This window comes from Pseudoliparis swirei, chromosome 6 (assembly GCF_029220125.1).
Source record: "Pseudoliparis swirei isolate HS2019 ecotype Mariana Trench chromosome 6, NWPU_hadal_v1, whole genome shotgun sequence".
NCBI classification, from domain to species: domain Eukaryota; kingdom Metazoa; phylum Chordata; class Actinopteri; order Perciformes; family Liparidae; genus Pseudoliparis; species Pseudoliparis swirei.
This window is the reverse complement of record NC_079393.1, coordinates 29,218,179-29,290,267: the sequence shown is the minus strand read 5'-3', so window position 1 is coordinate 29,290,267 and position 72,089 is coordinate 29,218,179. Positions and strand designations below refer to the sequence as shown.

The 72,089-nt window shown below is 47.5% G+C and overlaps 2 protein-coding genes across 2 annotated transcripts; both read left to right on the top strand.

Annotated features, from left to right (window-relative positions):
- The first annotated feature begins 2,966 nt into the window (after window positions 1-2,966).
- LOC130195685 (uncharacterized) lies at window positions 2,967-6,808 on the top strand. The gene is made up of 2 exons (XM_056417353.1): window positions 2,967-3,029; window positions 5,138-6,808. The coding sequence occupies exons 1-2, from the start codon at window positions 2,967-2,969 to the stop codon at window positions 6,806-6,808; spliced, it is 1,734 nt and encodes a 577-aa protein (XP_056273328.1).
- A 34,697-nt stretch (window positions 6,809-41,505) lies between these two features.
- LOC130195684 (MTOR-associated protein MEAK7-like) lies at window positions 41,506-55,544 on the top strand. Its single transcript, XM_056417352.1, has 7 exons — window positions 41,506-41,509; window positions 47,565-47,770; window positions 48,474-48,660; window positions 50,011-50,129; window positions 53,801-53,980; window positions 54,318-54,479; window positions 54,581-55,544. The coding sequence occupies exons 1-6, from the start codon at window positions 41,506-41,508 to the stop codon at window positions 54,444-54,446; spliced, it is 825 nt and encodes a 274-aa protein (XP_056273327.1). The 3' UTR covers window positions 54,447-54,479; window positions 54,581-55,544.
- Window positions 55,545-72,089: the final 16,545 nt, after the last annotated feature.

The following is a 72,089-nucleotide window of genomic DNA, read 5'->3' as shown; positions in this document are numbered from 1 at the left end:
GGTCCTAGAGACAGGTAGACGGGGTCCTAAAGACAGGTAGACGGGGTCCTAGAGACAGGTAGACGGGGTCCTAGAGACAGGTAGACGGGGTCCTAGAGACAGGTAGACGGGGTCCTAAAGACAGGTAGACGGGGTCCGAGAGACAGGTAGACGGGGTCTAGAGACAGGTAGACGGGGTCCTAGAGACAGGTAGACGGGGTCCTAGAGACAGGTAGACGGGGTCTAGAGACAGGTAGATGGGGTCCTAGAGACAGGTAGACGGGGTCTAGAGACAGGTAGACGGGGTCTATAGACAGGTAGATGGGGTCCTAGAGACAGGTAGACGGGGTCCAAGAGACAGGTAGACGGGGTCCTAGAGACAGGTAGACGGGGTCCTAGAGACAGGTAGACGGGGTCCTAGAGACAGGTAGATGGGGTCCTAGAGACAGGTAGACGGGGTCCAAGAGACAGGTAGACGGGGTCCTAGAGACAGGTAGACGGGGTCTATTGACAGGTAGACGGGGTCCTAGAGACAGGTAGACGGGGTCCTAGAGACAGGTAGATGGGGTCCTAGAGACAGGTAGACGGGGTCCAAGAGACAGGTAGACGGGGTCCTAGAGACAGGTAGACGGGGTCTAGAGACAGGTAGATGGGGTCCTAGAGACAGGTAGACGGGGTCTAGAGACAGGTAGACGGGGTCCAGAGACAGGTAGACGGGGTCCTAGAGACAGGTAGACGGGGTCTAGAGACAGGTAGACGGGGTCTAGAGACAGGTAGACGGGGTCCTAGAGACAGGTAGACGGGGTCTAGAGACAGGTAGATGGGGTCCAGAGACAGGTAGAGGGGTCTAGAGACAGGTAGACGGGGTCCTAGAGACAGGTAGATGGGGTCCTAGAGACAGGTAGACGGGGTCTAGAGACAGGTAGATGGGGTCCTAGAGACAGGTAGACGGGGTCCTAGAGACAGGTAGATGGGGTCCTAGAGACAGGTAGACGGGGTCTAGAGACAGGTAGATGGGGTCCTAGAGACAGGTAGACGGGGTCTAGAGACAGGTAGACGGGGTCCAGAGACAGGTAGACGGGGTCTAGAGACAGGTAGACGGGGTCCTAGAGACAGGTAGACGAGGTCTAGAGACAGGTAGACGGGGTCCTAGAGACAGGTAGACGGGGTCCTAGAGACAGGTAGACGGGGTCTAGAGACAGGTAGACGGGGTCTAGCCAAACACCTCAAACTTGGATTCATCTGTCCAGAACACCTTTTTCCAATCTTCCTCTGTCCAATGCCTGTGTTCTTTTGCCCATACCAATCTTTTCTTTTATTGGCCAGTGTCAGATATGACTTTGTCTCTACCACTCTGCCTAGAAGGCCAGCATCCCGCGATAGCCTCTTCACTGTCGACGATGACACTGGCGTGTTGGGTACCATTTAAAGAAGCTGCCAGTTGAGGACCTGTGAGGCGTCTATTTCTCAAACTAGAGACTCTAATGTACTTGTCTTCTTGCTGAGTTGTGCACCGGGGCCTCCCACTTCTCTTTCTGCTCTGGTTAGAGCCCGTTTGTGCTGTTCTCTGAAGGGAGTAGTTCACATCGCTGTAGGACATTTTCAGTTTCTTTGCAATTTCTCCCATGGAACAGCCTTCATTTCTAAGAACAAGAATAGACTGGCGAGTTTCACATGAAAGTTCTTTTTTTCTGGCCATTTTGAGAGTCTTATTGAACCCACAAATGTGATGCTCCAGATAATCAACTAGCTCAAAGGAAGGCCAGTTTTATAGCTTCTCTCATCAGCAAAACTGTTTTCAGCTGTGCTAACATAATTGCACAAGGGGTTTCAAGGGTTTTCTAATCATCCATTAGTCTTCTAAGGCGATTAGCAAACACAATGTACCATTAGAACACTGGAGTGATAGTTGATGGAAATGGGCCTCTAGACACCTCTGGAGATATTTCATTAAAAACCAGACGTTTCCACCTAGAATAGTCATTTACCACATTAACAATGTAGAGAGTGTATTTCTGATTGATTTAATGTTATCTTCATTGAAAAAAACAATGCTTTTCTTTGAAAAATAAGGACATTTCTAAGTGATCCCAAACTTTTGAGCGGTAGTATATATATATAATAGATATAATTATGTAATATATATATTATATAATACATATATATTATTTATACCATATATATATAATAGATACATATTATATAATATATCTATATAATAATATATATATAATATACATTTATATATATATATATATATCATCTTTAGCATCACGGTCATAGTTGGCATTCTTGCAGGCTAACTTTCGAACGCGTGTCATGGTGCCTCCAGTGTTCGTAAATATAACTTTTATTGAGAACACAATGGTGATAGCAACTTGTTTGGTGGCACGTGACATGCTACACTTCAGTCGGCAGGGTGCGCGGGCTGAACGCGGAACCGTCCGGGGACAGAACCTTCCGCAGGTGCTCACCTGATGGGACGTAGTCCGCGTCTTCAGTGGACGAGTACCCGTCAGAGTCGTAGTCGGAGGCTCATGTGCTGGAGGGACCGGCAGCTACATGGGGCTCACGCTGCTCCGGGCTCGTTCGCTGCTTGCAACGTTACCAAGATTACCTGGCGTATCGGTACTGTGAAGAACAATAAGTTGAACTGTTGTCTCTCCAAGTCCCAGAGCAGAAACTGGTCAGCGAATGTGGAACAGAACCGTCTCAACATCCGGTGGACGGACGGCAAGCCCGAGTTCAAGCCTGTACGACGTCGGTGGCGACAGGCCGGCGACGTTAAAGATGCATTAGCGCCCCTAGCGAACCGGAGGGTCAGAAATTCAGTTGTTGACGCCTGCAATCACAGCAAGTGTAATCATTAAAGTATATTTAATGCTCACAACAGGCGCATCTCTAAGTTTGGATACATCGGGAAACGCGCCAGTGCGAGCGTTGTCACGACGAGGGGCTGGTGAGTGTGCTCGCCTGTGTGCCGGACTATGTCCGCGTATCACGCTGAAACGATGCGCGTTATGGGCGGCGGCGCTGGAAGCAGCAGAGAGGTAAACTTAACGAAATGTATGAACGCCGGCCTTGCTCTCAGACAGCAGCTTGCTGGCCGTACGCCTGCTGCCAGTCGGCTCATGTTTGGGTGAATGACGTTTACGTGCGACCTGGAGTGTTAACCACTTGTGTATAAATCTTTTTCTTTTTGGTTAACATTCGGGCTAATGAAAAAACATCGGGGCTTTAAGATGAGTTATCAGGCTCTCTAAATGATGTCATCAAATTAGCAGTCTGCTCGTCACGATAATACAGGAGGTCCAGAGAGAGAGTTTCTGGACCTGACAACAATAAACATGTTTGGGTATAAAACAAAGAAAAAACCGTCTTTTTCATTAGTTCCGTGGGCAACTTCTTCTCTGCATTATTGTATAGTTATTAAAAAGACAGCTGGGGTGAATTACCTTTAACTCAAAACTGAAAGAAACATTCTGTGGGTCCATCAGTCTCACCTCCACTATTTCACTTGATCACGACAGTTTCTCCGCCGCCATCTTGGATTCGATCAAAGTCAGCTATTGTGCAACCAATGAGCGAGTTAGGAGTGGCGTACACCATAGCTTAGACCATCCAATCTGCAGGAGGCCCCGCCTAAAGCAGACTGCACAAAGGACACAGGCATCTGTAGCTTCAGGAGGAGTCGCCCCCTGGTGGTCAGGAGAGAGATGCACAGCTTTAACACATGAAGCATGAACTTCCTACAATAGAATTAACCCCCTGGTAGTCAGGAGAGGCTACAGCTGCACATGACTTTAGACTTCTATACAGCCAGATGGGTCGCACCTGGTGGTCAGGAGAGGCCACACGTTCAGGGCACTTCCGTGGGAGGCGTCTTTCGGCAGAACCTGGGGTCCTGTCTGGTAATCTCATTGATCATATTTCTTTCCTGACTGCTCTGTTGGGTACTTTAAATCTTGTTGATTGTATTTATTATATTCTGATTTCATCCATCAAACAGCGTCCGCTGAAAGATGAAGAAAATAATGAATCTTCACATGCTGGAGGTTGGCCCTTTTCTCGTCTTATATTTGAAGACAAGGTCGATGTGTCTTTGTCCTGTGGGCAATATTATCCATATTATATATATATGTATTATATATCTTTATATATTATATGTATTAATGCATAAGACCGGCTGCATATTAAGAATACAGTACTTAGGATAGTAATAATCTTATTAAACTAATCAAGGACTTACCGTGAATGTGTGTGTGTGTGTGTGCTGTGTGTGTGTGTGTGTGTGTGTGTGTGTGTGTGTGTGTGTGTGTGTGTGTGTGTGTGTGTGTGTGTGTGTGTGTGTGTGTGTGTGTGGGTCAGTGTCTAATGAATGCTGTTGGACTAAATTGCTTGTAAGTGATCAGTTCCAAACAAAAAAAGCGATGCGGAAAAGAAACAGATAGAGAGCGTTAAGAAGGAAAGCAGCATAAATAAATCCCGACGTCTCCAGAGTGAAATCGACATGCTGGAGGCAAACCAGGTTTAAACTGGTTGTAATTAAATTTGAATTCATCTACTTAAAACAAAACTCTTTTGAAATCAAAGAGAAGACGGTGTGTTAATAGACCGTAAAGATCATAAAAGCACAAAAGAGCCATTATGCCCAAACTACCGTAATGACTGTGACACATGTAATGTGTGTTTAGGAGAGATTACCTCAATGACCAGTGATTAAATTAGTAATTTGAACATATTCTTAACAGCTGAGCCGGGGAGGTGGGGGTGGTCTCTGTGATCACATCATCTGAACCAAGTAGCAGGACATGTTGTTGTGGTGGTGTGAGGGCTCAGAGGATCCAGAACCCCCCACGACCCGCCATGTGAGGCTCTTCATTCTCACAATTAAAACCAAATAATGAAAACAATTGATTTATTTCACACCAACGCGCACCTCAAAGGGGCTGCTGCGTATTCACAGTAATGACCAAAGAATAGAGTTTAGGACCGTACGAATAAAAACAATTCGGAGCAAGAGTCAGGACATGTCTTTGTACATCTCCCGTAAATGTCAGAGCTCAAAACTAAAAGATAATCTTATCCAGAGAGGAAGTTTAAAACATTCTTTCATTTTGAGGTGTGCTTTGTTCAGTCGAAAGCGTGTCGTCTTCAGCTCTGCGCCTCCACGCCTCGCCTCCACCTCCACCACTGGCTCACCGCCTCCTGCACCTGCGCCTCCACGCCTTCCCTGCGCCTCCACCAGCACTCCCTGCGCCTCTGCGGCTCCACACGCCTCCACCGCCTCCACTTCCACACCTCACCGCCTCCTGCGCTTCCCCACCGCCTCCACACGCCTCACCACGCTGCGCCTCCACCGCCTCCACACGCCTCCACGCTTCCACACCTCCTGCCTCGCCTCCACACGCCTCCCACGCCTCACACGCCTCCACCGCCTCCCCGCCTCCCACGCTCCCGTTCCCACCACGCCTCCACGCCTCCACCGCGCCTCCACGGGCCTCCACAGGCCTCCACCACAGCCTCCACCACGCCTCCACAACTTCCACAAGCGCCTCCACACGCTACAAGCTCCACCGCGACCACACCACGCCTCCACACGCCTCCACCGCCTCCACGCCTCCACCACGGCTCTGACTCCTGCGCCTCCACACGCCTCCACCGCCTCCACGCCTCCACACACGGGCTCCACCACAGCCTCCTGCGCCTCCACTGCTCCACGGCTCCCACCACGCCTCACCACCGCAGCTCCACACGACCACCGCTCCTCACCACGCCTCCACCACGGCTCCACCTGGCTCACAGCCTCCACACGCCTCCACCACAGGCTCACAGCAGCTCCCACACGCCTCCACCGCCTCACCATGGGCTCCACGCCTCCACCGCCTCCACACCGCCTCCACCGCCTCCACCACGGGCTCCACACGGCCTCCACCACGCCTCCACCACGCTTCCACAAGCTTCACACACGCCTCACACCACGCCTCACACGGCTCCCACGCCTCCACCGCGCCTCCACACGCCTCCACCGCCTCCACCGCCTCCACCTGCGCCTCCACCACGCCTCACACACGACCTCCACCACGGCCTCCACCGCCTCCACACGCTCCACCACGGCTCCACCACGCCTCCACAGGCTCCACACAGCCTCCCACCGCCTCGACACGCCTCCACACGCCTCCTCACGCCTCCACACTCCTCCACACGGCTCCTGCGCCTCACCACGGCCTCCACACGCCTCCACCACGGCCTCCACCGCTTCCACACGCCCCTCCACGCCTCCCACGCCTCCACACGCGCCTCCACGGCCTCCACACAGCCTCCACACGCCTCCTTCCACCGCCTCTACCACCAGCCTCCCACACGGCCTCCACCACCGCCTCCAACTATGCCTCCACCTGCCTTCACGCCTCCACCACGCCTCCCACCACGCCTCCTGCGCTTCCACCACGCCTCCACCACGCCTCCACACGCCTCCACAGCCTTCCACCACGCCTCCACACGCCTCCACATGCCTCCCACAGCCTCCACACGCCTCCACGCCACCGCCTCCACATGCTTCCCACCGCCTCCACGCCTCCACTCACCGCCTCCATCACGCCTCCATCACGCCTCCATCACGCCTCCATCACGCCTCCACACACCTCCACGCCTCCACCACGCTTCCACACCTCCACCTTCACACGCCTCCACACAGCCTCACCACAGCCTCCCACCACGCCTCCCTTCTACGCTTCTGCGCCTCCACCACGCCTCCCACACGGCCTCCCCGGCTCCACACGCCTCCACACGCCTCCACCACGCCTCCCACTCCCATGTCCGCAGCTAAACCTCGCCCACAGCTAAGCCTCGCCCACAGCTAAACCACGCCCACAGCTAAGCCACGCCCACAGCGCGGTGAGCGGGCGCTGATTGTTCATGACTGAGGCCAGATATGAGGCGGTTCTTTTAAAGCGTGATTCGAGATCTTGCAATTCTCGCGTGATCTCATGAAATCGCGAGACTTCAGCGACTGTGCAAGGTGAACCCCGACGGTTCCTCCTGCTGCGGCGACTCTGATTCATAACGTCACCTTCTGTTGGCCTAAACACTCCTGAAGACCTCATTAAGATCCGTGATTTGCATTGAGGGCAGGCGGCTTATTATGGTATGGATTAGACATTCCTTCTGTGAACTTCGGCGTTCTGTCGCCTTCAGAGCTGAACTGAACCAAGACAGAGGTCTCCTCAGTAGAGTCATCCTCAACACGGGGGTGTTTCAGGAGGATGGAGTTGGATAAGCGGGGATAGCTTTTATGTAAAGGGGTTAAGGACCGGGATGAAAAGGATTTTAACTAGGGCTGTCAGCGTTAGCAGCGTTAATCTATCTGGCGATTAATTTGGCGCGATTAACGCACTAAAATATTTACTTGTAGTTAACGCCTTTGTTTACTTCGGTGTCGTTGAAGTTTTGCACTCTTCTGAGTGTCAAGCGCGACAGTCCGCCTCCTTCCTTCTGCTCCTCGATATTCACAGAGAAGCAGAGCGGCGACGTGTCGGTGACGCGGGCGGAAGGTGCAGGTGACTTTTTTGCTCCGCTCGATGCGCGCGCATGAACTGCGCCGACATGGAGCTCTGCGGTGTAGCGAGACGGAGAGAGAAGAGTGAGCGACACGTGGAGACAGAATGACATGCTGCTGTAGGGGCGACCAACAACAGACATTTGGTTTAATAAAGAACAAAAGGCGTCTTTAAGGAAAGAACCGTACATTACTTCTGCTGTAATCTGAGGCGCTATAGAGAACATTTTCAGGAGGCGGGGCCTCACCCTGATAGAATGAATTGAGAACACTGGGATGTGTCACATGCAAAAAGACTTTAAGGGGTGAATTTACATGTTTTTGTAAATCGAGAAAATAGGCCCAGCCTCCAGAGGGTTAACATGACATATTTGTCCAGTTTCCCAAGACCCACTGGTTCTGCTGTTCAGTGTTAAAGATGACAGGACCAATGTGTCTCTAATACACCTTTGTTTACTAATCTGGATGTTTCACTGAAGAAACAATTTATCATCCACGATATTAAATACCTCGCTGAAACTTTATAGGTAGGAGCCTCTTTGAAAACACAGCTCTGTGTGAAGTTTTGTCTTTAAAAAGAATACAATTAAACAAGTGTCTAAAATACTACGCTGTCTTAAGGGATTACCTAGTTCATTTAGAATTTAGTCTTTAGAAGAAAAAACTTTTAATAGCGATTAATTGCGATTATTGAATTTCAAATGTGCGATTAATTAGTTAAATTTTTAATCGATTGACAGCCTAATTTTAACATATTGTGTTAAGCCAACATTATGTTGAATTGTGGTGAATTTCTATGATGAAGGTCATGGTAACTGGAGGAAGCCGTCCGTCAGCTCGCTGTCGTGGTGGGAAAGTGAAAACCTGGTTTCAAAACAAAGAAATCGACATTCAGTTTGAATCAAAGCGACCGCTCGCTTCCAGCTGGGTCCCGTCCGACCTCTCATGAGCAGAGAGAAACAGAACTGTTCCTCTTTCTGCAGAGATCGATCTCTGGACACCATTTGGCTCTTGTTCCACAGGAAGTGCTTTTCCATCGAAGATGAATGAAGAACTTCTAGAGCGCTGCGTCCTGATCTCACCTCAGGAGGGCCTTCGCCGACACAAATAAATTATAATCAAAATGTCTACCGTTTCCCTTTTGCTGTTTTGTGTATGCGACTGAGAGCCTGAAGACCTCTGATGGATTCCATGTGTGTGTGTGTGGATCCCAAGGCGACCCCAGCCTCTCTAAATGCTAATGATGTGTTCAGGTGAGCGATCGAGAGAGCCCTGCTCCGACTCAGCAGGGGCACGGGGAACATAATCCCACCTCCACTCCTCATTCACTGCAAAGAAAAGAGTCCCGTGACGGAGGGTTGTACTCTAGCGGGATTACCTGAGGGCGCCTCGTGTCATCTATTCCACCAATCAGACGGTGTCATACGGCTCAGCGAGTTTAAAGAGACAAATACATGCATTGGATTTACTGCTTATACAATTATATTATACATGAATAAAAGTCCTCCATAAATCGCCACCTTAAGCGTGGCGGAGGAGTTTGAGAGCGGATGTGGTCCATCGGCCCCGGGTCGGGTCTCCAAGGTCAAGCGGTTCTCAGGTGAGAGTCCAGACTCAGAGGCGGTTCAAAAAGCCTGATGGACAGCAGCCCCGCGGACTAGAGGGGTGGGGCACCCTCCCGGAGCCAGACCCGGAGGAAGGTGCGTCTCCTGATTGGTTCTTCCCTTCACCGGCCCCACACCTCTCCTGATTGGTTCATTCCCTTCACCTGCCCTCAGCCTCTCCTGATTGGTTACCCCACCTTCCCCCTAGCCCCACCTCTCCTGATTGGTTATTTACCTTCACCTAGCCCCCACCTCTCCTGATTGGTTCATTCTCTTCCACCCGGCCCCCACTTACTCTCCTGATTAGTTCATTCCCTTCACCTGCCTTAGCCTCTCTCTGATTGGTTCATTCTATTACCCCTGCCCTCAGCCTCTCCTGATTGGTTATTTACCTTCACTAGCCCACCTCTCCCTGATTGGTTCATTCTCTTCACTGGCCCCCCGCCTCTCCTGATTGGTTCATTCCCTTCACCTGCCTCAGCCTCTCACTGATTGGTTCATTCCCTTCACCTGCCCTCAGCCTCTCCTGATTGATTTATTTACCTTCCACCTAGCCCCACCTCTCCTGATTGGTTCATTCTCTTCACCTGCCTCCCGCGCCTCTTCCCGATGGGTTAATTCCCTTCACCTGCCTCAGCCTCTCCTGATTGGTTCCTTCCCTTCACCTGCCTCAGCCTCTCCTGTCTCCCTGGTCCCTGATGCCCCCCACATCTCTGTGTTTTTGCCCTTGTATATTCTCCCAGTCTTCTCTTGTCCCCAGCCAGATTGTTGTGGTGTGTTGTCCGTGTTCAGTTAAGCACTACAACCAGAGTGTCTTCGTCCTTCTTTTCAGTAAAACCTGTTTTTTGTGTCACTCCAAACCTGGAGTCCAGCCTGTTCTTCTGCCTAAGCTTCACCACGTGATAGGTTGTGGTCCAGCCAATCATACGCTTGAAGTTGGTGTGTCATGGATTCAGTCTCTCTTCCACAATGATAGGACCAACAGCAATGTTACTGACGTCATCCGTAGCGGTTTCAATTCCATCCAGCGTCTTGCATTTGGACTTTAAACGTTTTGGATGCTAAAGTTAACAGCTAAATTAAGCTAACTGATATACTGCAGCTTTGAAACAAGGCTGTACTGTGAAGGTAATGTTAGTTCACTTTTTAAATGCCAGTGTTTGAACTAAACTCCTACACATTTAGCATGAGAGTCGTCCGTCTCTCATGCTGCACAGTTTCCTAATGTCGATGAAACATCCTCTCCTCCTCCTGCTCCATAGGGAACCTCTGTTCCTTCTCAAAAAGAACTTTACTGCTGCTGGGTGTCCTTTGATGCTGAGGACAGCACAGGCAGAAAAAAGCAGATGCCCCCACAAACACACACACATCCCCCTCTCCTTCAGCACTCACCACTTGGTAAATTTGGGAGTTCGGGGAAGAAACAAAATGATTTCCACTGTTTCCTTCTACCCAAACTTATCAAGTTCATTGTCATACTGTCATTTTGTAATATTTATATTTAATGTTGTGTTATACATTCTAGAATTTAATTATGTGTGCGTCATTGAAACGAGACCGAAACTAAACCTCGGTTGACTTGAATAAGTGATTTAGAATTTAGTTTAGATTTTACATTTTTAAATACGCAGAGAAAAAACTATAGCTAAAATATATATATATACTACATATATATAGACATAACATTATATTAAATTATATAATAATATTATATATATTAAGGATTAGAGAATTCGGAGGCCCCAAACTGGCTGAGAGGTCCAGGATTTTAGAAAGATTTACATGCCCATCAATACAATTTTTTAAAACTGCACCAAAAGTTTATTCCTGCTGGTGGTATTTCCACATGGCAGTGGTCAGTGCAGGATCCCCTCGACACTGCCGGTGATCCTGCACTCTACTGAGCATCCTTTGTGTTAGTTATCCATCTACTTTTCTTTATGTCGATGTTTTTTATATTTTGAGGATTGCTTTTTAATAATATATGTGCAATATGTCCAAATATGGGAGGGGTTCTTGTATGTACCTCCAGGTCCTCTGGGTACCAGAGCAGGCTAACAGATGTTACCAGGACCTGGAGGCCATGATGCTTTGGAGGAAAACTCTTCCTCATGTGGAAGATTGATTCCTCCACGCTAAATCATTTCAACCAAACCTTATTTGAAGGCGTTGGATCCATACAGGTCAATAGTTTCACGGTGCACAACATCTATTCATACCTGTCGCTCTAACCACATTGTTCAGACCTCCACGCATGCGCTGCAGGTTGAAAGCGAAAGCAGAGCAGGCATCTGGGTTTCAACACTCCCGACCGATGGTAACTTTCGATGATGTGGCGTCCAGCAGCATGCGGCATCCTCGCCTATTCGACCCCCAACATCACGTCCGCCTTAACATGAAGTGCCACCTGCATCATTTTGTTATAATATGTAGGATTTCCTTTAAAGCAACACGACCCAGTAGAAGTGGGCGTGTGGTCCACTGGAGGTGGTGAACGGGCAGCGAACAAGCAGACTGTGGCAGCTGTTAGGAGGTGTGTGTGGGGGTGGGGTCTCCTAATTGACCTGGATTGATCCCGGAATCACATCGGACACGACCTGGATCTACCTGGACTGACGGCGGATCACCGCGATCCACCTCGATGCGCCCTGGATCCACCATGAGTCCACCCTGGACCAACCTGGATCACCTGGACAAACCTGGATCTTACCTGGACTGACATGGATCCATCATCGCATCCACCTGAATCCACCTGGATCCACCATGTAGTCACACCTCGTTTGACCTGGATCCACCATGATCCACCTGGACCAGCCTGGATCCCACCTGGACCGACCTGGATCTACCTGGACTGACATGGATCCCATCATGATCCACCCCTGAATCCACCTGGATCCACCATGATCCACCTCGATTGACCTGGATCCACCATGATCCCACCATGATCCACCCTCGTTTGACCTGGATCCACCGCGGTCCACCTGGACCAAAACTGGATCCACCTGGACCGACCTGGACCAACCTGGTTTCACCATGGATTGACCTGATTGATCCGGATGCGACCTGGACCGAACTAGATCCCACCTGGACCGTCCTGGGAACTACCTGGATCCACCTAGATCAACCTGGACCGAGCCTGGAACTACCTGGACTGAACTGGATCCACCTGGATCCCGGCCTGGATCGAACCGGATTCACCGTGTGTCGACCTGGATCACCGGATCAGCCGGATCCACCTAGATCAACCTGGAGCGACCTCTCTCATTAAAATAACCTGGAACAGAGGAGACGAAAGCCGAATGATCTTATTTTGACCCACGATCAGTTACAGCTCATAGTTTTATTGTGTTGATAGATTTTTTAAATATTACAAGCAATAACCGATGAGCTCCCTGGTGGCCAGGGGGAGGTTCTGGTCACAGCAGCAGAACAAAGGCAGTACCAGCTGGAGCCAGATACGCATACCAGACTGGTGACTGTAAGTCAATTAACCAATCAGAAATCGGCATTCTCCTCTGATGGATGTGAACTGGAGCTCCTGCCACACCGACGACCTTCGCCTGCAGAGCTTTATGTTGACCGCTAACGTAGATCAGCGGAAGAAGTTACTTCACGACTCCGACTGGTTCGGCCCAAATAACACATGGACACATCCTATTTGACCTTGACCCGACCTTAGAGACGTCACAAGAAGAACTCTAATGTACCAGCATGGAATCAACTTTATAAAGACATATTTTATATCAACAAAGGATCAAATCAGGAAGGGCCGTGTTACATGCAGACAGTGTATCTTCAAAATAAACTTCCAATGTCATTTAACTTGTTTTTGTTTTGGGGTTTACTTTAACAACGTGTCTTGGTTGAGCTTGGGAAAAGATCAGGTTTGGGTTAGAATACGTACGTTTGTTACGTGAAGTACACAAGTTATGCGCGCCGAGATGCTGCGTACATAAAATTAGTCAACACTGACTGGGACAAGGGAAAAGAACAGTGGTTTCCTGAAAGTCTGTGTTTGTTAGGAAGGGTGTCTTCGGTCCGCCTCCTGACACCCGGGAGGTGTCTCGGTCCGCCTCCTGACACCGAGGGTGTCTCGGTCCGTCTCCTGACACCCGAGGGTGTCACGGTCCGCTCTCCTGACACCCGAGGGTGTCACGGTCCGCCTCCTGACACCCGGTGTCTCGGATCCGCCTCCTGACACCCGAAGGTGTCACGGTCCGCCTCCTGACACCGGTGTCTCGGTCCGCCTCCTGACACCGAGGGTGTCACGGTCCGTCTCCTGACACCCGAGGGTGTCACGGTCCCTCCTGACACCGAGGTGTCTCGGTCCGCCTCCCTACACCCGAGGGTGTCTCGGTCCGCCTCCTGACACCCGAGAGGGTGTCTCGGTCCGGCTCTCCTGACACCCGAGGGTGTCACGGGTCCGCCTCCTGACACCGAGGGTGTCTGGTCCCACCTCCTGACACCCGGGTGTCAGCGGTCCGTCTCCTGACACCGAGGGTGTCTCCGGTCCGCCTCCTGACACCCGAGGGTGTCACGGTCCATCTCCTGACACCCGAGGGTGTCACGGTCCCGCCTCCTGACACCCGAGGGTGTCTCGTTCCGCCTCCTGACACCCGAGGGTGTCTCGGTCCATCTCCTGACACCCGAGGGTGTCACGGTCCGCCTCCTGACACCGAGAGGTGTCTCGGTCCGCCTCCTGACACGAGGGTGTCACGGTCCGCCTCCTGATACCCGTGGTGTCACGGTCCGTCTCCTGACACCGAGGGTGTCTCGGTCCGCCTCGGCCTGACACCCGAGGTGTCACGGTCCATCTCCTGACACCAGGGTGTCACGGTCCGTCTCCTGACACCCGAGGGTGTCACGGTCCGTCTCCTGACACCGAGGGTGTCACGGTCCGTCTCCTGACACCCGAGGGTGTCACGGTCCGTCTCCTGACACCGAGGTGTCTCGTTCCGCCTCCTGACACCCGAGGGTGTCTCGGTCCATCTCCTGACACCCGGTGTCACGGTCCGCCTCCTGACACCGAGGGTGTCACGGTCCAAATCTCCTGACACCGAGGGTGTCTCGTTCCGCCTCCTGACACCGAGGGTGTCACGGTCCGTCTCCTGACACCCGAGGGTGTCACGGTCCGCCTCCTGACACCGAGGGTGTCACGGTCCGTCTCCTGACACCCGAGGGTGTCTCGTTCCGCCTCCTGACACCCGAGGGTGTCACGGTCCGCCTCCTGACACCGAGGGTGTCACGGTCCGTCTCCTGACACCCGAGGGTGTCTCGTTCCGCCTCCTGACACCCGAGGGTGTCTCGGTCCATCCTCCTGACACCCGAGGTGTCTGGTCACGGCCTCCTGACACGAGGGTGTCACGGTCCGTCTCCTGACACCGAGGGAAGTCACGGTCCGCCTCCTGACACCCCAGGGGCAGGTGTCACGGTCCATCTCCTGACACCCGAGGGTGTCACAGTCCGTCTCCTGACACCCGAGGGTGTCTCGTTCCGCCTCCTGACACCCGAGGTGTCTCGGTCCCATCTCCTGACACCCGAGGGTGTCACGGTCCGCCTCCTGACACCGAGGTGTCACTGACACTGGAGGGTGTCACGGTCCATGCCCTGACACCGAGGTCTGCCCGCCTCCTGACACCCGAGGTCTCGGTCTCGGTCGCCTCCTGACACTTTAGTGGTGTCACGGTCCGTCTCTCTGACACCCGAGGGTGTCACGGTCCGTCTCCTGACACCCGAGGGTGTCTCGGTCCGCCTCCTGACACCCGAGGAGGTGTCACGGTCCCATCTCCTGACACCCGAGGGGTGTCACGGTCCGTTCCTGACACGAGGGTGTCTCGTTCCGCCTCCTGACACCCGAGGGTGTCTCGGTCCATCTCCTGACACCCTGAGGGTGTCACGGTCCGCCTCCTGACACCACCGAGGGTGTCGCGGTCAACTCTCCTGACACACGAGTGTCTCGTTCCGCCTCCTGACACCGAGGGTGTCACGGTCAAATCTCCTGACACCCGAGGGTGTCACGGTCCGCCTCCTGACACCGAGGGTGTCTCGGTCCGCCTCCTGACACCCGAGGGTGTCACGGTCCGTCTCCTGACACCCGAGGGTGTCTCGGTCCGTCTCCTGACACCCGGGTGTCACGGTCCGCCTCCTGACACCGAGGTGTCTCGGTCCGCCTCCTGACACCGAGGGTGTCACGGTCCGCCTCCTGACACCGAGAGGTGTCTCGGTCCATCTCCTGACACCCGAGGGTGTCTCGTTCCGCCTCCTGACACCCGAGGGTGTCACGGGTCCGCCTCCTGACACCGAGGGTGTCTCCGGTCCGCCTCCTACCGAGAGGGTGTCTCGGTCCGCCTCCTGACACCTCGGGTGTCACGGTCCGCCTCCTGACACCCGAGGGTGTCACGGTCCTATCCTGACACCCGAGGGTGTCTCGGTCCGTCTCTGACACCTCGAGGTGTCACGGTCCGTCTCCTGACACCCGGGAGGGTGTCACGGCCCGTCTCCTGACACCCGAGGGTGTCACGGTCCGCCTCCTGACACCGGGGTGTCGGTCCGCCTCTCCTGACACCGAGGTGTCACGGTCCGCCTCCTGACACCGAGGGTGTCTCGGTCCGTCTCCTGACACAGGGTGTCTCGGTCCGCCTCCTGACACCCGAGGGTGCCTTGTGTGCCAGGCGATCCAGGAGCCACTGACCAAGCCTCAGTATTTGGGGTTGTGTCCTCATGACTCCTGACAGAGTGCATGTTGGACTGTCAGGAGGATATCTACTAAAACGGCTCCATCTGTCTTACACTCCCACATGCTGAACATGACAACCGGGGCGTGGACCAATAGGAAGAGCTCATTCACGTATTGAGACACACTTCTGTCTGACTACTACTCATTCCGAGGGACTCTGGCTCAGCGAGCTCATTGTCGTCCTCTCAACCTCTCCCCTTAGCCCTCTCCCCTATTTCACAAATGTCTCACTGTGTCTGTGCTCCTCCATCACCATCATTATCACCATCATCATCATCCTCATCACCATCATCAGATGCCCTGACTCCGTGGTAATGCCCACCATCATGTGTGGTGCACGTGACCATCATTAGGCTCAGTGGCCAGTATTAACTCCTCCTGCGGGTCGGGCGTGTGTCGGGGAGGGGAGGTGAAAGAGGAGGAAATGGCTTCAGCTCTCTCCCGTTCAGCGCGTCACATGTACCCTGGACCACCAGCAGGGGAACATGTGAGAAATACAGTCAATAAACCCTTCCCTACTTAAGCTGTTTGGAGTGGCGAATGACCTTCAACCATGACTCTGATTATATTTAATTACATAATATTACACCTGCATCATATCCAGCAGCAGCTGGGTGGGAGGAGCCTCGGCCTCAGTTCCACACGCAGACTGTGTCTTTAGAAGATAATCTCCACCACAGTTTCAGGTTCTACCTGGTTGGGTTCCTGAAGGCCACGCGGGTACCCACAGTGTCTGTAATGGCTTCTACTCCACGTTATGAATACTTCTTTTCAAAATGAACCCCTCCATGGTTACAAGACATGTTTTAAAGTCCAGGGGGTTACTTCATGTTTGTGTGTACTGATGAACACGTTATCTTCATCTGGGTTCAAATAAAGAAGTGTGTGACTTTTTATAGTAGGCGTTGTTAATTTCAGGTAGAGCCGGGGTCCTAAAAGACAGGTGAGCGGGGTCCTAAAAGACAGGTAGAAGCGGGGTCCAAGAGACAGGTAGATGGGGTCCTAGAGACAGGTAGAGCAGGGGTCCTAGAGACAGGTAGGCAGGGGTCTAGAGACAGGTAGAGTGGGGTCTAGAGACAGGTAGATGGGGTCCTAGAGAACCCAGGTAGAGCCCAGAGGTCCGAGAGACAGGTGAGACGGGGTCCTAGAGACAGGTGAGCCGGGGTCTGAGGAACTACAGGTAGAGCGGGGTCCTAAAGACAGGTGAGCGGGGTCCTAGAGACAGGTAGAGCGGGGTCCTAGAGACAGGTATGGCAGCCAAGGGTCTAGAGACAGGTAGAGCAGGGGTCCTAAAGACAGGTAGAGCGGGGTCCGAGAGACAGGTAGGCGGGGTCTAGAGACAGGTAAGAGCCTTGAGGGTCCTAGAGAACAGGTGAGCGGGGTCCTAGGGAGACAGGTAGAGCGGGGTCTAGAGACAGGTAGATGGGGTCCCTAGAGACAGAGTAGAGCGGGGTCTAGAGACAGGTAGAGCGGGGTCTATAGACAGGCCAGATGGGGTCCTAGAGACAGGTAGACAGAGGGTCCAAGAGACAGGTAGACGGGGTCCTAGAGACAGGCCAAGACGGGGTCCTAGAGACAGGTGAAGGCGGGGTCCTAGAGACAGGTAGATGGGGTCCCTAGAGACAGGTGAGGCAGGGGTCCGCAGAGACAGGTAGAGCCGGGGTCCTAGAGACAGGTAGAGGCCCAGGGGTCTATTGACAGGTGGGCGGGGTCCTAGAGACAGGTGAGGCCGGGGTCCTAGAGACAGGTAGATGGGGTCCCTAGAGACCTTGAGTGAGGCCAGGGGTCCAAGACAGGTATTGAGCGGGTCCTAGAGACAGGTGAGGCAGGGTCTAGAAGACAGGTAGATGGGGTCCTAGAGAGCAGGTGAGCCGGGGTCTAGAGACAGGTAGACGAGGTCCAGAGACAGGTAGGCGGGGTCCTGAGAGACAGGTAGAGCGGGGTCTAGAGACAGGTGAAGCGGGGTCTAGAGACAGGTAGACGGGGTCCTAGAGACAGGTAGAGCGGAGGTCTAGGAACAGGTAGATGGGGTCCAGAGACAGGTAGAGGGTCTAGAGAACAGGTGAGGCAGGGGTCCCTGAGAGACAGGTAGATGGGGTCCTGAGAGACAGGTAAGACAGGGGTCTAGAGACAGGTAGATGGGGTCCCTAGAGACAGGTAGAGCGGGGTCCTAGAGACAGGTAGATGGGGTCCTGAGACAGGTGAGCAGGGGTCTGAGAGACGAGGTAGATGGGGTCCCTAGAGACAGGTGAGGCAGGGGTCTAGAGACAGGTGAGGCAGGGGTCCAGAGACAGGTAGGCGGGGTCTAGAGACAGGTAGACAGAGGGTCCTAGAGGAACAGGTAGACGAGGTCTAGAGACAGGTGAGCGGGTCCTAGAGACAGGTAGGCAGGGGTCCTAGAGACAGGTAGACGGGGTCTGGGAGACAGGTAGACGCCCCCCTTTTTAAGAGTAGACTGAAGACTTTCCTCTTGACAGAGCTTATAGTTAGGGCTGAATCAGGTTCACCTGGTCCAGCCCCTTGATATGCTATAGGCTTATAGCTGCGGGGGCGTTAGGATGCACTGAGTACCTATCTCCTCTTTTTCTCTCCTTGGATGAATTTTCATCTCTCAATCACACCTTACTAACTCTGCTTTCTCCCGAGTCCTTGACTCCACGTCTCATGGGTCATCGGACCCTATGAGACGGCATAGATCCTATCTGCCTGATGGATCATCGAGGTCTGGGTCGTGGAATTCCTGCTCCTGACTCCGCCCACTGTTGAGACTCCACCCACTCCGCCTCTCTACCTCCATCTGATGGATCGTGGAGGTCTCCATCGTGGAATATGCCTACTATGAACTATTCATCCACTCTGTCATATTCATTGAATGTATTTTAACTAGGGCTGTCAGCGTTAACGCGTTAATCTATGCGATTAATTTGGCCGCGATTAACGCACTAAAATATTTTAGCGCAATTAACGCAACTTTGTTTACTTCTGGTGTGCGAAGTTTTTCACCTCCTGAGTGTTAAACCGCGACAGTACGGTTTAACACTGTTTCGTTTTAAAACAATTATTTCTCTGCGAAAATCGAGCAGAAATCAGTTTAAACTCGTGGATGAATCAGTCGATTTCCTCCTGCTCCTCCTTCCTCCGTCTCCCTCTGACACACAGAGGAACGGAGAAGCGACGTGTCGGGGGCAGGCATGGAAAGAACTCGTCACACAAAACCTTCACCGTGATTGGTCAATCCGTTTGTCTGTCAACATTTTGCGAAAAAACAACCAAACAACCTTTAAATCTGGATCTCCCACCTCACAGGTGAGGCTCTATAGCAGCCTGTCAGTCAGAGAGCAGAGAACACGGCACCAGGACAAATGTGCCTCATATATCGAGAGCTGAGATTGTTCTGGAATGTTTGATGTATAACACGTGGGTGTGTCATATGCAAAAGACTTTAAAAGGTGAATTTACATTTTGTAGAATAGAGAAAATGCCCCCAGCCTCCAGAGGGTTAACAGGACATATGTGAATGTCAGTCAGTTACCAAGGCCACTGGTTCTGCTGCTGTTCAATGTTAAAGATGACAGGACCAATGGGGTCTCAATATATTTCTTTTTTAAGAATAATAATGCATTTCATTTTTATCGCACTCTTCTTTCAAAGAATCTCAGAGTGCCACACATATCGTAAAAAGAAATAGAACTGATTCAAACATAGTTAACCCTTGTGTTGCCTTCGAGTCAATTTGACCCGATTCAATGTTCCACCCTCCTGTTACCTTTATATTTACTAACATATATTACCCTTGAGGTCAATATGACCTCAGCTATTAAAATCTTCAGAAATTATTAGAATTAATATTGTTTTCCAAGTTTAAGTGTGAGGTACTTTATGTTTGTTTGTTGACTCGAAAGAACACCGACATTAAACATTGAATCGGGTCAAATTGACCGAAGGCGACAGGAGGGTTAAATATTTAATCGGGTCAAAATGACCTGAAGGTAACAAGGGTTGAAGCAACCCATAAAAAATAAGAATGTAATAGCTGACAATAAATTAACTCAAGATAAAAAATGCCTTCCTCAATAAAAAGCTTTTTAGGCCAGTCTTAAAAGAGTTCAGTGTCTGAGTTGCCCTCAGGTGGTCAGGAGACCCGTTCCACCAGCGGCCCGGTCGCCCATGGTGCGGAGCTTGGTGTCGGGGACCAAGGAGCGCCTGTGGATCTGAAGGTGCGGGTGGAGGTTAGGGGAGTGATAAGTTCCTGTAGGTGGGGGGTGCATGTCCGTTGATGCATTTATATGTGAGTAATAGGACCTTGTAGTTAATCCGGAATGAAACAGGCAGCCAGTCCAGTGATTGGAGAATGGGTGATATGTGGTCGTATTTCCGGACTTCCTCAGGACCCTGGCAGCGCTGTTTTGGATATATTGTAGTTTGGTGATGTTCTTGTCGGTGATCCCAGTGGAGAGAGAGTTGCAGTAGTCCAGTCTAGAGGAGATAAAGGCGTGGACGAGCTTCTATGCGTCTGACAGGGTTAAAGTGGGGCGGAGTTTGGAGATGTTTTTTTAGATGATAAAAGGAGGTTTTGCACAGGAATTTTATATGGTCAGTAAAGGTCAGGTGGGGGATCTGGATGTTTCACTGAAGAAACAATTTATCATCCACGATATTAAATACCTCGCTGCACTTTACAGGGAGGAGCCTCTTTGAAAACACAGCTCTGTGTGAAGTTTGGTCTTTAAAAAGAATACAATTAAACAAGTGTCTGAAATACACGCTGTCTGAAGGGATTACTCGTTCATTTAGAAGATTTAGTCTTTAGAAGAAGAAAAAAACTTTTAATCGCGATTAATGAATTTCAAAATGTGCGATGAATTAGTTAATTTTTTTAAATCGATTGACAGCTCTAATATATATATATATATATATAGAGAGAGAGAGAGAGAGGAGAGAGAGAGAGAGAGCGCAGACTGATCTCGGGAGGACTTTTTTAAATGCTCCGCTGGCTCTGACGTCTCTCTAGCGGTTAAACATGAGATATAATTCGGTTTAGAGGATCTAACGAGCACAAAGAGTTTATTATTTATTCACAGATAACGTTACATCTGTTTGACTGAGGGTTAAGATTCATAACTTCATATTTTAATTAAACTTTAACGTTGAACTAAAGTGATATCTTTTTCTTAACTTTTGGCCAAATTGTTTGCAATTAGATGTGTAATATATATATATATATATATATATATACAGGGGTCCACATAACTGGTACGCAGGTACGCATGGGCGAAAATAATCAACAATGCGTAATGCCACTTGTGTTACTGCGACCTTTGCGCACTGACCGATCTGATGTTGATCGTCTCTAACCAACAGCATGACATTCTGTCTCTACGCGTTAACAATCTCCTCGCCTCCGCCTCGCGCCGCAGAGCTCCGATGCCGGCGTGCGCACACTCCGGGCCGGGCGAAAAAAGAAGTGCCCCCCAGCCGTGATGCACAGGTGAGCACACTCTCACTAGCACCCCCCCCCCGTAGGTGGACATCACAAAAGCTGACGATACATATGGGGTGAGTACCAAACACCATCTCCGGTACTCACCTGAGTAACTCACTGAAAACGTTATGCACCCTGTATATATAAATATATATACAAATATATGCACAAATATATACGGTCGGACGTCGGATAAAAGGCTTTCTAGGTGACAAAAGACACTAATTGGTACAGGCAGTTAAAAAGTGTCTCTACTTTCCCGTTAACTATCCATCAAATCGTTTACAAGAATCTTCCTGTGAGTTTATAGTTACATATAAACTTATTTCTTGAGAATTATACAAAACAATGGGATCTGTAAGAGAAAGTGTAACAAAGTTTCCGTAACACAAAGTGAACTTGCAAAAGTCGCTTTATGTAGATTTTAAAACATTACAGGGAAAATGCATTTTTAATACAGATGTATTTTTACAGAGTTTTTAGTTTGTTTTTAGTTTCCTCCATCAAAGACACTCAGTATGTTGTCATTGTTTTTAATAAAGATTCATCAAATGATTAGAAAACACTTTGCCTTCCATCTCATTTACAAACAAATGACATGAGAAACAATTAAAAAATGTTAACTTTAAAAAAAAATGAACACCTTATGGTGTATTCACACCGGACGCGTCAACATTTTGCAGCGAGCAGCGCGTCAGACGCGTTTGAAGCAGCACGAACAGAGAGTTTGTCGCGGGGCGAACTCAGCGAACAGCGCGAACAGACGCAGCCTGCTGATCACGAGTTCAAATTTCCCAACTCTGGCAGCAAAGACGCGTGAGTCATAGTTGCGTCAGCCAATCAGCGTTGAGCAGCTCCGCTCGTCATCGTCCTGCCGGTTGAAAATATGGAGGAAAAGATTATTGTCGCTGTCTGTGGGCACCGAACTACGATACAACTCTTTATGCTTACGAAACCGGAGCTATAAAGATAAAGTGTGGAACAAGGTCGGAGAAGCCGTGGGACGACCTGGTAAGTTTTGAATGTATGTATTTGCTTTTATTCTCGCTATTTGTTGTACTTTACTATCAACCAACCGCCGGCATATGTGTTTCATGGCAGAGAGATCTGCCGGGTGGAAAAGTCTCAGAGACACGTATCAAAGAGAGAAGAAGAGAGCAGCGAGAAGCGCAGTGGGAGAGCAGCTCGGTCCACTAAAAAGTGGAAGTACTCTGCGGTCCTGTCGTTCCTCGACCCATTTATTACTCCGCCCCCGACGCGTCTGGTGTGAACACACTTTTTCGACGCTCGAGACTCCTCAAGGCCAGACGCGAGAATTATTTCGACGCGTCCGGTGTGAACGCACCATTAGAAAGAGAACAACTTACATTTTGAAATTGTCACTACTGGAAGAAACACATTCTATCCTGTGTGGACTCTCATGTGTCTCTTTAGACGTCCCTGTACTGTAAATCTTTTCCCACACTCGTCACAACTGAATGGTTTCTCTCCTGTGTGGACTCTCAACGAGCACAAAGAGTTTATTATTTATTCACAGATAACATTAAATCAGTTTGACTGAGGGTTAAGATTCATAACTTCATATTTTAATGAAACTTTAACGTTGAACTTAAGTGGTATCTTTTTTTTAACCTTTGGCCGAATTGTTTGCAATTACATGTGTAATATATATATATATATATATACATACACAAATATATAGTCGGATAAAAGGCTTTCTAGGTTACACAAGACACTAATTGATACAGGCAGTTAAAAAGTGTCTCTACTTTCCCGTTAACTATCATTCAAATCGTTTACAAGAATCTTCCTGTGAGTTTATAGGATCATATAAACTTATTTCTTGAGAATTATACAAAACAATGGGGTCTTTAAGAGAAAGTGAAACAAAGTTTCGGTAACACAAAGTGAACTTGCAAAAGTCTCTTTATGTAGATTTTAAAACATTACAGGGAAAATGCCTTTTTAATACAGATGTATTTTTACAGAGTTTTTAGTTTGTTTTTAGTTTCCTCCATCAAAGACACTCAGTATGTTGTCATTGTTTTTAATAAAGATTCATCAAATGATTATAAAACACTTTGCCTTCCATCTCATTTACAAACAAATGACATGGGAAACAATTAAAAACATGTTACCTTTTTTTTTTTTTAAAGTAACACCTTAGAAAGAGAACAACTTACATATTGAAATTGTCACTACTGGAGGAAATACATTCTATCCTGTGTGGACTCTCATGTGTCTCTTCAGACTTCCCTGTAGTGTAAATCTTTTCCCACACACATCACAACTGATTGGTTTCCATCCTGTGTGGACTATCATGTGTCTCTTCAGATGTCCCCGTTCTTTAAATCTTTTCCCACACTCATCACAACTGAATGGTTTCTCTCCTGTGTGGACTTTCATGTGTGTCTTCAGATGTCCCTGTTGTGTAAATCTTGTCCCACACTCATCACAACTGAATGGTTTCTCTCCTGTGTGGACTCTCATGTGTATCTTCAGACTTCCCTGTACTGTAAATCTTTTCTCACACTCATCACAACTGAATGGTTTCTCTCCTGTGTGGACTCTCATGTGTCTCTTCAGACGGCACTGTTCTGTAAATCTTTTCCCACACTCGTCACAACTGAGTGGTTTCTTTCTCATGAGCACTTTTGATAGTGACTCATTGGATTTGTTGCCAGTGTTACATCCCATATGACTTACAAGAGCTTCCTTATATTTCGGGGCATGTGCAGCAGACTCAGGTGCCCTGGGCTCCTTCCAGACATTGTCCCCATCTACACTTTCAGGTCCAGAATCTGACAAAGCTTCTTGCCACTCACCACAACTGGCTTCAGTCTCGGAAGAGTCTGAAGCCTCTTCATCATCAGCATTTGGATGTGATTGACGATGTGGATTTAGGTTCCTGTCTGGTCCTGGTCCTGGTCCCCCACAGTCCTCTCCATCAGTTTCTGTTTGTATCGGTGGAGCTGAGCTGCTGGCTGGAGGCTCCGCCTCTCTGTCATCCTCCGTCTGACTTTGATGAAGCTGTGAGGTCTGAGGTTCGTCATCTTCACTCGTGAAAGTAACAGCAGTGAATGAGAACTTGGCGATATCGGCTTCCTGCAGCACAATGAGCTGATCTCCTCTAGACGGGTCCAGAGATCCTGCAGGTCTTCTATGTGGAGGAGGCTCCTCTTTCATGTGGAGGCTCCCTCTTTTATGGGGGGCCCGGCTCCTCTTTCATGTGGAGGGCTCGGCTCCTCCCTTTCATGGGAGGCCCGGCTCCTCTTTGTGGAGGGGCTCCGGCTCCTCTTTTATGTGGAGGGCCCGCCCTTTTATGGAGGGCTCCGGCTCCTCTTCTATGTGGAGGGGCTCTGGGTCCTCCTGGTCTTGCTCCTCAGGGGGGACATCTGCTTTAATCCCTACCAGCTGCTGGACATCTGCAGGAGCACATTATGAACAATGGTGACTGATATCTACTTTCATTACTGGAGACGTTCAAGAGTCTGACTAAATGTGTATTTGTTGCTCTTCATGTACAAACACACAAACACAAAACAATAACAATGACATTAGTAAACACCAGGACAGAAGGAACGTTGCCAGTATTGAGATGGAAGAGGAAGGAACCCGATGAGGAATTGAACAGACAATCTGGCACAGCCCTTTGCAGTGTGGTGGCCATCGATGGATGAGCCAGGCTGTCTAGGTATCCAAGTCCTCACCTTCATCACAGTGTGAACATTTAATAACACGATCACACGAAAATGTACTCAAAACAATTCTCCCATATAACTTAATCCTGAGGGGAAATGTACAATACGCTATTCTAAGGGAATGGGTGGATCTGCTCATGGCTGTTAAGTCCCTGCTTAACCTGCGCCAATGTAAACCATCATAAAGAAAACAGTCAATATTGAGGAAAACCAAATATTATTATTTAAGTAAAATTCAAAGCATCCTGCAAGACCCAAATGAACACATACAAAAAATACTTAAACAATTAAAATTATGAATAACATTATTTCTTTTAACCCTCCTGTTGCCTTAGGGTCAATTTGACCCGATTCAATGTTTCACCCTCCTGTTATCTTTATATTTACTAACATATTTTACCCTTGGGGTCAATTTGATGCCAGCAATTAAAACCTCCAGAAAATTATTAGAATTAATATTGTATTCCAAGTTTAAGTGTGAGGCACTTTATGTTTGTTTGTTGACTACCGAAAGAACACCGACATTAAACATTGAATGGGGTCAAATTAACCCTAAGGCAACACAAGGGTTAAGGTGACTTTAACTTTAACTATAATATTATTTCATATAATGTCCAAAATAATCTTGTTTTTGACTCGTCATATCCTCCTGAGAACTGAGGGGAAATAGTGTCTTCCAACTTCTGATTGTTTTGTGATTTCCTATTTAGAAGAAAATAAACATCTTACAATTTAAAAATTATTTTGCTTTTAAATTGTATAGCATGTTCACTGGAGTGAACCTCAGGACAATTATCAATTATTAATGATTAAAGAAATTACCGATTTCTTTAAACATTTAGGACTTTTACTTTGAAAAATGTCCTAATCGATACATTAAAATTGTTTGATTGCTATTGTAGGGGATTTCAGATATGTATGGAACACATCTGCATCATTCATTTCCTGGAACTCTTGGGGAAATCTATATACAGGAATTTTCTAAACATACAAAAGTCTGACTTATTTTTATAATCTCTTCCTTGGTACAGTAAACATGTTTTAATGTTAGCATAATTTAAGCTAAATCTCAGAAACGATCTCTAAAGATACAAAATCAGTTCATTGTTTACTTTGATATGTTAGTGTATGATTTGTCGACATCTTATTTTGAAAAACGGATGTCGTTTCACGTGAATCCTTCTGCTAACGTTATCAAAACCCTTAGCTTAGCTCCGATGGAATGTGTTTAGCGTGAGCATCAGTCTCTAGGGCTCAGACATGAGAGTCGGCTGAGTCGACCCAGAGATTCAAATCGGGGACGGGACGCCGCCTGTTCGGTGAGGATCCTCTGACCTCTGACCTCATGCCTCCTCGTCTTCTAAAATGGCACCAGCGTGAGTGGCAGCCTTTCCACGTAGCTCCGTTGTTGAGTCTTTTTTGCTTTTTTAAGTTTGTTTGTCCTTGTCTACATGTTGCTTTTCATAGGCACTGTGTATATATCTTTATATCCTATGGATACACTACGAATCGACTGCAACAGGGCAGTCACGACTTTGTTTACACGAGGGATCAGCTGTTCGCACTGCGGACAAGAAATCATGCCGGCAAAGTTCACCCCATACCGGAGGAGCTGGTGAGACGCTACCGTGGAAGCAGAGCTGTCGGTGAAGGCGAGGCGCCTGCAGAAGCGGTGGAAGTTTAAACCAGCTATTCCTTCGCTTGTGATGGGGAATGTAAACTCGTTGGCTAACAGGACAGATGAGCTGGCAGCCTTGGTGATGAACGTGAAGTTGTACAGAGCAGGGCTCCAGACTAACTTTTTTAACTAGGAGCACAGTGGCCCCTACCTTAAAATGTTAGGGGCGCAAGCAGAAAATGTAGGGGCGCACACAGGGTTTTCCTGGGTCAAAATTTTTCGCACCATCTGTTCATACAGTCGAGATATTGAGTGAGTGATCAGTAGCTGGCCGCTCTGCCGTGATGCGCGCACATCCGCGCACACGGGTAGCACCTCCTCACTAGCACCCTCCCGTTAACAACTCTTCTCGGCTCGCCAAATTTTCTCTATGCAGGAAAACCTCGCACAGTATAAATCGACTTGCAAAGTTTTCCCATCATTTCTACTGTATTACTGATACATAATTTGACAATATACAATCTTATGCCTTTTTGCCTTCATGAACTGCAAAACATTCACAACAGAGAACTCTTCAGAAGTTACTGTATTGAGTTTAAACATATTTTAAGAAAAAACATACCTTGAGCATGTGCATGTTGCACTTGATGTAGCCAATCAAAACATTTGTTGGTTTCTAGAGATGCACCGATCAGGTTTTTGGTGCCGATCACCGATCACTGAAATCAGTATCTGCCGATCACAGATAATACCGATCACGGTGTCGATTGAAGCATTCTATTGATTGTGTAGCATTATTGCTATGAGGACTATGAGGAACATATATAAAGCAACTCAAACATTAAAGAAATTACAGATTTCTTTTAAACATTTAGGACTTTACTTTGAAATATGTCCTAATTGATACATTAAAATTGTTTGATTGCTATTGTAGGGGATTTCAGATATGTATGGAACACATCTGCATCATTCATTTCCTGGAACTCTTGGGAAATCTATATACAGGACTTTTCTTAACATACACAAGTCTGACTAATTTTTATAAACTCTTCCTTGGGTCAGTAAAATGTTTTAATGTTAGCATAATTTAAGCTAAATCAGAAACGATCTCTAAAGATACAAAATCAGTTCATTGTTTACTTTTATATGTTCGTATGATTTGTCGACATCTTATTTTCAAAAACGGATGTTGTTTCACGGTTCTTACGCTAACTTTGCAAAACCGGATGTTGTCACTTAAATCCTTCCGCTAACTTTCTCAAAACCCTCTTAGCTCCTGATGGAATGTGTTTACCGTGAGCATCAGTCTGTAGGGGCAGACATGTGAGTCGGCTGAGTCGACCCAGAGATTCAACTGGGACGGGACGCCGGTGGTGAGGATCCTCTGACCTCTCACTCTGCGCCAACGCCGTCGCATTGTCTCCGCTATGCCTCTTTTCACACATTAGCCCCCCACACACACACACACACACACAGGCCAGCCTTCTTCTTGGTTTTCTCCTTTCTTCTTCTTCTGGAGTTAATGTCGGTTAGCAAACCAGTCATTCAGGCATTACCGCTAACTATAGTGGGCTGAAGTGTAGAACAAGTTTGTCAGCAACAAAAATATTTAATAACAACAAAAATCTGCTAATTTACTGGTCGCGCATGCGCGAGTTGATGAAAAATTTACTCGCACTGTGTCTAATTTTAGGCGCAAAATCGACCATTTGGTCGCAGTCTGGAGCCCTGCAGAGTGCAGCTTACTGTGCCTCACGGAAACCTGGTTAACCAGCAACATCCCGGACCTCAACGTGGAGCGACCCGGCTTTACTGCGGTGAGCGGACAGAGACCCTAAGCTAAGTGGCAAGCGGAAAGGTGGGGGGCTTGCACTTTGTCAACATTAGGTGGTGCAACCCAGGGCATGTGACTGTGAAAGAGACCATTTGTTGCCCAGACATCAAGTGTTAGCCGTTAACCTCCGTCCGTATTACATGCCCAGGGAATGCTCGCACGCCATTGTTGTTTGTGTTGACATCCCTCCACGAGCTGCGGTTGAAGTCGCGTGTGACATCATCTACTCCGTTATCGCTGGGCTCCAAACTCAACATCCTGAGGCCTTCATTGCGATCTCGGGGGACTTTAATCATGTAACCCTGGACTCAACTCTGCTGCTTTTCACCAGTTTGTGTCTCGCCCAACAAGAAAGAACAGGACAATTGACCTAATGTATGCTAACGTGAGGGATGCATACAAAGCCACACCACTTCCTCCCCTCGGGAAATCCGATCACAATCTGTATTTCCTACAACCCAAATACACACCAAAAGTGCGCAGGCAACCAACCACCACGCGCTCCTTCAGGAAATGGACTCCTAGGGCAGAGGATGCCCTCAGGGACTGCTTTGAGTCGACTGACTGGAGGGTGCTGCAGGACTCTGTGGAGAGGCCATTGAAGGGGTCACACACTGCACTACTGACTAGCTGAACTTCTGTATGGACATTGAAGGGGTCACACTGCACTACTGACTACCTGAACTTCTGTATGGACATTGAAGGGGTCACACTGCACTACTGACTACCTGAACTTCTGTATGGACATTGTTGCTCCCACTAAAACAGTGCGCTGCTTCCCTACCAACAAGCCCTGGATTACCTCTCATGTTCAACATCTCCTCAACATGAAAAAGAGGGCATTCAAATAGGGGACCAGGCAGAGCGGACAGGGAGAGCTGAAGACCATGTGAAGACCATGCTGGGAGAGGCAAAGGACTCGTACAGAGGGAAGGTGGAGCAGAAGCTGCAGGAGAACAATATGAGGGAGGTGTGGGACGGCATGAAAACCATCACAGGCTGCAAGAAGAGCAGCGGCACTGTGGAGGGGGATGTGGTGAGGGCAAACCAGTTCAACAGGTTTGACAACACGACTCCAGGTGTTAATGACTGTCTAACACCTGTTCCTGCATCCCCCCCATCAGCCCCATCAGCTGCTAACTGCTCACTGCATGCCACAGCCACCCCACCCCTCCCCCCTGCTCTGACCACAGCCAGTGTGGCCCCACTCCCTCCAGCTTCCAGTCCTCTGCCACTCTCCACGGCTGCATTCCTCCCCCAGGCGACCACACAGAGCCCCCCCTCCCCCCCACCATCACGGCAGATCAGGTCACAGGAGAGCTGAGGAGGCTGCGCCCCGTGGAGTCTGTCCAAGACTCCTCAAGGCATGCACGGTGGAACTGGGGGAGCCTCTGCAGCATCTCTCCAACCGGAGCCTCCAACTGGGGGAGGTGCTGCTCTGTGGAAGACCTCCTGCCTCATCCCATCCCAGTGAGCTGAATGACTTCAGGCCAGTCGCTCTTATATCACACATATCTAAGTCCATGGAGCGACTGCTGCTTCGCAACCTCAGATCTCAGGCACGCCATCACGTGACCCGCTGCAGTTTGCCTCCCAGGAGCAGGTGGGCGGAGATGCCATCGCTACCTGCTGCACAGGGCTCACTCATCTGGACAAGGGGAGAGGTGCTGTGAGAATCATGTTCTTTGATTTCTCCAGTGCCTTCAACACCATCCAGCCCCTCCGACTGAGTGACAAGCTCGTGCAGATGGGTGTGAACGCCCACCTGGTATCCTGGATCACTGACGACCTGACGGAGAGACCTCAGTTTGTCAGGCTGAAAGACTGCGTATCTGAGACTGTGTTGTGCAGCACCGGCGCCACAGGGGACCGTGCTCTCACCTGTCCTGTTCACCCTGAACACATCAGACTTCACCTACAACACGGAGTCGTGCCACATCCACAAGTTCTCTGATAACTCTGCTGTTGTGGGATGTATCAGGGATGGACAGGAGCCTGGTGGACACCTTTGTGCAGTGGTGTAGGCAGAACCACCTGCAGCTGAACGCCACCAAGACCAAGGAGATGGTGGTGGACTTTAGGAGGTCTCGGCCTCCTCTGCTACCATTCTCCATCGGCGGGGTCAGTGTGGAGGTGGTCAAGACCTACAAGTACTTAGGAGTTCATCTGGATAGTAAACTGGACTGGTCAGCCAACATAGATGCCATCTATAAGAAGGGTCAGAGCCGGCTCTACTTCCTGAGGAGGCTGAGGTCTTTCAGTGTCTGCAGCAAACTCCTACGCATGTTCTACCAGTCTGTTGTTGCCAGCGTCCTTTTCTATGCTGTGGTGTGCTGGGGAGGCAGCGTGAAGAAGAGGGATGCAGGGCGACTCGACAGGCTGGTGAGGAGGGCAGGAGCTGTTGGACTGGAACTGGACTGCCTAACATCGGTGGCGGAGAAAAGGACATTGAGTCGGCTGCTGACCATCCTGGACAATGACCACCACCCACGACACCGTCCTCTTAACGGACAGAGGAGCATCTTCAGTGGCCGACTCCTGTCACTGTCATGCTCCTCTGACAGGCTGAGGAAGGCCTTTGTCCCCAGGGCAATACAACGCCACGCAGAGGGGGAGGGGGAGGGAGATGGACTTCTCTGCATGAGTCTACCTCGGTCTCCCCTCCTCTTCTCAGCTCTTTATTTTTTCCATCCCACTGTCCATCTTTTACTCTTTTTACTTTTTTACTGGCGATACTAGCCCATTGCACACAGTAATATCTGTATATACCCTACTCCCTGTGAACATGTTCTCCCTATGTGTATTGTTTTTTTGTTCTTTTTTTTAATACTGTGATTCTACTGTGATTTGTGTATGTATGTTTGTGAATTAAGTTAAGTGTATAAACTATTGGATGACCTAAATTTCCCTCGGGATTAATAAAGTATCCATCTATCTATCCATCTCGTCTCCGTTGGGGTGCGCTACGATTGAAACGTCTGATAGTTCTCGCAGATTTTATGTCATCTGATCGGCCGTTTTGAGAACGCCGATCAAAACCGATAATGGGAATATCAGCCGATATGGATCGGCGCCGATCAGATCGGTGCATCCCTATTGAAAATAGTCCAGGTGTATTCGTGCACGTCGGGCTGTTGAGTGACCAGCAGCTGGCCGCTCTGTCCATTCACCTCACAGTTGCGTATTGATCAGACAAGAAGACACGCTTATTAACTCGATTACTATTGATCAAAACAGAACGAGGGTTCGGCTGTAGCCTCCTTGAAACATACTATTGAGAACATATTCGCTGACCATCAAGCCCTCGAGTCTGGGTTAATAATATTAATATTACATATTATATTATCCGTAGCCGCACGCAGCTTCTCCAGGAGCTGCGTCTGGATGACGGCCGCTCCCAGACGATCGATACCCTCCGTAGGTTCTGATTCAACGGGATGACGTCAGTGACGTCACGCGGAGCATTTAAACAGTCTCACCTACTTTTACCGCCCGAGTTTAAAAAATCAGCCCGAATGAGGCGCATTTTTCGCGTCCTGTCATTCACGCGCCCGGCGGACATCCAGACGCGTATGTGTGACCACTTGACTTTGTATTAACAAACATCCCCAGTTCCCCTATTATGAATTCCTCCATCAGGTCTATGTCAGTGCAGGGTTTTTCCTCGGTCAAAATGGGTCTTCGGTGCTCCCCAAAAAAAATGTTTGCGCGCAAAGCGCGCGCGGTCTCTATTACTATATCACCATAATTAGCAGACATCTATGTATTTTTTGCTTTGTTTCATAAATAATGGAGGCAATGCTTGAGGAAATCATTTTGCTCAAATAGATAGTCTAATAGATTGACAATTAGAGATGCACCGATCAGGTTTTTTGGTGCCGATCACTGATATCAGTATCTGCCGATCCGATAATACCGATCACGGTGTTGATTGAAGCATTCTATTTATTGTGTAGCATTATTGCCTAGGACTATGAGGAAATACATATATAAAGCAACTCAAACATGAAAGAAATTACAGATTTCTTTAAACATTTAGGACTTTTACTTTGAAAAATGGCCTAATTGAGACATTAAAATTGTTTGATTGCTATTGTAGGGGATTTCAGATGTGTATGGAACACATCTGCATTATTCATTTCCTGGAGCTCTTGGGGAAATCCATTTACAGGACTTTGTTTAACATACAAAAGTCTGACTTATTTTTATCAACTCTTCCTTGGTCCAGTAAAAATGTTTTAATGTGAGCATAATTTAAGCTAAATCTCAGAAACGATCTATAAAGATACAAAATCAGTTCATTGTTTACTTTTATATGCTAGTGTATGGTTTGTCGACATCTTATTTTGAAAAACGGATGTTGTTTCACGTGGTTCTTTCCGCTAACTTTGCAAAACCGGATGTTGTCACTTAAATCCTTCCGCTAACTTTATCAAAACCCTCGCGCGCTCCCGATGGAATGTGTTTAGCGTGAGCATCTCTAGGGGCTCAGAGCCTCAGACATGTGAGAGTCGACCCAGAGATTCAACTCGGGGGACGGGGACGCCGCTCGGTGGTGAGGATCCCCTCTGACCTCTGACCTCTCACTCTGCGGCCCTCGCCGTCGCATCGTCTCCGTTGCGGTGCGCGGCGATTGAAACGTCTCTGATAGTTCTCGCAGATTTTATGTCATCTGATCGGCCGTTTTGAGAACGCCGATCAAAACCGATAATGGGAATATCAGCCGATATGGATCGACGCCGATCAGATCGGTGCATCCCTATATAGTCCATGTGTATTCGTGCACGTCGGGCTGTTGAGTGATCAGCAGCTGGCCGCTCTGTCCATTCACCTCACAGTTGCGTATTGATCAGACAAGAAGACACGCTTATTAACTCGATTACTATTGATCAAAACAGAACGAGGGTTCAGCTGTAGCCGACTTGAAACATACTATTGAGAACATATTCGCTGACATGCACGTGATGAAGTTTTTTTTTTTTCATCGCAGACTTTTTTTTGCCTTAGGCGCTCGGGATTTGTCATAGGCGCTTGGGAAAACGGCGTAGGCGCGCGCCCAAATGTTCTCTATGCAGGAAAAACCCTGCAGTGGTCACTAAGGTTGAAGTGAGTGCTGCTTCATGTTGTTCAGTATTTATAATGTGTGAGTCTCACGCTCAATGCGAGAGCCCTGCATTGCTCACCAGTGCGCGCGCACGTAGAGACAGAATGACACGCTGTTGGAGAGACGACCAACAACAGACGGATTGGAAGCTCATTCTGCGCATGCGTTAAATGCGTTAAAAAAAAAAAAACCTAGTTAAACCTGTAATTTAATTAACCGAGTTAATGCGTTATTTCTCACAGCACTGATATATATATATACACACATATACATATATATATATTAGGGATGCACCGATCTGATCGGCGCCGATCCATATCCGATGACATAAAATCTGCGAGAACTATCAGAGACGTTTCAATCGCCGCGCACCGCAACGGAGACAATGCGCCCGGCGAGGGCCGCAGAGGTCAGAGGTCAACGAGGGGATCCTCACGCACCGAGCGGCGTCCCCGTCCCCCGAGTTGAATCACTGGGTCAACTCATATATATATATGACGTCACATAACAACGTATGACATGAACACCAGACCGACAACAAGAGCGTGTTGTCAAGCAGGCACGTGCACAGGTAGAGCCCTAGTGGTGCTCAAGCACCAGCCCTTTTGCCCTGGATGAGAAAAGTGCCCTTTTTGCTGGAGCCCACTTTTTTTTCTTCATTAATAAGTATTAAAGAATAAAAAATAGTCTCTGTCATCAAGTCCTCCCAAATGTGTTTGGATATCTGTCGGGGCATTTATTGGAGTTCTTGTGAGAATTTCGCCCCGACATGCTCCGCGGCGCTCACGAGCCCCAGCCGCGCCCCTCCCTCCTCCTCCTCCACCTCCTCCTCCGCGCAGTGCTCCTCGCGCCACCAAACGGCTGCACCTCCTTCTCCTCTGACCCGCAGCATCAGACACACAGGTCATGAGTCATGACGGTGTTTGTCCCCTGACGTTGTTTGGTGATAAATTAACCACAACTGACGTTTCCTAAAAATAAAAAATAAACACAAATTCCCAAAATCTGTGATTTCAAAGCCTAGTCCAGCTGTTTACTGACGTCATGTTTGAGAGAGAGAGAGAGAGAGAAAGATAGAGATAGAAATAGAGATAGATAGAGAGAGAGAGAGAGATCTGTTTTATAAATGCCATTTAGACAATTTCGATAGTATGTTGAATTTATTAATTCATTTTATAAATGTCACAATAATTCACAGTTAGAACAGAGCAGCTAAACTATGCTAACAATAGCTCTCGGTGTCGTGCTATCCATGTGCCACATTGTTTTATGTGGTATGTTTCTCTTTGTTTTGTCTGTTCCAGTTTTACAAAGATCAATCTTGTATGAGTAATTGCAGAGGGTGAAAAGAGTAAACGCAAGAAAAAACAACACTTGTAAAAGCTTCTTACTAACCAAGAGTGATGTCATGCTGGGAAATATCAGATTGAGGCCTTATAACGTTTTTACAGAAGTTTGATATTTCCCGGCATGACCGAACGGTCGAGGTTAGTACGTTGTTTATTATATGGCATTTTTGACTCCTATTATTTTGTAAATGAAAATAAATTGTAATTGTTAATAGAAAACATGTCATTTTGTTCAACTCTCATGTCTTCTCACGACACTGTGTTTCAAGTGCTGCTAGCAACCAACTCCTTAACTTGGAAAAATCATTTTGGCGATGGGTGCCCTTTTTTTTTGTTTGAGCACCTGCCCCCCAAAATGTCTGTGCACGTGCCTGTTGTCAAGTGTTGACTGAAGCTCGTAGCATATTGAACAGGCATCAGCAGGGCCACCTACTTGGTCCTCGGCGTCTGAACTACAGCCTCCCGAACAGGTGTGGCATTTTACAGCAAAGTCCTCCGTGTTTAGTCCGTAAAACATGAGCGCTACATCAAAAGGACGTGACGCGGAGGCTAAGCGATGGACATGCGCACTTCATAGCGAGTCATCCGGGTCCTGAGAGGCCACTCCGACGGCACGTCTGCGCACGCGTACCAAAACCACTTCATTCAAACACCAGTTCATCTCGCACAGCGTCCACGCCCTCCTCCCGGAGCACCGTGGAGGCGCGTCACATCTCAAGTGGCAACAACGGACCGTGGGGCTGAAAAGCCGCCAGTTAAACCCGCGGGACCAGAGAAGAAGAAGCACCGACCTGCTGTGTGTCGCCATTGTTCTCTGAGCTGAGACACGGTGTCCTCATAAGCTGCTGTCAATGTGTCCAACAGCCCAAAAGACTCTTCAACGGCCGCGTGGACTCGCTGCTTCACCAACAGTCTCATCATTTCTCCTGGAGACACGGGGACAGACACCGGAGGCTCCTCGCGGTCCATCTCCCAACGACGCATGCGCAGTTGGATGTACGACGCTCTGCCCGGGGCACCCAGAGGAGAGCTCATGCCCTTATAAGGCGCGTTTCAACTGCCAAGGACTCCGTGGGCCTCGGCTGCTCCTGGGCAGCCTCTACTGGTGAAAGAGGGGACTGCAGCGCCTCGACTGTGTGTGTGTGTGTGTGTGTGTGTGTGTGTGTGTGTGTGTGTGTGTGTGTGTGTGTGTGTGTGTGTGTGTGTGTGTGTGTGTGTGTGTGTGTGTGTGTGTGTGTGTGTGTGTGTGTGTGTGTGTGGTCAGACTCAAACAAACTCATAATCTCAATTGACTTTACCCATTTTATATATAATGACCATGTATATTTGTTATTACTATCATTATAGGGCTGAGTCAGAGCGGAGGAACTTTTGTTCTTAAACTGTTTATTAGCATTATTTAGATTTGTGGTCAGAACAATAAAATGACTGTAGTTGTGGTTCTAAAAGCTTTGAGGCTTCAAACAACGTGGATGTGGTGACAACAACAAAAGTCACCTGCACCCCCCCCCCCCCCTTGTCACCTTTTTCACCCCTCATGAGTTTGCAGGTATGTGTGTAATTCTCTGTACTTGTGTACTTCTCTGTACTTGTGTACTTCTCTGTACTTGTGTACTTCTCTGTTCTTGTGTACTTCTCTGTACTTGCGTACTTCTCTGTTCTTGTGTACTTCTCTTCCTTGTGTACTTCTCTCTTGTGTACTCTGCTTGTACTTCTCTGTTCTCAGGCACTTCTCTGTACTTGTGTACTTCTCTGTGTACTTGTGTACTTCTCTGTTCTTGTGTACTTTCTTCTCTTGTGTACTCTGTTCTTGTGTACTTCTCTGTTCTTGTGTACTTCTCTTTTCTTGTGTACTTCTCTGTTCTTGTGTACTTCTCTGTACATGTTTACGTCTCTGTTCTTGTGTTCTCGTGGACTTGTGAAACGTCATCAGTCGCAGCCATGAGTACATGTTCCAATTCAAAGTTCGCTTCTCACAAAACACGGTCCAAATACCCGCCGAGAGCAGCCTCATCTCATATATATATATTAGTGCTGTGAAATATAAGGCGTTAACGCGTTATGATTAAATTACAGGATTAATTAGTTGGTTTTTTTAACGCAGAATGAGCTTCCAATATATCTATTTAATCTGAACTATTTCCTGCTCTAATGCAGACGGTCGTGCTGTTCATCGGTAATTACATTACATTACATGTCATTTAGCAGACGCTTTTATCCAAAGCGACTTACAATAAGTGCATTTCAACCTAGAGTACAAACCAAGAACAACAAGAACACAGGAAGCAACACTTCCTCAACTCAGTCAAACCACAAAAGCACCACAATAAATGCCATCCCAGTGCCACTGAAATGCAAATCTGTGTTTTAATCCAGATATAGTCGGAAAAGATGTGTATTCAGTCTCATGCGGAAGATGTAGAGACTTCCTGCTGTCCTGATGTCAGTGGGGAGCTGGTTCCACCAATCAGGAGCCAGGACAGCAAACAGTCTGGATGTAGAGTGATGAGCTCGAAGTGCAGGAGGCACAAGACGATTGGCTGTTGCCGAGCGGAGCGAACGTGCCGGGGTGTACGGTGTGACCACATCCAGGATGTAGACGGGGCCAGATCCGTTCAGAGCATGGTACCAAGAACCAGTGTTTTGAAGCGGATGCTGCTCCACCGGTAACCAGTGAAGAGATCGGAGGAGCGGAGTGGTGTGGGTGAATTTCGGGAGGCTGAAGACCAGTCGAGCTGCTGCATTCTGGATGAGCTGCAGAGGTCGGATGGCCTTAGCAGGTAGACCAGCCAGGAGGGAGTTGCAGTAGTCAAGGCGTCTTGGAGCCTCCAACTTTCGTTCATGATTAATGAAAACATTCTTGACCAATGCTTTCGCTTTCGTCCGTCTTGCGCCGGTCCAAGAGTTTCACCTCTAGCGGCACCATCTGAATGTCCCCGTCCCTTTCATCACGGCCCAGTTCATGAAGAAAACCCACAGAGTTAGTTTGCCTCAGCAGCTGCTAAAGGAAGACGAGAGGCATTTAGATTGTATCATGGTGGAGTTAATGGTTGACAAAGAGAAACATTTTCTGTTTAAACATTCTGTTTAGGATGAAGATATATTAATGTTCTGTTACGACCTCAGACACTTAGGAAGTAGGACCCAATTGCACGACCCGGGAGACAGAGATAAAGTATTTGTAAGTACTTTATTTTTCGGTTCTGCCGTGAACAAAATGAAAGCGCTCACGTAGTGAGGGATCAAAAACTTTTCACGAGCACAACATAAACCGACCTGATCATGGCAAAAGACCAGACGAACTGACAAGGAACACTGGGAGACAGGGGAATTTAAGCACATGTTAACAAGACACAGGTGGGACCAATCAGGGGCGGGGCTGACACTGATGAGCATAGGAGACAGGTGTGATGACAGGTGAAAACAATCAGGAAGCCTGGAATGAGAGAAAGCGAACATAAATGACATGAACCTCTCTAGCATATCTGTCGGTGCACAACAGTACTCTCTAGGGCCAACTCCTGATGGCCCAGGCTGATTGTAAAAGTCGTGGATAAGAGTCTTGTCTCGATAAATGAAGCAGCTATCCAGCTTCTAGCCTCAGGACCGTAACCCTTCCAGTCTACCAGGACTGCTTGCCCTCCCCTATTACGGACCTCCAGTAGCTTACGGACCTTGTAAACGCCACCCCTTCAAAGAACTGGGCGGTGGAGGGCTTGAGGCGGGAACAAGTGCTCTCACACACCGCTTGATTTTACTAACGTGAAACGTTGGGTGCACTCTCAAGGTCCTGGGAGTTGCAAGCGCATCACGCCGGGTTGATGACTCTGGACACTGGAAACGGACCCACAAATCTCGAGCCAGTTTCTTTGAGGCGACATGGAGTGGTAAGTCTTTGGTAGAGAGCCAAACCTTGGCCTGGACTGTAGGAGGGAGCGACCCTGCGATGAACGTCCGCAACAGCCTTCATCCGAGCTGAACTGGAGAAGAGACTGGCGAGCACCAGCCCAAACTCTGCGATAACGTCTGATCATGGCATGTGCCGATGGAACCATCACCTCTTCCTCGTTGTTAGGGAAAAGTGGAGGCTGGAAACCATTGATACAATGGAATGGAGAGAGACCTGTGGCCGCAGAGGAAGGGTATTGTGGGCAACCTCGACCCATGTGAGGTGGTCACTCCAGGTGGTCTGGTTCTGGGAGACGAGACAACGAGCGTAGTCTCTAGTTCTGGTTCAGACGCTCCGACTGTCCATTTGACTGAGGGTGATATCCTGATGACAGGCTGACGGTGGCACCTATGAGTCGACAAAACTCTTTCCAGAAGGCGGAAATGAATTGTGGACCCTGTCGGAAACAATGTCATTAGGGAATCCATGGATCCTGAATACGTGATTCATCATGACCTCTGCGGTGACTTTGGCAGAGGGAAGCTTGGTCAATGGGATGAAGTGAGCCATCTTTGAAAATCGATCAACCACTGTTAGAACCGTAGTCTTGCCTCTGGATGAGGGAAATCCTGTCACAAAATCTATCGAAATGTGTGACCAAGGACGATGGGGAATCGGCAGCGGCTGGAGCAAGCCCATCTTAACTTGAGATGAGGTCTTATTACACGCACACACCGGACAAGCCGCTACATACTCGGCCACATTTTTCTTCATGGATGGCCACCAGAAACGTTGTTGAATCCTGAACATTGTTCTTGCTACTCCCGGATGGCACGGAAGCACAGATGAGTGAGCCCAGTGGATGACCTTGGAGTGAAGAGCCTCAGGAACAAACAGCAGATTGTTGGGACACTCGCCAGGCGCTGGATTCATGACATTTGCCTCTTTAACGACTGACTCCACTTGCCAGGAAAAGGCCCGATCACCCGGTTAAGTGGAAGGATGGTCTTGGGCTCACCGCAAGTGGTTCGGGATCGTAAAGACGAGACAAAGCATCGGGTTTTGATTCTGAGACCCGGACGAAAGAGAGTGTGAAGTTGAATCTACTAAAGAAAAGTGTCCACCTGGCCTGACGGGAGTTGAGACGCTAGCCTTTCTTATATATTCTAGATTCTTGTGATCTGTCCAGACTAAAAACGTATGCTCTGTTACCTCTAGCCAGTGTCTCCATTCCTCGTGGCCAGCTTTTACAGCTAACAATTCCTTGTTTCACGCCATAATTCCGCTCTGCCGTTGTCAACTTCCGCGACAGGTAAGCACATGGATGCATCTTGTTGTCTTCTGCAGAACGTTGAGACAGTACTCCTCCAATTCCCTCATTGGAAGCATCCACCTCGACCATAAACTGGCGCTGGGGATCTGGAATGGTGAGTATGGGAGCTGATGTGAATCTATCTCTGAGAAGTTTGAAAGCAAGATCCGCCTGGGGTCCACTTGAAGGAACCTTAGGAGAAGTCAGAACATGCAGAGGAGCAGCAACAGAACTGAAATTCCTAATAAACTTCCTATAGAAGTTAGCAAATCCTAGGAACTGCTGAACCTTTTCCTGGAGTCTGGTGTGGGCCACTGGGATACTGCACTGACTTTCGCAGGATCCATTTGGATATGATTAGGTGAGACTATGTATCCTAAGAAAGACACCTCTTCTGTGTGGAACTCGCACTTCTGCCTTGACATATAGCTGATTATCTAGTAGTTTCTGCAAAACTTGGCGGACATGGTTAACGTGAGATTTAGCGTCTGGGGAGAAAATCAGTATGTCATCCAGATACACAAACACTGAAATATTCAAGAATTCCCGCAAAAACCTCATTCACAAAAGCTTGAAAACAGCTGCATTGCACAGTCCAAAAGGCATTACCAAGTACTCATAGTGACCATTCTGAGTGTTGAATCCAGTCTTCCACTCATCCCTTGTTTTATTCTAACCAAGTGATATGCATTTCTTAAATCCAACTTGGTGAATATCTTGGGCCCGTTGAAGCAGTTCAAAAGCAGATGACATGAGTGGCAGAGGATAGCGGTTCTTCACCGTAATGTCATTTAGTGGACTGTAGTCTAGGCAAGGTTTCAGAGACCCCTCTTTCTTTTCCACAAAATAGAATCCGGCTCCGGCTGGAGACGATGAAGGACGGATAATCCCTGATTTGAGTGAAGAGGAGATGTATTCATCCATTGCTGTTCTCTCAGGTCTCGAAATCGAGTAAAGTCTCCCCTTGGGAATGGGGGCTCGTAAGAGATCAATGGGACAGTCAAAATCTCGGTGAGGAGGTAGCGACAAGGCTTTAGACTTGTTAAAAGCTTCTTTAAATCATGGTAACAGGAAGGTACCTTCTGTAGATCAGGATAGTCAGGGTGATCTATAATGATCCTACTAGAGTCTGTTGGTGCATTAACAGGTTGCGAAAGTTTACACCTGCCCTTACAATCCTCTCCCCATTCCTTAACTTTCCTGAAGGCCAGTCTATGTGAGGATTGTGGATCTTCAGCCAAGGAAACCCCAAAATAATCGGGTACTGATTCGACTCAAAAATATGAAATTGCATGCTCGGTATGGTCCTTATTTATAGTAATCGTATGGGCTCAGTGCAATGGGTAATCAGAACAACAAGCGCCGCCTAAGGCACTGGCACCAACAGGATGAGATAGCGGGACAGTTTTTATCTTTAGCTGTTTGACTAGGCCCCAGTCTATAAGGCTTTCGCCAGCCTGAGTCTATTAACACACCCTGGTCAATGGTCTGATTGTTAATACAAATGTCTACCTGAGTAACAGGTCGAGGAGGGAAGTCTCAGGAAACTTGCTCACCAGCGCCCTCCTTTTGACTGGTGAGCACGATCTTTCCCGGCACGGCGAGTTGATGACCGGCTGGTCGCAGTAGAAACAGCAACCTCCCGGTAGACGGCGCTGCCTCTCCTCCAGAGAAAGCCTGGTTCTTCCAAGCTGCATGGGTTCACCGGAGTCATTCGAAGTGTAGTCTCTGATGGTCCGTAACATGAGCTGGAAATCCTCCGCTGGCGCGCGACCCTCCGAGGCGAATTCTGGAAGCTGAATAACATCTCGTTATGCCGACGCTTCCCTCTCTTTCCAAGACGGTTATCGATCCGGATGGCTACAGCGATGAGGGATTCCAGATCCCGGGTGTCTCCAGTGGAGCCAGCTGGTCCTTTATCGGTTCAAAGTCCTGTCATGAAGGCGCCACGAGCCGGAACATTCCATCCGCTGTCCGATGCTGCTGTACGAAACTCGATGGCATAATCAACCACCTGACGGTTGAGCTGACGTATTTGAAACAGTCTTCTGCTGGCCTCCGAGCAGGCGATGAGTGGTCAAAACGCCTCATAGTCTCTATGAAATCGCCAATGAGTAACATAGTTCGGTGTCTCTAGACCATTCTGCAGTAGCCCAGGCTGCAGCTCTTCCCGTTAAATGAGACACAATAAACGCCACTTTACCATGCTCAGATAAAAAGGCTGCTGGGTTGTGTTGAAAATGCAGATCACACTGTACCAGAAAGGCTCTGCAATTCGAAGAGTCTCGGAAAATCTCCGGAAGAGCCAGCCGTAATGGGAGGAAACAGCCTGACCTGGGTGCGTCAGCTGGAGTATTGACAGGCAAATTTCAGCTGTGGATGACGCTCACCGAGGAGCAGTCTGTTGATGAGTGAAAAATTATTCATTTGGGCAACCAGTTGTTGCATCTGTGTAGATAATTCTTCCTGAACTCGGCCTGGCGCCTCTCAGCTCTTGTATTTCCCGCCTGACTTTGTCCAGTTTTCCTCGTGATGAAAATCGTCACGCCTGTACCGACAGAGCGGCGTGAGCGTTCTTGGGTCGGCTGGGTCCATAATGTGGTAAGTTCGTTCTGTTACGACCTCAGACACTTAGGAAGTAGGACCCAATTGCACGACCCGGGAGACAGAGATAAAGTATTTGTAAGTACTTTATTTTCGGTTCTGCAGTGAACAAAATGAAAGCGCTCACGAGTGAGGGATCAAACTTTTCAAGAGCATAACATAACCCGACCTGATCATGGCAAAAGACCAGACGAACTGACAAGGAAGCCACTGGGAACGAAATTTGAAAAGGGAAAAGACCCGGAAAACTTTCCAGGCTGCCCCTCGTTAGAAATTGGGGATAAAAATTTTTTATTTTGAATGCAATTTAAAAAAAAATTTCTGCTTCCCCCTGGGGTTTATTAAAAAATCCCTAAATTTTGAAAGGCCTTTTATTCTTTTAAATTCTGAAGGTTTCAGCTTTGAAAAACCAAAAAAACCCCAAAATTTAAATTCAGAAAAAACTGTGGGGTTTAAAACAAATCCCCTTAAAAAAGGTCTAATTAAACCCCGGAAAACCTGGAAACCACCTTTTAAAAAGTTTGAGGGGGTTTTGCGGGGTTTTTAAACTTTTTTACTTGGTCTAGGAAAAAAAATTTTATGAGTAAAATTTTAGGGAAAGTTTTCTTGTGTAAAAAAATTTCCTTTAAAAAAGTGGGCCTTAAATTTTATTTGGTTTTTGTCCAGTTTTTTTTTGAAAAAAAAAAAGCCCTTTACCACAACCTAAAGGCCGGGTCCTTATAATTTAATTTTCTTTCAATTCAGAATTTGGAATGGGCCCAAATTTTCACAAAACAAATTTTTGAAGTTTTTAAAATTTTCTTTTCCATAAAACCCCCTGAAAACCTCACTGGAAAGGAAAAATTTTCCCAAAAACTAAATAACCCATATATAAAAGCCAGCCTAAAAACCCGGGGGCGGGGAATTTTTAAAAGCCCGGGGGGCCTCGGGGGGGCTCCGTAGCTTAAACATGGATAAAAAAAATTCGGAAGGGAAATTAAAAAAGCAACAAAATTTTAATTTTTTAATTCCAGAAAACGTTAAACAGTTTAGGGAAGGAAAATTAAAATTTAAACTTTTTTTAAAAAAATTAACGGAAAAAATGGAAATTTTTAAACTTTTCCCAAAAATTGTTTTTGAATTAAAATTTTTAATATTTAAAAATATATATATAAAAAATATATATATATAAAATAGAGAGGAAAACAAAATTTAAAAATTAGAATTTTACAATATTTTTACTTAATCTTTAAAAAATTTTTTTAAACAAATAATAAATATTAAGTTTTATTTTTTAAAATATTTATACAATTAAGTAAAATATTATTTAAAAATTTTTAAATTTTGAAAATATACAAAATTAAAAAAAAAATTAATTTAAAATTTAAAAGGAAAAATTTTTAAAAAGGGGTTTTTTTTCAAAAATTTTTTAATTTGGTTAAAAATTTTAAATTTTATGAAAAATTTTAAATTTTTTTAAGTTAAACCCTAATAACAAAAAAAAAAAGGTTTTGAATTTTTTTGAGTAATAATAAACCCGCTTTTTTTTTTAATTTGCAAAAAAAAAAGAACTTTTCCTTTCCCCCTTTTTTCTGGACTCCCAAAAATTAAAAAATAAACCAATTAAAAACCAGTTTTTTTAACCCCCAAATTTTTCACAAAAACCAAAGCCGGGGTTTTTACAAGCCCAAAAGACTCCCCCCCCCAAAACCTCAAAAGGACCAAAAAACTCCCAAAAACTCCCAAAAACCCAAAAAGACCGACCCCAAAAGGCCCAAACTCCCGGCCGCCCTCAAAGGGAAACCAAAATAAAGGAAGGGGACTCCCAAAAAAGAAATTCAAAAGAAACTTAAACCAGTTTACGGGGAAAGATTCAAAACCTTTTTTTAAAACCCAACTTAACCCCAAAGGGGATTTTTACGGCCAAGTTTCAAAGGAAAAATTAAAAAACCACAAAAATAAAACCCAAATAAAGAAAACTAAAGAAATCACAAAACCAAATCAAAAAAAACCCAAAATTAAAAAAAGTTTTTTTTTCACAAAAATACAAAAGTCAAAGAAAGGGATAAAACCAACCCCAAAAATAAAAAAAATTTTTAAAGAAAATTAAAAAGCCGGGGTTTCAAAGGGCCCAAAAATAAAGGGAATTTTTTTAAAGAAACTAAAGGCCCAAGAACAGCCGGGGGACTCACAAGAACCGTTTTCCAAAAACCAGAAAAAGCCCCTCCGTCCCCGGACCGGACTCCCAAGACCAGACTCCCAAGACCAGACTCAAAGACCAGACCCAAAAGGACCAGACCCCCAAAAAAACCAAAAGCCCAAACAAAAAACCGGTTTTAAAAAGAAGATAAAAGACCGCTCCCAAAAAGGCCCACAAACCCCCCTCCCAAACCCTCCGGACCACCCCCAAAAGCCAGACTCCAAAAGCCAACCAAAGACCCCCCAAAAGCCCCGATTTTAAAGGCCGTTTCCCAAACCCGGGTTACGACCGCCCCCAAGCCCCCCCGGGGAAAGGGTTTAAAGACCAGCCCAAACCGGATTTCCGCTCCCGCCACCCTGGGGGGACCGTAAAAGCCCAACTTTGGGAAGTAAAACCAGTCACAAGCCAGTTACAAGCCGTTTAAACAAGAACATTAAAAAGGGAAGAATCAAAGACCCCCCAAAGCCGGTAAAAAAGATTTTAAAACCAGACTTGGAAGTAAAGCCGACTAAAAGCCCGTAAGCCAGCCCCCAAGACCAACCCAAAACCAAACACGGCCAAACTCCCCAGCTGCCCGCTCCCAAAAACCGCTCCCGGGCCGTTAAAAGGGGCCCGGATAAAGACCGTTAAACAAGCCAGTTTTTAGTTTAAAAGGGCCCGGGGGAAGATACAAAAAACTACGCCGCCAAAAGGCCGGCCCCACAGGGGCCCCAAAAGAAACGGCTCAGGGTTTGGGAAAAAGGTTTTGGGGCCCAAAATGAAGAGCCTACCGATGGGGGCCCAAATGGGGGTTCTTTGTCCCCCGGTTTGAAACCCTCAAGCAAATTGGATTTTTAACCAAAAACCTTTGCCAACCGGAAACGTTTCAGGGCCCCTTTTTTTAAAATTCCAAACATTTTGGTTTTCCTTTTCCCATTTTGAGCCCATTTTCCCAAAAAAGGGATGCCGCTCCCCCCTTTCCGGGGGGGGGGGCCAACAACTTTTGGTAAAATTAAAAAGGGAAAGGCTGTGTTAACTTTTGCTTGTTTGAAAGTGCAAAAAGGGTAACAGGAGACGCATGGGGGAAAAAGGGTTTTAACCCGCCTTTGGAGGAAGCGGCCTTTGGTGGGTTTTGGAAAAAAGGCTACTCCCCGGGGCCCCTTAAGGCCCCGGGGCCCCTTTGGGAGAGGCTGATAAAAGACCGTTCCAACCCCAACCCCCAGTTTTTGGTTCTGGGAAAGTTTATCTTTCCGGCCCTCCTGGGCCCGGAAGGGGCCCTCGAGGGGCCCGGGCCCGGGGGAAAGGGAGGGGGCCCACCGGGGCAGCTGGCTGAGGGACCGGGGGCCCCTGGGAACCGGGCCCTCCGGGTTTCGGGGCCCCAAAAAAGGAAAACTGGTCACCTTCCCCCGCCCGGATTTTCCTGGGGGCCACCGGAAGGGGCCCCCCTGCAGGCCGGGCCCCCGGGGAGGGCAAAAGGGGCCGGGCCCAAAAAGGGGAGCAGTGGCTGGGGTGACCCCAAGGGCTGGTTTTGTTCCGGGGTCCCCTTGGGCCCCCTTTTTCCCCCTGGGGTCCCAAAAGGCCCCCTTCCTTCCCCAGCCCCCCCCCCCGGGGCCCCTTGCCTCCTTTTGGTTCCCTCCAAGGCCCTTTTCCTCCGGGTTTTCCCCTCCTTCCTTCCCCGGGGCCCTCACCCTTTCCCCCCCGGGGGGGGCCCAACCCTCCTCTCCTCCGGGGCTCAAGCGTTTTCCCCCTGTGTCTCCAATGCCTCCTCTCCTGGTGTCTCCTAATGCCTCCTCTCCTCCTGGTGTCTCCTAATGCCTCCTCTCCTCCTGGTGTCTCCTAATGCCTCCTCTCCTCCTGGTGTCTCCTAATGCCTCCTCTCCTCCTGGTGTCTCCTAATGCCTCCTCTCCTCCTGGTGTCTCCTAATGCCTCCTCTCCTCCTGGTGTCTCCTAATGCCTCCTCTCCTCCTGGTGTCTCCGAATGCCTCCTCTCCTCCTGGTGTCTCCTAATGCCTCCTCTCCTCCTGGTGTCTCCTCATGCCTCCTCTCCTCCTGGTGTCTCCTAATGCCTCCTCTCCTCCTGGTGTCTCCTAATGCCTCCTCTCCTCCTGGTGTCTCCTAATGCCTCCTCTCCTCCTGGTGTCTCCTAATGCCTCCTCTCATCTCCTCCTCGTGTCTCCTAATGCCTCCTCTCCTCCTGGTGTCTCCTAATGCCTCCTCTCATCTCCTCCTCGTGTCTCATAATGCCTCCTCTCCTCCTGGTGTCTCCTAATGCCTCCTCTCCTCTCCTCTCCTGGTGTCTCCTAATGCCTCCTCTCCTCCTGGTGTCTCCTAATGTCTCCTTTCCTCCTGGTGTCTCCTAATGCCTCCTCTCCTCCTGGTGTCTCCTAATATCTCCTCACCTCTTCTCTCCTCCTCTCCTCTTCCTTCCCGCCGTCTCCTCCTCTCCTATTCCCTCCCTCCGTCTCCTCCTCTCCACTCCTCCTGTTGTCTATTCTCCTCTCATCTCCTGCTGTTGCATCTAATGTCTCCTCTCTCCTCTCCTCTTTTCTCCTCTCACCTCTCCTCTCCTCTTCCTTCCCTCCGTCTCCTCCTCTCTCCTCTCCCCTCCCTCCCCTCCCTCTCCTCGTCTCCTCAGATGAAGGGAGCTACGATGTTTCCTGTGTGGAGGCCTGGATCTCCCGGGTGTCCCCGGTGTGTTTGTACCTGGAGATGCTGGTGGTCAAGGGCCTGACGTCCCTGATTGGCCGGCCCCCCCTGCTGCCCCCCTGCGGGGAGGAGACGCCCTGGAGGGACGTGAGGAGTCTGCTGGACATCCCCACGCTCATGTTCCTCACAGCGCAGGTACCCATCTGACCAGATGTCCATGAACGCACCGCCCCCCCACCAGGGGACTCTTTGATCTTTGACCCCCGATAACGACGACTGCTCTCAGGAGCTTGACCTCTGACCCTTGACCTCTGACCCCGGCAGCCACACACTGGTCAAGTAGGAGTTGTGTTTGTGAAGTCCTCTAACACCTGAGTCAGACAACACGGATGATTTCAGCTTTTCTTCTTTTTATTTGTTTAGATGTTTTAACATAAACAATAAAAACATGTCAGACATAGACATAAAAAAACAATATATATATATATGTATATATATATATATACACACACACACCCAAAGACAAGAGTGGAACACCCAATCCGCTCGCTGCTCAGCGTGTGAGTGTGTGAGTCGCTGCTTGAGGAGAACATGGCGAGTTGAACTTGAGCTGCAGACACGTGGTGGATGTTGAGTTGTTGAGTGAATATTGTGACGCGAGTGAAACGCTCCCAAAGCGTCTTGGTGTCCGTGAGGACGCGTTGAAATGATCTGCTGATGATGACGTGCTCCCTCAGAGCTCCTCGGGCTTCGTGAAGTCATCCTCATGAACATGTTCTCTCTCCAGAGCAGGAACATGTGGCTTTATGAGTCAGCAGCTCGTGTGCATCGTGAGAAGCTCCTGGAGAGGACCCCGTGAACACAGACCTCCACACTCACTCTGTGTCGGCCCCTTCAGCTGCCGGACGGCTCCGGCGCCCCCTGGAGGCTGGTGTTCTCCACGCAGCTCCACGGGGAGAGCTTCACCCGGATGCTGGGCGGCCTGACGGGGTGCGGCCCCACGCTGCTGCTCCTAAAGGACACCAGGGGTCACGTGTTCGGGGGCTTCGCCTCCCACGCCTGGGACCTCAAGCCTCAGTTCCAGGGTGAGACACCGCCCGGCTCTGAGCGTCCAGTGCATGAAGAGAGACGCACACTCGAGAGGCTTCGGCTGTTTCTGATGACCAGTTTAAATCACAATGAGCCAAACCAGGAAGTGAGACGTGAGGGTTCAACTTTACCAACATCACGGGACCTCTGTGTTCCTGATGGACAGGTGAAGCTTAGCTCCTCCCATCAGGGTGTGAATGTTAGTTACTGATGGACAGGTGAATCTTAGCTCCTCCCATCAGGGTGAATGTTAGTTAATGATGGACAGGTGAAGCTTAGCTCCTCCCATCAGGGTGAATGTTAGTTACTGATGGACAGGTGAATCTTAGCTCCTCCCATCAGGGTGAATGTTAGTTACTGATGGACAGGTGAAGCTTAGCTCCTCCCATCAGGGTGAATGTTAATTCAATTCAATTCAATTCAGTTTATTTGTATAGCCCAATTTCACAAATTACAAATTTGTCTCGGAGTGCTTTACAATCTGTACACATAGACATCCCTGCCCCAAAACCTCACATCGGACCAGGAAAAACTCCCAAATAACCCTTCAGGGGGAAAAAAAGGGAAGAAACCTGGAGGAGAGCAACAGAGGAGGATCCCTCTCCTAGGATGGACAGATGCAATAGATGTAATGTGTACAGAAGGACAGATTTAGAGTTAAAATACATTCAATGAATATGACAGAGTGTATGAATAGTTCATAGTAGGCATATTCCACGATGGAGACCTCCACGATCCATCAGGCAGATGGAGTGGGCGGAGACTCAACAGGACAGTGGCGTAGTCATGAGCAGGAATTCCACGACCCAGACGATCCTATGCCGTCTCATAGGGTCCGATGACCCCATGAGACGAAAGTCAAAAGGACTTCCGGGAGAAAGCAGAGTTAGTAACGTGTGATTGAGAGAGAGAAAATTCATCCTTAAGGAGATAAAGAGGTAGGTACTCAGTGCATCCTAAACGCCCCCGCAGCTATAAGCCTATAGCAGCATATCAAGGGGCTGGACCAGGTGAACCTGATTCAGCCCTAACTATAAGCTCTGTCAAAGAGGAAGGTCTTAAGTCTACTCTTAAACGAGGTGACTGTGTCTGCCTCCCGGACTGAAATTGGAAGCTGGTTCCATAAAAGAGGAGCTTGATAACTAAAGGCTTAGTTACTGATGGACAGGTGAAGCTTAGCTCCTCCCATCAGGGTGTGAATGAAGTGTAGTGTAGTCATGTAGTGTTAAAGCTATTCGATTGGTTGAAGACTAGAACAAATATAAACAAGTACAGGTCCATCTAACACGTCTGATACATAACTGTTAATGTCAGCTTCTAGTGTGTGTGTGTGTGTGTGTGTGCAGGTGACTCCAGGTGCTTCCTGTTCTCCGTGTCTCCCAGTCTGAGGGTTTATCCAGCAACAGGATACAACGAGCACTTCATGTACCTGAACCAGCACCAGCAGACGATGCCCAACGGACTGGTGAGGCTGGGAGAGCGAATCAATAACCTTCATGGATCAATGAACTTCATGGATCAATGAACTTCATGGATCAATAAACTTTCATGGATCAATGAACCTTCATGGATCAATGAACCTTCATGGATCAATAAACTTCATGGATCAATGACCTTCATGGATCAATGAATCTTCATGGATCAATGACCTTCATGGATCAATGAACCTTCATGGATCAATGAACCTTCATGGATCAATGAACCTTCATGGATCAATGACCTTCATGGATCAATGAATCTTCATGGATCAATGACCTTCATGGATCAATGATCTTCATGGATCAATGAACCTTCATGGATCAATGACCTTCATGGATCATTGAATCTTCATGGATCAATAAACTTTCATGGATCAATTAACCTTCATGGATCAATAACCTTCATGGATCAATAACCTTCATGGATCAATGATCTTCATGGATCAATAATCTTCATGGACCCCCGCTGTGCCTTTCATGACTGTAGGAGCTCCTAGACCCAGAGCGCGTGCCCCCTCACCCAGTGGCGTGCCGTGGGCCTTCAGGGAGGTCCTACACAGTCCCACCCGTATTCATACCTGCAAACTTGTCACCTTTCGGTGAAATTCACCGTTTTGAACTCAAAATAGGTCGTCCACGTGAATCGTGGAGATCCGAAGAGTTTTTTTGGGGAGGGGGGGGTCACCTGGCCCGCTGCCGTTGAGATTGCAGTGAGACGCTGAGAAAAGTGTGAAGTGTTGCTCTTCGCAATAAAACATCTTTGATGGGACGTGTCTCGGCCAATCAGCGTTCAGATGTCGACATCGTTTGGGGGTTCAGGTTAGCTTGAATGTTAGTCCGCTACATCTACTGCTGTCACGCTGCACGGTGTAGCGATGCTAACAAAGTACCCGTACGTTAAACACGATGTGATTTAGCATATTTTTAGTATCGATACTTCATTAAGAGAACGATCAGAGCGCACACGCTGCTCCGTGTCGAGCTGTCTGCGCACACTGCGCTGCGCAGCTCACAGCCAGAGAAGAGGCGGAGCTTAGAGACCGACTTCGGCTTAAAGAATACAAAGATGCCAGAAGTGAAATGTTTCAGTCTGTAAAGTTCTGTAACTCTCCAGCTGCTCATCCTGATGAACTGTGTATCATCTGGTCAGAGACTAACGGCCTCATAGTGTATAATCAATGCTATGATGGAACCATGTAGTTTCATTCATATCTGGCTGTATTAATACTAATATTACTGACATTTGTTAAGTGTTGAAAAAGTTGGTAAAAAGTGAACCATACAGATGTTTTATTTATTACTATTATAGATAAATATACCAGTCTCGTATTTATGGTACCATATTGTTTTTATGGTATTCTATTGAATTCTGGTATCGGGTATCATGATATTTATGGCAGGTATGTAATATGTATAGAAGTTATAATATGAGTATCGTGACAAACAAACAGACAGATTCAGGGAAAAGTCCATGAGGACTGTTCAGGCAACAACAAAAAAAGGAAGTTGGTTCATGAATGACTTTAACCATATTATATATAATGACAATGTATATTTGTTATTACTATGATTATAGGGCTGAGTCAGAGCGGAGGACCTTTTGTTCTTAAACTGTTTATTATCATTATTTAGATTTGTGGTCAGAACAATAAAATGACTGTAGTTGTGGTTCTAAAAGCTTTGAGGCTTCAAACAACGTGGATGTGGTGTGGTGACAAAAAAAAGAAAGTCACCTGCACCCCCCCCGTTGTCACCTTTTTCACCCCTCATGAGTTTGCAGGTATGCGTATTAATCCACCTCTCATGACATCATTATGACGCCATGGCTCTAGACACTCTGCAGGTAGACAGAGACGCAGGAGAACCAGGCGTTACGTCACCTTGACATTGACATTTCTCTTCAGAGAATTGCAGGGGAAGAGTACATTACAGTTCAACTAATAGGCAAGAACATAGTGGAGTGCAACAGAGTTATATTAATATTCGTCTTCTATCCATTTCTGGTCCACAAACTTTAAACTTTAAGTCCAGCTTTGTTTACAGTGTGTTCACTAAACAGCGCCTTGTCACCAGAGCAGCTTCACCGTGATGATGAAGATGAAAGTTCCTGTTTAAACACATGACACAATAATGAGTCTTTTCAATATGTCCCTCTTGTTCTTCACCTGTTCGTTGTGCAGCTCCGTTGCCGCCTGTTCGTTGATCTGTAGATCCGCTCCGTGTCCCCAGAAGGTTTCAAAGCACCGATGCTTGTCGGTGCCGAGTCATACTCTGGTGTCTCGTTGCTGCCTCGGTTAGACAACTCAAGTTTCAAAGCCAGTGTGGCTCCAAACACCAAATCCATCACTTGCAACAGGCATTCCCATCAGTCCGGTGAGCAGAGCTTCTCGGAGCCTGAGCCATCGGTAGCGCTCGTAGTTGGAACTTTGAAAGTGGCGAGCGAGCCCCTGTCCCGCCTGTGACGGGCTTTGTAGCGTCGGCGTCGGTCTTAAAGTTCGTCTTGAGAATGGCGTTATAATTATATCCTCGACCAAATCGATATCTTCTCCTCCTTCCGCCATTGTGGGTTGAACAAACAGCTTAGTAGTACGCAAATTATTTCGTTTATCAAATTCAGTTTCCTAGTTCTGAGGTTCTGCATCTACCTGCCCATAGGCCCCGCCTCTCAATATTGGTAATCCAATCAAAAGACGTGCAGCACTCCGCCTGCTAGCTGCTCCTGTGCCGGTTCCGGGGCCTTCTAGAAGGCCTTCAGGAGCCAACTCTAAAGCTGATTGGTTGACACAACATGTTCATTCCCATTCACTTGAAGCTACCAGCGCCCGCAATGTTGATTCTGAAGGCCTACGGGCAGATTTGAGCCCCCTGGCAACACACGATGGCTGAATATGATTGGATAAAAGATCTAACATAAAGACCAGCCCTCCAAATCTCAACCTGGGGCTGGCAGCAGCGCAACCAAGAGGAACGCTATGAAATTAAGAGAATAACTCTTACTCTGGGAAATAATTGAATACATATTTGTGGGGAAATATATTTAGAAAAAAATATATATTCTGATGATGTTTAGGCCAGCAGAGAAGGCCTTGCTGGCCCTGCCCTCACCTCCATCTTAGTGCGTGAGACGTGATGACGTCATGCAGCTGGCTTCAGCCCGTGGCTGCACTGTGACGCTGATCGCCCCCTAGTGGTGGGACAGCAGAAGACATTCAGTATGACGTCAATATTTGTGTTTTCATCTTGTTCCCTGAAGGGGCCGACCGCGTGTTTTACTATGACGCTTTGGTGACGTCGTGTGTCCAGTATTACTGTTGGTGTTGTGTTCAAGGTCACACGTTCTTTTGGCATCAGAATGATTCCACTAAATATTGCGAGCTGAATTCCAGAAATATTGATCCCACTTTTGGATAGAACAAAAAAAAAAGACTTTTATATAGCCCAATATCACAACCTCCCCTCAGAGGGCTTTACAGTCCGTACACGTAGACATCCCTGACCTTTGACCTTTGACCTCACATCGGATCAGGAACAACTCCCCAAAAAACGGGGAAACCCCTTTGAGGGTAAAAAGGAGAGAGGCCTTCAGGAGCCACAGAGGAGGAGCCTCTCCAGGATGGAGCTGTAGAGAACTGACCTCCGTCCTGGTTGTCTCCACCAGGGCATGGGCGGGCAGCACGGATACTTCGGCCTGTGGCTGGACGGTGACTTTGGGCGTGGTCACAGCCGTGCACGGCCCACGTGCTCTACCTACGGCAGCCCCCAGCTCTCTGGAGAGGAGGACTTCACCCTGGACTCCGTGGAGGTCTGGGCGGTCGGGAAGACCCCCCAACCAGAGGAGGTGGGGCACTTGGTCTTAGTAGCATCAGGGGATTTATTTATTTATATATTCTGATCTATATTTATAGATATGTAAATGTATATATATATGTATATACAGTATGTGTATATATATATTTGTATATATACATATATATTTAGATATAAATATATTTATATACATTTTAAATTTATAATTATATATATGTATTTATAAATAAACATATTTATATTTATATATCTTTATAAATATATATTTATATAGACTTTATATATATATATATATATATACCTGATTTACATTCCATCCGTTCGTTTCTAAAATGAAGACGTGTGTGTTTCTGTCCGCGGCGCTTCAGGGCGAGGAGGGGCGGGGCCAGAAGAGCGTCCTGGATGCGAACCCGGAGCTCCAGGCCATGCTGGAGATGGCGGGGAAGACTCTCCACAGCCAGGGCCTCAGGGAGCCTCAGGAAGACCAGGACCAGTGAGATGGACCTGGTCCTGCTGGGCGTGGATCACATGTACGCCGGACTTTAAGACGTTCTTCTGTCACGACATGCAGGTTTCTCTTTCCTGGTCTTTTGTGAGCTTCTAGCCACATCTTCTGTTCCTCTGATTACAGAAGCCTTGAGAAGAAGGAACAGGAACACATCTGGTGGCCTCAACAGGTTCTACATGAGTTCTGTCTGCACTCGTAGTCTGGCAGGTGGATTGAGTTGCATTACTCCGGTCGGCCACCAGAGGCTGCACCAGGACCCCGAGCTCTAAAGAAAACTACAAGCAGTAGAACAACACTCACTAAAAAGAGCAAAGAAAACAAACTAACAGAAGGTTTCAGGTGAAACATCCAACCTGTAGAAGCTCTGCGTCTATAGTGACGTGGATATTAAAATGAGCCTGAAGGCCTCAGAGGAGGGACGCGTCTCCATTGGTGTTTGATTCCTGTCAACTGCTCTGTGACGGATGATGTTATTGCACAACAGTTTGACAGGACATGAGGTTCAAGAGACACAGGCCTGTTGGTCAGCTTCTAGCCACGATCACGTGATCACGTGTTCATCTACCTCTAGATGGCTCTGTGTCTGATTTCAATGTGTTCAGCATCTGTTTATTGTTCTCGGTCTAACTCGTCCAGACTGGCTGTAACAGACGGCCTCTCCACCGGCTGCCTGCTCCTCTGAGAATTGATTTTAAGATTCTTCTGATCACTTTTAAAGCCCGCTGGCTCGTTGACATGTTGGCCCCGTGTGAGCCCCAGCCTCAGATCCTCCGGAGGCCTTCTGGCCGCGCCAAACACGAGGCTTGACACTAAGGGCGACCCATTGGTCGACCGTCTTTTACCGTCAGAGCCCCTCGACCTTGGAACGACCCCCCGCAGAATCAGGGACTTCTTTTAAATCTCTTTAAAACCCATTTTTGTGGAACAGCTGTTCAGTGATGTTGCTCTTGGGTTCCCCTCTTTTAGTTTGTCTGTTGTTCTTTATTCTGTATCTTACCATTCCATTTGTTTTGCCTTCTCTGTACAGCACTTTGTAAACGGCTTTTAAAGGTGCTGTATAAATAAAGTTATTATTGTTCTCGCTCTATTGCTTGTCCACCAATCGTGAGCCAGACATTAAATGGGAGCTCGGTCTGGGAAACCATGTTTTTGTTCTTCTGTGTGTGTTTCATCTACGACATGAAACAGTTTCAATGTATCATTATTGTGGTGGAATAATGTTCCGATGCCTTGTGAGAAATCAAAAGTATTTTAAGCACGGTGGTCTTATCACACTTTATTAAATAGTAACAAGTTCACAAATGATCAGAATGTGAGCCAGGTACAAACAAGTGGACAAGTGATTCAACTAGACAAATAATCACATCAAACAAGTCATGGAAACACCCAGCTGAGTGGAGCAAAATCTGAACCCTCCAAATGAGAAGTCTCAGACTTAATGCTGCCTTCTTCGTCGACTCGTCTCTTCTTATACACATCGCCGAGACGTGCACATTCCAGAGTCCATCTGTTTCCCCTCAATTAGAAATAGGAGACCCCTGAAGGCTTGTTTATTCTGCCTAGTTCAAGCTCGGTTTGGTCATTACCTCAAGACCCCTTGGTTGTGACCTTTTCCCATGACCCCTACGAATGATTTAGCTTACTCCCCTATAGACCTTTGGGAGAGATAATTGTTAACACATTTTCTCCTCCAACAATTATGAATAAACCTGTATTGTTTACAGATGTGAAACTTATTGTATACGGAGGAACTGCATCCAGATCATCATGTGATGAAGCATCCTCTAGAGCTCAGTAAGGATGAGGAACTAGCGGCAGATTTCAGAGATTATTGGATGTAAACATGCAGCCCATATTAATCACTCTCTTCCATTAGCAGTCGCTAGCAGCGTTAGCTCCTCGCTAAACGTGTGAGGAAGAGGCCACGCAGCACTGACCCATCAGGCCCATCTAATCACATCATTAATGTATCTAATCACATTATAAATGTATCTAATCACATCATAAATGTATCTAATCACATCATAAATGTATCTAATCACATTATAAATGTATCTAATCAGTTCATAAATGTATCTAATAACTTCATAAATGTATAATCAGTTTATAAATGTATCTAATCACATCATAACTATCTAATCAGTTCATAAATGTATCTAATCACATCATAAATGTATCTAATCACATCATAACTATCTAATCACATCATAACTAGGGCTGCAACTAACGATTATTTTGATAATCGATTAATCGGTTGATTATTTTATCGATTAATCGATTAATCGGATAAAAAAACAAAAACTTAAATTTTCAACCCTTTATTCAAAACAGGGCCCGTACGGTCATGGAAAACCTGGAAAAGTCATGGAATTTTTAAATGGCTATTAGCAGGCCTAGAAAAGTAATTGAAAAAAATAAAATCCCAAAATATTTGGAAAAGTAATGCAAATTTGTTTCATTCAAATTTTAATTTACACGGTATATATACGGTATGCTTTGGAATTCTCATTGTTAGTTTAAATACTACATCTTCTCACTTTGTCACGTATAGACAAGAGTCTTCACAAAATGTTTAATCATGGAAATTTGGTTTAAAGTCATGCAAAGGTCCTGGAGACCCACTGGTCAGCATGTGGATGAACCGTCACAAACAGACTGACAGCGGTATACTCTCCTGAGCAGTGGTCCCCAAACTACGGCCCGCCTCCACATTTGGTCCGGCCCCCTGAACAATATCAGAGACGCGTTCAGATTTATTATTTTTTTTACCTGGCCCGCTGCCGTTGAGATTGCAGTGAGACGCGGAAAAAATGTGAAGTGGTGCTCTTCGCAATAAAACATCTTTGATGGGACGTGTCGAGTCTCGGCCAATCAGCTTGCAGATGTCGACAGCGTTTGGGAAGTTAGGTTAGCTTGAATGTTAGTCCGCTACATCTGCTGCTGTCACGCTGCACGGTGTAGCGATGCTAATAAAGTACCCGCACGTTAAAAACGATGTGATTTAGCATATTTTTAGTATCGATACTAAATTAAAAGAGCGCCCGATCAGAGCTCACGCGCTGCTCCGCTCCGTTAAATGATGTCTGCACGCGCAACGCAGCGCACAGAGCGAGTGGTGTCGTGGCTTATCTCCGTTGCCTTTCTCCGTGGAAAAATATTTTGCGCTATCCGCCACAGAATAAATAACCAAGTTTTCTACGTTATCCTCTTGTGGAAATGCCACACACGTCGTGACATGTAGCGCCCTGGTGTCTGGGTTCATTACGTCACCCGGAGGCGCACTTATCTCCGTTTATGTCTCCGACGACGTGAATGACTTCCGCATCCAGCGCCACGTGAGCAGCAGCAGCCAATTAGATTCATCAACAGAGGAGCAGCTCAGCGCTGATTGGCTCTCACAACGCAGCGTTCCGCTCTGGTTTCTCCTGCGCCGCTCTGCGCTCAACTCAACTTTGTTTATACTCCGTGACTTATTGAGCGCCGTAATAATCGCGCGACACAACGAATCGATAATGGAATTCGTTGCCAACTATTTTAATAATCGATTTTTATCGATTTTATCGATTCGTTGTTGCAGCCCTAATCATAACTGTATCTAATCACATCATAAATGTATCTAATAACTTCATAAATGTATCTAATCACATCATAACTATCTAATCAGTTCATAAATGTATCTAATCACATAAATGTATCTAATCACATCATAACTGTATCTAATCACATCATAACTGTATCTAATCACATCATAAATGTATCTAATCACATCATAACTGTATCTAATCACATCATAACTGTATCTAATCACATCATAACTGTAATCACATCATAACTGTATATGACCTCATCATAAATGTATCTAATCACATCATAAATGTATCTAATCACATCATAACTGTATCTAATCACATCATAAATGTATCTGATCAGTTCATAAATGTATCTAATCACATCATAACTGTATCTAATCACATCATAACTGTATCTAATCACATCATAACTGTATATGACCTCATCACCTGAACGCATCCTCTCTCTCTTCCGGTTGCCAGCTTAGCAGCGAGCATGACTTCTCCCTCTCCTCCTGCTCAGTGTGTCTCATGTCTAGTTCTCCCTCTGCCTCCCTTCATGAGAACCATCCATGCAACAAGTGTAGTTCATGTGCAGGTTGGAGGCAGGTCTCAGTGGACTAGATGCACGGCTCCGCGCCATCGAAGCTCAGACAGCTACGCTAGTTAGCCCGCCCTCTCCCGTCGTCGGCGCGGAGCTAAGAGACGTAGCTTCTGCTAGCTGTTCCCCGGCAGCCGCCGAGCAGCGGACCGCTGGGTCACTGTTCACAGGAGGAGACAGGATCTCGCTGGGCGGCGACCTCGGCCGCTTCACCTTTCTAACCGGATGTCCCCGCTGAGGAACACTCTGGTTATCGGGAGCTCCACAGTCAGGAACGTGAGGTTAGCCAAGCCGCGGACCAGTCGTGTGGCTCCCGGGGGCCAGAGCCACGTGGAGTCCAGTTTAAAGCTGCTGGCTCAGGACAAGCGGAGATACAGTCAGATTGTGATCCACGCCGGTGGCAATGACTCCCGACTTCGCCGGTCGGAGGTCACGAACATGAATGTGGAATCTGTGTGTGCTTATGCCAAGACCTTGTGGGACGCCGTCGTTTCCTCTGGTCCCCGACCAAATGTCATCAATGATGAGATGTACAGCCGCATGTCGTCATCCAACCGCTGGCTGTCGAGGAGGTGCCCAGCGAACCATGTGGGCTACGTAGAGAACTGAAGACTTTCTGGGGGAACCTGATCTGATGAGGAGACGGCATCCATCCACTTTGGACGGAGCGCGTCTCCTTTCTGACAACATGACCACGTTGATCACCGTATCCACGACAACCCAGGGTTCTGTTGTGAAGGCTCTCTTCACCAGGGAAATAATTCTTCTGTCATCCACCACAGTCGTTCTCCGTGGTCGTCCAGGTCTTTTGCAGAGTGCCAAACAACCAACGAGCTTTTTAAGGCAAAGAAGTGTAATGTTCTGCAATGGCCAAGTCAATCACCTGACCTGAATCCAACGGAGCTGCATTCCACTTGCTGAGGACCAGACTGAAGGGCAAATGGCCCAAGAAGCAGCAGGAAGTGAAGACAGTGGCCGTAGAGGCCTCAGAGCGTCTCCAGGGATGAAACCAGGTCTGGTGACGTCTCTGGTTCCAGACTTCATGTCATTGACTGCAAAGGATTTGCAACCAAGTATTCAAATGGACAATTACATTGATGATTATGTTAGTTTGTCCAAGTACTTTTGATCCCTTAAAAAGGAGGGTCCATATATCAAATGTGTTGTAATTCCTACACCGTTCACCTGATGTGATGGAAAGACCCTCAAATTAAAGCTGAACGTCTCTTAAAGCACATCTTGATTGTTTCATTCAAAATCCATTGAGGTGGAGAAGAGACGACATGAGGACATGGTGTCAATGTCCAAATACTCATGGACCCGACTATATGTCTATATATATATATATATATATATATATTATATGTTTTGTTTGTTTTAGTTATTTATTTAGTATTATCTGTTGATAGTGTAAGAAGTTATAGTCATCCTGATCCACTCCCTTCCAGTAGGTGGCGGTAATGCACCAGACAGTTTCCCATCATGCACTGGGCCACGCAGTCGGTGGAGAAGCAACTGCAGCGCCTCCTCTCGCGAGATTCTCAGTGACCACGTGTTCATGACGCCAGTGCGTCGTAGATCCAACTGCGCATGCGTCGTTGGGAGATGGACCGCGAGGAGCCTCCGGTGTCTGTCCCCGTGTCTCCAGGAGAAATGATGAGACTGTTGGTGAAGCAGCGAGTCCACGCGGCCGTTGAAGAGTCTTTTGGGCTGTTGGACACATTGACAGCAGCTTATGAGGACACCGTGTCTCAGCTCAGAGAACAATGGCGACACACAGCAGGTCGGTGCTTCTTCTTCTCTGGTCCCGCGGGTTTAACTGGCGGCTTTTCAGCCCCACGGTCCGTTGTTGCCACTTGAGATGTGACGCGCCTCCACGGTGCTCCGGGAGGAGGGCGTGGACGCTGTGCGAGATGAACTGGTGTTTGAATGAAGTGGTTTTGGTACGCGTGCGCAGACGTGCCGTCGGAGTGGCCTCTCAGGACCCGGATGACTCGCTATGAAGTGCGCATGTCCATCGCTTAGCCTCCGCGTCACGTCCTTTTGATGTAGCGCTCATGTTTTACGGACTAAACACGGAGGACTTTGCTGTAAAATGCCACACCTGTTCGGGAGGCTGTAGTTCAGACGCCGAGGACCAAGTAGGTGGCCCTGCTGATGCCTGTTCAATATGCTACGAGCTTCAGTCAACACTTGACAACAGGCACGTGCACAGACATTTTGGGGGGCAGGTGCTCAAACAAAAAAAAAGGGCACCCATCGCCAAAATGATTTTTCCAAGTTAAGGAGTTGGTTGCTAGCAGCACTTGAAACACAGTGTCGTGAGAAGACATGAGAGTTGAACAAAATGACATGTTTTCTATTAACAATTACAATTTATTTTCATTTACAAAATAATAGGAGTCAAAAATGCCATATAATAAACAACGTACTAACCTCGACCGTTCGGTCATGCCGGGAAATATCAAACTTCTGTAAAAACGTTATAAGGCCTTAATCTGATATTTCCCAGCATGACATCACTCTTGGTTAGTAAGAAGCTTTTACAAGTGTTGTTTTTTCTTGCGTTTACTCTTTTCACCCTCTGCAATTACTCATACAAGATTGATCTTTGTAAAACTGGAACAGACAAAACAAAGAGAAACATACCACATAAAACAATGTGGCACATGGATAGCACGACACCGAGAGCTATTGTTAGCATAGTTTAGCTGCTCTGTTCTAACTGTGAATTATTGTGACATTTATAAAATGAATTAATAAATTCAACATACTATCGAAATTGTCTAAATGGCATTTATAAAACAGATCTCTCTCTCTCTCTATCTATCTCTATTTCTATCTATCTTTCTCTCTCTCTCTCAAACATGACGTCAGTAAACAGCTGGACTAGGCTTTGAAATCACAGATTTTGGGAATTTGTGTTTATTTTTTATTTTTAGGAAACGTCGGCCCGCTTGTGACGTAATATTTTCAGTTGTGGTTAATTTATCACCAAACAACGTCAGGGGACAAACACCGTCATGACTCATGACCTGTGTGTCTGATGCTGCGGGTCAGAGGAGAAGGAGGTGCAGCCGTTTGGTGGCGCGAGGAGCACTGCGCGGAGGAGGAGGTGGAGGAGGAGGGAGCGGCTGGGGCTCGTGAGCGCCGCGGAGCATGTCGGGGCGAAATTCTCACAAGAACTCCAATAAATGCCCCGACAGATATCCAAACACATTTGGGAGGACTTGATGACAGAGACTATTTTTTATTCTTTAATACTTATTAATGAAGAAAAAAAAGTGGGCTCCAGCAAAAAGGGCACTTTTCTCATCCAGGGCAAAAGGGCTGGTGCTTGAGCACCACTAGGGCTCTACCTGTGCACGTGCCTGCTTGACAACACGCTCTTGTTGTCGGTCTGGTGTTCATGTCATACGTTGTTATGTGACGTCATATATATATATGAGTTGACCCAGTGATTCAACTCGGGGGACGGGGACGCCGCTCGGTGCGTGAGGATCCCCTCGTTGACCTCTGACCTCTGCGGCTCGCCGGGCATTGTCTCCGCATGTGCGGCGATTGAAACGTCTCTGATAGTTCACGCAGATTATAGGTCATCGGATATGGATCGCCGATCAGATCGGTGCATCCTAATATATATATATGTATATGTGTATATATATATTAGTGCTGTGAGAAATAACGCATTAACTCGGTTAATTAAATTACAGGTTTAACTAGGTTTTTTTTTTTTTAACGCATTTAACGCATGCGCAGAATGAGCTTCCAATCCGTCTGTTGTTGGTCGTCTCTCCAACAGCGTGTCATTCTGTCTCTACGTGCGCGCACTGGTGAGCAATGCAGGGCTCTCGCATTGAGCGTGAGACTCACACATTATAAATACTGAACAACATGAAGCAGCACTCACTTCAACCTTAGTGACCACTGCAGGGTTTTTCCTGCATAGAGAACATTTGGGCGCGCGCCTACGCCGTTTTCCCAAGCGCCTATGACAAATCCCGAGCGCCTAAGGCAAAAAAAAGTCTGCGATGAAAAAAAAAAACTTCATCACGTGCATGTCAGCGAATATGTTCTCAATAGTATGTTTCAAGTCGGCTACAGCTGAACCCTCGTTCTGTTTTGATCAATAGTAATCGAGTTAATAAGCGTGTCTTCTTGTCTGATCAATACGCAACTGTGAGGTGAATGGACAGAGCGGCCAGCTGCTGATCACTCAACAGCCCGACGTGCACGAATACACATGGACTATATAGGGATGCACCGATCTGATCGGCGTCGATCCATATCGGCTGATATTCCCATTATCGGTTTTGATCGGCGTTCTCAAAACGGCCGATCAGATGACATAAAATCTGCGAGAACTATCAGAGACGTTTCAATCGCCGCGCACCGCAACGGAGACGATGCGCCCGGCGAGGGCCGCAGAGTGAGAGGTCAGAGGTCAGAGGGGATCCTCACCACCGAGCGGCGTCCCCGTCCCCCGAGTTGAATCTCTGGGTCGACTCTCACATGTCTGAGGCTCTGAGCCCCTAGAGATGCTCACGCTAAACACATTCCATCGGGAGCGCGCGAGGGTTTTGATAAAGTTAGCGGAAGGATTTAAGTGACAACATCCGGTTTTGCAAAGTTAGCGGAAAGAACCACGTGAAACAACATCCGTTTTTCAAAATAAGATGTCGACAAACCATACACTAGCATATAAAAGTAAACAATGAACTGATTTTGTATCTTTATAGATCGTTTCTGAGATTTAGCTTAAATTATGCTCACATTAAAACATTTTTACTGTACCAAGGAAGAGTTGATAAAAATAAGTCAGACTTTTGTATGTTAAACAAAGTCCTGTAAATGGATTTCCCCAAGAGCTCCAGGAAATGAATAATGCAGATGTGTTCCATACACATCTGAAATCCCCTACAATAGCAATCAAACAATTTTAATGTCTCAATTAGGCCATTTTTCAAAGTAAAAGTCCTAAATGTTTAAAGAAATCTGTAATTTCTTTCATGTTTGAGTTGCTTTATATATGTATTTCCTCATAGTCCTAGGCAATAATGCTACACAATAAATAGAATGCTTCAATCAACACCGTGATCGGTATTATCGGATCGGCAGATACTGATATCAGTGATCGGCACCAAAAAACCTGATCGGTGCATCTCTAATTGTCAATCTATTAGACTATCTATTTGAGCAAAATGATTTCCTCAAGCATTGCCTCCATTATTTATGGGAAACAAAGCAAAAAAAATACATAGATGTCTGCTAATTATGGTGATATAGTAATAGAGACCGCGCGCGCTTTGCGCGCAAACATTTTTTTTGGGGAGCACCGAAGACCCATTTTGACCGAGGAAAAACCCTGCACTGACATAGACCTGATGGAGGAATTCATAATAGGGGAACTGGGGATGTTTGTTAATACAAAGTCAAGTGGTCACACACGCACGCGCGTCTGGATGTCCGCCGGGCGCGTGAATGACAGGACGCGAAAAATGCGCCTCATTCGGGCTGATTTTTTAAACTCGGGCGGTAAAAGTAGGTGAGACTGTTTAAATGCTCCGCGTGACGTCACTGACGTCATCCCGTTGAATCAGAACCTACGGAGGGTATCGATCGTCTGGGAGCGGCCGTCATCCAGACGCAGCTCCTGGAGAAGCTGCGTGCGGCTACGGATAATGAATGAATGAATGATCTTTATTAGAATTTAGATGCAATCCCAAGGTGCTAAGTTAAAGTCCATGAAGAGCAGCCGTGCTCCCGTCCCCCCTCCAGGTGAGACAGGTGAGACAGGGCAGAGTGGTGCGTCGTCCGTGGACCTATTTGCTCTGTATGCAAACTGGTGGCGGTCAGGCAGGCGGAAGGGATGAGATGATGGATGAGATGAACCCAACTCGAACAGCTTCTCATGGGGGATGGGGGGAGTGCAGTGCCACTGTGGTCGTTTAAGCAGCTGATGGTTTTTTTTTTTGCACCGGGGATGATGTGGAGTTTTCAGGCAGGATGGGACGGTGGCTATTAACCCAGACTCGAGGGCTTGATGGTCAGCGAATATGTTCTCAATAGTATGTTTCAAGGAGGCTACAGCCGAACCCTCGTTCTGTTTTGATCAATAGTAATCGAGTTAATAAGCGTGTCTTCTTGTCTGATCAATACGCAACTGTGAGGTGAATGGACAGAGCGGCCAGCTGCTGGTCACTCAACAGCCCGACGTGCACGAATACACCTGGACTATTTTCAATAGGGATGCACCGATCTGATCGGCGCCGATCCATATCGGCTGATATTCCCATTATCGGTTTTGATCGGCGTTCTCAAAACGGCCGATCAGATGACATAAAATCTGCGAGAACTATCAGACGTTTCAATCGTAGCGCACCCCAACGGAGACGAGATGGATAGATAGATGGATACTTTATTAATCCCGAGGGAAATTTAGGTCATCCAATAGTTTATACACTTAACTTAATTCACAAACATACATACACAAATCACAGTAGAATCACAGTATTAAAAAAAAGAACAAAAAAACAATACACATAGGGAGAACATGTTCACAGGGAGTAGGGTATATACAGATATTACTGTGTGCAATGGGCTAGTATCGCCAGTAAAAAAGTAAAAAGAGTAAAAGATGGACAGTGGGATGGAAAAAATAAAGAGCTGAGAAGAGGAGGGGAGACCGAGGTAGACTCATGCAGAGAAGTCCATCTCCCTCCCCCTCCCCCTCTGCGTGGCGTTGTATTGCCCTGGGGACAAAGGCCTTCCTCAGCCTGTCAGAGGAGCATGACAGTGACAGGAGTCGGCCACTGAAGATGCTCCTCTGTCCGTTAAGAGGACGGTGTCGTGGGTGGTGGTCATTGTCCAGGATGGTCAGCAGCCGACTCAATGTCCTTTTCTCCGCCACCGATGTTAGGCAGTCCAGTTCCAGTCCAACAGCTCCTGCCCTCCTCACCAGCCTGTCGAGTCGCCCTGCATCCCTCTTCTTCACGCTGCCTCCCCAGCACACCACAGCATAGAAAAGGACGCTGGCAACAACAGACTGGTAGAACATGCGCAGGAGTTTGCTGCAGACACTGAAAGACCTCAGCCTCCTCAGGAAGTAGAGCCGGCTCTGACCCTTCTTATAGATGGCATCTATGTTGGCTGACCAGTCCAGTTTACTATCCAGATGAACTCCTAAGTACTTGTAGGTCTTGACCACCTCCACACTGACCCCGCCGATGGAGAATGGTAGCAGAGGAGGCCGAGACCTCCTAAAGTCCACCACCATCTCCTTGGTCTTGGTGGCGTTCAGCTGCAGGTGGTTCTGCCTACACCACTGCACAAAGGTGTCCACCAGGCTCCTGTCCATCCCTGATACATCCCACAACAGCAGAGTTATCAGAGAACTTGTGGATGTGGCACGACTCCGTGTTGTAGGTGAAGTCTGATGTGTTCAGGGTGAACAGGACAGGTGAGAGCACGGTCCCCTGTGGAGCGCCGGTGCTGCACAACACAGTCTCAGATACGCAGTCTTTCAGCCTGACAAACTGAGGTCTCTCCGTCAGGTCGTCAGTGATCCAGGATACCAGGTGGGCGTTCACACCCATCTGCACGAGCTTGTCACTCAGTCGGAGGGGCTGGATGGTGTTGAAGGCACTGGAGAAATCAAAGAACATGATTCTCACAGCACCTCTCCCCTTGTCCAGATGAGTGAGCCCTGTGCAGCAGGTAGACGATGGCATCTCCACGCCCACCTGCTCCTGGGAGGCAAACTGCAGCGGGTCACGTGATGGCGTGCCTGAGATCTGAGGTTGCGAAGCAGCAGTCGCTCCATGGACTTAGATATGTGTGATATAAGAGCGACTGGCCTGAAGTCATTCAGCTCACTGGGATGGGATGAGGCAGGAGGTCTTCCACAGAGCAGCACCTCCCCCAGTTGGAGGCTCCGGTTGGAGAGATGCTGCAGAGGCTCCCCCAGTTCCACCGTGCATGCCTTGAGGAGTCTTGGACAGACTCCACGGGGCGCAGCCTCCTCAGCTCTCCTGTGACCTGATCTGCCGTGATGGTGGGGGGGAGGGGGGGCTCTGTGTGGTCGCCTGGGGGAGGAATGCAGCCGTGGAGAGTGGCAGAGGACTGGAAGCTGGAGGGAGTGGGGCCACACTGGCTGTGGTCAGAGCAGGGGGGAGGGGTGGGGTGGCTGTGGCATGCAGTGAGCAGTTAGCAGCTGATGGGGCTGATGGGGGGGATGCAGGAACAGGTGTTAGACAGTCATTAACACCTGGAGTCGTGTTGTCAAACCTGTTGAACTGGTTTGCCCTCACCACATCCCCCTCCACAGTGCCGCTGCTCTTCTTGCAGCCTGTGATGGTTTTCATGCCGTCCCACACCTCCCTCATATTGTTCTCCTGCAGCTTCTGCTCCACCTTCCCTCTGTACGAGTCCTTTGCCTCTCTCAGCATGGTCTTCACATGGTCTTCAGCTCTCCCTGTACGCGCTTCCGCTCTGCCTGGTCCCCCTCTTTGAATGCCCTCTTTTTCATGTTGAGGAGATGTTTAACATTAGAGGTAATCCAGGGCTTGTTGTTCGGGAAGCAGCGCACTGTTTTAGTGGGAGCAACAATGTCCATACAGAAGTTCAGGTAGTCAGTAGTGCAGTGTGACCCCTTCAATGTCCATACAGAAGTTCAGGTAGTCAGTAGTGCAGTGTGACCCCTTCAATGTCCATACAGAAGTTCAGCTAGTCAGTAGTGCAGTGTGTGACCCCTTCAATGGCCTCTCCACAGAGTCCTGCAGCACCCTCCAGTCAGTCGACTCAAAGCAGTCCCTGAGGGCATCCTCTGCCCTAGGAGTCCATTTCCTGAAGGAGCGCGTGGTGGTTGGTTGCCTGCGCACTTTTGGTGTGTATTTGGGTTGTAGGAAATACAGATTGTGATCGGATTTCCCGAGGGGAGGAAGTGGTGTGGCTTTGTATGCATCCCTCACGTTAGCATACATTAGGTCAATTGTCCTGTTCTTTCTTGTTGGGCGAGACACAAACTGGTGAAAAGCAGCAGAGTTGAGTCCAGGGTTACATGATTAAAGTCCCCCGAGATCGCAATGAAGGCCTCAGGATGTTGAGTTTGGAGCCCAGCGATAACGGAGTAGATGATGTCACACGCGACTTCAACCGCAGCTCGTGGAGGGATGTCAACACAAACAACAATGGCGTGCGAGCATTCCCTGGGCATGTAATACGGACGGAGGTTAACGGCTAACACTTCGATGTCTGGGCAACAAATGGTCTCTTTCACAGTCACATGCCCTGGGTTGCACCACCTAATGTTGACAAAGTGCAAGCCCCCCACCTTTCCGTTTGCCACTTAGCTTAGGGTCTCTGTCCGCTCTCACCGCAGTAAAGCCGGGTCGCTCCACGTTGAGGTCCGGGATGTTGCTGGTTAACCAGGTTTCCGTGAGGCACAGTAAGCTGCACTCTGCAGGGCTCCAGACTGCGACCAAATGGTCGCATTTTGCGCCTAAAATTAGACACAGTGCGAGTAAATTTTTCATCAACTCGCGCATGCGCGACCAGTAAATTAGCAGATTTTTTTTTTTTGTTATTAAATATTTTTGTTGCTGACAAACTTGTTCTACACTTCAGCCCACTATAGTTAGCGGTAATGCCTGAATGACTGGTTTGCTAACCGACATTAACTCCAGAAGAAGAAGAAAGGAGACGAAAACCGAAGAAGAAGGCTGGCCTGTGTGTGTGTGTGTGTGTGTGGGGGGGGGGGGCTAATGTGTGAAAAGAGGCGCACCGCAACGGAGACAATGCGACCGGCGTTGGCCGCAGAGTGAGAGGTCCAGAGGATCCTCACCACCGGCGCGTCCCCGTCCCCCGAGTTGAATCTCTGGGTCGACTCAGCCGACTCTCACATGTCTGCCCCTACAGACTGATGTTCACGCTAAACACATTCCATCAGGAGCTAAGAGGGTTTTGAGAAAGTTAGCGGAAGGATTTAAGTGACAACATCCGGTTTTGCAAAGTTAGCGTAAAGAACCACGTGAAACAACATCCGTTTTTGAAAATAAGATGTCGACAAATCATACACGAACATATAAAAGTAAACAATGAACTGATTTTGTATCTTTAGAGATCGTTTCTGAGATTTAGCTTAAATTATGCTAACATTAAAACATTTTTACTGACCCAAGGAAGAGTTTATAAAAATTAGTCAGACTTGTGTATGTTAAGAAAAGTCCTGTATATAGATTTCCCCAAGAGTTCCAGGAAATGAATGATGCAGATGTGTTCCATACATATCTGAAATCCCCTACAATAGCAATCAAACAATTGTAATGTATCAATTAGGACATTTTTCAAAGTAAAAGTCCTAAATGTTTAAAGAAATCTGTAATTTCTTTAATGTTTGAGTTGCTTTATATATGTATTTCCTCATAGTCCTCATAGCAATAATGCTACACAATCAATAGAATGCTTCAATCGACACCGTGATCGGTGATCGGTATTATCTGTGATCGGCAGATACTGATTTCAGTGATCGGTGATCGGCACCAAAAACCTGATCGGTGCATCTCTAGAAACCAACAAATGTTTTGATTGGCCACATCGAAGTGCAACATGCACATGCTCAAGGTATGTTTTTTCTTAAAATATGTTTAAACTCAATACAGTAACTTCTGAAGAGTTCTCTGTTGTGAATGTTTTGCAGTTCATGAAGGCAAAAAGGCATAAGATTGTATATTGTCAAATTATGTATCAGTAATACAGTAGAAATGATGGGAAAACTTTGCAAGTCGATTAATACTGTGCGCAGGGTTTTTCCTGCATAGAGAAAATTTGGGCGAGCCGAGAAGAGTTGTTAACGGGGGGAGGGAGTGCTAGTGAGGAGTGTGCTTACCCGTGTGCGCGGATGTGTGCGCGCATCACGGCATAGCGGCCAGCTGCTGATCACTCACTCAATATTTCGACTGCATGAACAGATGGTGCGCGCACAGCGCGGCAAAAATGTTGACCCAGGAAAACCCTGTGTGCGCCCCTACATTTTCTGCTTGCGCCCCTAACATTTTAAGTTAGGGGCCACTGTGCTCCTAGTTAAAAAAGTTAGTCTGGAGCCCTGCTCTGTACAACTTCACGTTCATCACCAAGGCTGCCAGCTCATCTGTCCTGTTAGCCAACGAGTTTACATTCCCCATCACAAGCGAAGGAATAGCTGGTTTAAACTTCCACCGCTTCTGCAGGCGCCTCGCCTTCACCGACAGCTCTGCTTCCACGGTAGCGTCTCACCAGCTCCTCCGGTATGGGGTGAACTTTGCCGGCATGATTTCTTGTCCGCAGTGCGAACAGCTGATCCCTCGTGTAAACAAAGTCGTGACTGCCCTGTTGCAGTCGATTCGTAAGTGTATCCATAGGATATAAAGATATATACACAGTGCCTATGAAAAGCAACATGTAGACAAGGACAAACAAACTTAAAAAAGCAAAAAAGACTCAACAACGGAGCTACGTGGAAAGGCTGCCACTCACGTCGGTGCCATTTTAGAAGACGAGGGCCGCAGAGGTCAGAGGTCAGAGGGGATCCTCACCACCGAGCGGCGTCCCCGTCCCCCGATTTGAATCTCTGGGTCGACTCAGCCGACTCTCACATGTCTGAGCCCCTAGAGACTGATGCTCACGCTAAACACATTCCATCGGGAGCTAAGAGGGTTTTGATAACGTTAGCAGAAGGATTCACGTGAAACGACATCCGTTTTTCAAAATAAGATGTCGACAAATCATACACTAACATATCAAAGTAAACAATGAACTGATTTTGTATCTTTATAGATCGTTTCTGAGATTTAGCTTAAATTATGCTAACATTAAAACATGTTTACTGTACCAAGGAAGAGATTATAAAAATAAGTCAGACTTTTGTATGTTTAGAAAATTCCTGTATATAGATTTCCCCAAGAGTTCCAGGAAATGAATGATGCAGATGTGTTCCATACATATCTGAAATCCCCTACAATAGCAATCAAACAATTTTAATGTATCGATTAGGACATTTTTCAAAGTAAAAGTCCTAAATGTTTAAAGAAATCGGTAATTTCTTTAATCATTAATAATTGATAATTGTCCTGAGGTTCACTCCAGTGAACATGCTATACAATTTAAAAGCAAAATAATTTTTAAATTGTAAGATGTTTATTTTCTTCTAAATAGGAAATCACAAAACAATCAGAAGTTGGAAGACACTATTTCCCCTCAGTTCTCAGGAGGATATGACGAGTCAAAAACAAGATTATTTTGGACATTATATGAAATAATATTATAGTTAAAGTTAAAGTCACCTTAACCCTTGTGTTGCCTTAGGGTTAATTTGACCCCATTCAATGTTTAATGTCGGTGTTCTTTCGGTAGTCAACAAACAAACATAAAGTGCCTCACACTTAAACTTGGAATACAATATTAATTCTAATAATTTTCTGGAGGTTTTAATTGCTGGCATCAAATTGACCCCAAGGGTAAAATATGTTAGTAAATATAAAGATAACAGGAGGGTGAAACATTGAATCGGGTCAAATTGACCCTAAGGCAACAGGAGGGTTAAAAGAAATAATGTTATTCATAATTTTAATTGTTTAAGTATTTTTTGTATGTGTTCATTTGGGTCTTGCAGGATGCTTTGAATTTTACTTAAATAATAATATTTGGTTTTCCTCAATATTGACTGTTTTTCTTTTATGATGGTTTACATTGGCGCAGGTTAAGCAGGGACTTAACAGCCATGAGCAGATCCACCCATTCCCTTAGAATAGCGTATTGTACATTTCCCCTCAGGATTAAGTTATATGGGAGAATTGTTTTTGAGTACATTTTCGTGTGATCGTGTTATTAAATGTTCACACTGTGATGAAGGTGAGGACTTGGATACCTAGACAGCATGGCTCATCCATCGATGGCCACCACACTGCAAAGGGCTGTGCCAGATTGTCTGTTCAATTCCTCATCGGGTTCCTTCCTCTTCCATCTCAATACTGGCAACGTTCCTTCTGTCCTGGTGTTTACTAATGTCATTGTTATTGTTTTGTGTTTGTGTGTTTGTACATGAAGAGCAACAAATACACATTTAGTCAGACTCCTTGAACGTCTCCAGTAATGAAAGTAGATATCAGTCACCATTGTTCATAATGTGCTCCCTGCAGATGTCCAGCAGCTGGTAGGGATTAAAGCAGATGTCCCCCCTGAGGAGCAAGACCAGGAGGACCCAGAGCCCCTCCACATAGAAGAGGAGCCGGAGCCCCTCCCCGTAAAAGAGGAGCCGGAGCCCCTCCACATAAAAGAGGAGCCGGAGCCCCTCCACGTAAAAGAAGAGCCGGAGCCTCCCATAAAGGGCCGGGCCCTCCACATGAAAGAGGAGCCGGGCCTCCACATGAAAGAGGAGCGGGCCTCCACATGAAAGAGGAGCCGGAGCCCCTCCACATGAAAGAGGAGC

Coding starts and splice junctions, on each gene's coding strand:
- LOC130195685 (XM_056417353.1), top strand. CDS start 2,967: ATGTCCGCGTATCACGCTGAAACGATGCGCGTTATGGGCGGCGGCGCT. Junction 3,030..5,137: donor GCGCTGGAAGCAGCAGAGAG/GTAAACTTAACG, acceptor TGTCGTCTTCAG/CTCTGCGCCTCCACGCCTCG.
- LOC130195684 (XM_056417352.1), top strand. Junction 47,771..48,473: donor TCATGTTCCTCACAGCGCAG/GTACCCATCTGA, acceptor CGGCCCCTTCAG/CTGCCGGACGGCTCCGGCGC. Junction 50,130..53,800: donor AGACGATGCCCAACGGACTG/GTGAGGCTGGGA, acceptor TGTCTCCACCAG/GGCATGGGCGGGCAGCACGG.